Source organism: Emys orbicularis, chromosome 6, assembly GCF_028017835.1.
Source record: "Emys orbicularis isolate rEmyOrb1 chromosome 6, rEmyOrb1.hap1, whole genome shotgun sequence".
Classification (NCBI taxonomy): domain Eukaryota; kingdom Metazoa; phylum Chordata; order Testudines; family Emydidae; genus Emys; species Emys orbicularis.
Genome location: NC_088688.1, coordinates 8,987,620 through 9,059,708, shown reverse-complemented (window position 1 = coordinate 9,059,708; position 72,089 = coordinate 8,987,620).

Sequence of the window (72,089 nt, the reverse complement as noted above, 5' to 3'; positions counted from 1 at the left end):
GCGTCTGATGACGGAGGGCCCAGCAGGCAGCAACGTAGAAGTAAGGGTGGCAATACCATACCAGACCATCCTTACTTCTGCGCTGCTACTGGTGGCGGCTCTGCCTTCAGAGCTGGGCTCCCAGCCAGCAGCACCTGCTCTCCAGCTGCCCAGCTCTGAAGGTAGTGCCACTGCCAGAAGCAGCGCAGAAGTAAGGGTTACAGTACCACAACCCCCCTACAATAACCTTGCAAACCCCCCACTCCTTTTTGAGTCAGGACCCCTACAATTACAACACCGAGAAATTTCAGATTTAAATAGCTGAAATCATGAAATTTACTATTTTTAAAATCCTATGATGATGAAATTTACCAAAATGGACTGTGAATTTGGTAGGGCCCTATATATATAAGTGGATGTTTTGTGATCAATATAGGCTAGAGATATCTGGAAACAGGTAGGCAGCCCTCCTTCACCCTAGTAGGAAATCCTGGATGGAATGATCACTCCAAAACGTTTTGCTGCTTTTAATAAATGATTTTAGCCATATTTCATATTGAAATTCCTGTTGGTATAGATATAGACATTTGTATGCGAAGGGAAGGCTTGGATGACTGTCCAAAAAACTTCAAAAAGCAAACACTTGAGGTAGTAATTTTTTTCCCCAGAAATTCAAAATTTCTACAAAATGTTTTCCTACTTTGGCACACCACATTTTTGCATTTTTTTTTTTTTGGTCCAAAATGTTTAGAACTTCAGCATAGCAACACAATTACTTTCTATGTTAAAATTGCTCCTTCTTTTTTTGTGTGTGTGCCTAAAAATGCATTTTTTTGGACTGAAATGTTTTTTTAAAAATTGAAATTTCAATTATTTTTGTTTTTGCAAAAAATAAAAGTCAGCATTTTTCATAATCTGTGGCAACCAAACTGGTCTCCCTCCAAAGACAGGAGAGAAGGATGAAGAAAAGGAATAGACAAAGAAGGAATAATAAAAAAGGACAGGTGGTTTGAATAAAGAAAAGTGGACTCACAGGGGAGTTGTATTCCTCTATCGCCCTAATAAATGCCTGCTCTATTTCATCAGCTGTTCCCTGTACTAACTTTTTCCTTCTCAATAGTGTCAACCTCAAGCATTCAAAACCATGAGGCAGCCCTGGAAAAATCATAAGATTGGCTTAAAAATAAGAATGGTTAAAAATATACTGTCTTAGTAGAAAATTGTGGTTTTGACTAAATTAAATATTTAGTGAAAGCTCAGTTTTTCCTTGGAGGGGAAAGGGGTGAATATTTTCCAACCATCTGTACTTAAAAACCATGAGATGTAATACATATTTCCAGTTTTTTCTCCAAACTGTAGTTTGGTTCTAATATTTATTATGTGCTAGGGCATCTAGAGTCAGGTACTAATGTCTTTTTTATTTTTATTTAAACTGAGTTAACTCCATAGTCATCATGTGACTATTTGTTAGAACTGGCATAAAACTCACCTCAAAACCAACCTCCCTACTTGCACTACATCATGGAGAGTAGATTCAAGCCTTATGGTTTTGTTGAGCTTACTGGAGTCAGTGATTGAGCAGGAAATAGCTTGGAGCTCAGAGCCACGCTGTGGGCTAAATTTTTAGAATTGCCCTGGATTTTAGCTGCGTCAGATTCCACTGTCATTAATTAAAACCACATGCAGCGCTACCTAAAGGCTCATGTTTGCAGATCACATTATGCGTTATGTATGTTGTATTTAATGCCTAAACCCACTTTCTGATCCACCACCATTTACATTATGGTAAAAAAAAAACCCATGAAATTTGAATCAAATAATCTTTGAGGGGCTTAGAGTTTCATCCTGCCCCACTGAAATCAATTGACTTCAATGGGATCCGGAGCAGGACGTTAGTCCACTTCAGTCAGGAGAATACTTCAAAGATTCAGTATGGAGATATAGACGTATAATACAGGAATGCCTTGTGAAGGAAATTGCCCACCTGCACTTAACAGATGGTCTCTGTTCTGTGCTCCACGGGGTGATCCTTTGCCAATACAATCTGAGAACAAGTAGTCATTTCTTACTAATTTCATGGCTGCCAGTTCTACCCTGACAGCGCTGTGTGTGGCTTGAAAACCTGTCTCTCTCACCAACAGAAGTTGGTCCAGTAAAAGATATTACTTCACCCACCTTGTCTCTCTAATATCCTGGGACCAGCACACCTACTACAACACTGCATAGTTCTACCCTATGCATTTGGCATAGAGACCAAGGTTAAGTATGTTGGGCCTGACCCTGAGTCGTATTTAACTCCCGTAGACTTTGGGTGGAACTGTAGCTCCTCAGAACCTCTGAAAATCAATCTCTGGGCTTCTCAAGTGGGAAATCCCCAAAATTGAGGCATCCAATGTTGCTGAGTGATTTAAAAAATGTTGGCCTGTGTGTCAGCTCCCCTGTTTGTGTAATGGCCAGGATGCTACCTCCTTGCTTTGCAGGAGTGTTGTGAAGCTTAGTTCATCATTGGTCTGTGAGGAGATAGTCTGGTGGTGAATGGCCTATATCCTTCAGCTCTTTCTTCCCCACTACCTCCCTACCCAGAAGATTTCTGTTCAAAAAATGCTTCCATCCCTTTAACGTTTGGGAGCACACTGTACTCACCCCTCCTTCCCCCCGCCCCCAATATAACGTACGAGAATGTTGAAAGTAGTAAAAATTAAAGTAAATGGTCTGATATAAAAAAGGGTTTCAAACAGGATTCATAATTCTGCAATTTGTTATACAAAGTCAATTTTTCCATTTCCAGAGCTAAGTTGCCTGGTGGGGTTTATTGGTTCACTCATTATTAGGTATATATCACTTTTATTGTTTCATATTTTTATGTGTTATATATAAAAGATATCATTCATGAATAAAACATTTTTGCTCCAGGCTACCATGTACGGAGGTTGGTCTGAAAGCCTAGATCTCCTTTTATTTGAAAAGAAAAGGAAATATATATACTGTAATATACCAGACTTTGGCAAGAAGGTCCAATGATATTGAAATAAGTTTGCCTTCCTGGTAAACTGTATAAAGCCCATCACCTTCTATCCAGACTATCCTATTCTGGACAGTATCCTTCAACCTGTCAGTTCACTCCTCCCCTTCTCTTATCTGTCATGTCTCTTCACTACTCATATCCACCCCGCAAAATTTTGCTTCCTTTCCTAATCTGTAGCAGAATGGCTCCTATCCAAATGTCACCCTACAACACTAGACATGATTGAGCATCCGTGCAGCAGCCAATGTGCTACTACAGATGATGTGAGAAAATGTTAGCTTGATAGATAATAGTTTTATTTTTGGTCTTCTTAATCATGCTGCACCTGGTAGGAGTTTGATATGAACAGATAAGTAGTGTCAAGAGACAGATAGAACTTGATGGGGAACATTTTTTATGTATTTATTTATTTAGAATATGTGAGTGAGGTGGGTTTTTTTTTTTTTTTTGGCAGTTTATGAAAGTTAATTGGCTGTCAGCACTGGACTTCTAGGAGATGATACAAAACAAACAAACAAAAATAATTTGGGTTGGGTTAGTGCATTTAGCATTTAAGACTTTTTTAAAGCTGGGTTCTGTGCCAGGGCTTCTAATGAGAACTCTGCCTCTGCTCTAAAGGCTCTGTCCTCTTTTGGGGATAAAAGGTAAATTACATTTGCTGACTCCTTATGTGACATGGCACAAATAACTCCATAAATGCTCCATAATTGCATTGTTATTATATGGTTATTGCTGCACATTGTCAACAAAACGATTACCCTGAGGTCCAATAGCTCCAGTGTATGGTACATAGTAATTAGCTAAGAAAGGACTAGGTACTGAGGGACGCAGGAGAAACTCCTTCAGCGCATACACAAGGCGATTAATGTGCGGAACAGACACTATCAAAGACAGTGACAACAGAAACTGGAGCAGTGAACAGATTGCAAAAAACAATGAGACAAATAGTTAGGAGACTAAAGAATTTCCAAGGATAGAGAAATGGATGGAGTTAGACAGGTTGTCTGGCCCCATTGTGGAATATTTGTATGCTGTTATGGGCTGTAGTCATTCAGAAGCAAAAATTGCACTGAAATCAACAAGGACTTTGTCCAGTTGAGAACTTCAGGATTTGGCCAGATTAAGCTCCGTTCCGTCCCTGAAGGTAATGGTGTTGCATATGTAAATGAAGGCAGAAGCTGGCCCTGATTGAAACCCCAAAATAGCAAGCAAGTTCAGAGATAAGTCTTTAACTCCGTTGGAAATTCTCCTCTCAGTGACCTCAGGAAATATATAAAGTAACGCCACCAAAGATCACACCTAGGTATAGTGGAGTTCTAACAACAGTGCATGTCTTTTAGAACCACGTAGTCTGCGATTTCCAGATACAGAGGGATGGGGAAAGTAATGATCTTAGGCCCCCCCACAAGCCTATGCCTAAATTTCAGCATCTGAGCGGTTTTACTAACGTTCACTGGATTCCTCACATGCTTTAAATTAGTCATGTGCTTACGTACCTTAACTCTTGGCTTTAACAAAGCTGTGTCAGAGTGCTACATAACCTTAGGGACCTATAAGGCCTCTATTACCATTGTTTCTGAGTGTCTCACTGTGTTTATCCTCATAACGCTCGTGAGGTAAGGAATTACAATGATACTCATTTTATATATGAGTAACTGAAGCACAAACAGATTAAGTGATTTGCCCAAAGCCAGAAGCAAAGTTTGTGGGAGCACAGAGAATAGAACCTTAGTCCTGGTCTACACAAGGAGGGGGAGGGGGTCGACCTAAGATACGCAACTTCAGCTACACGAATAGCGTAGCTGAAATCGACGTATCTTAGGTTGATTTACCTGGCCGTGAGGACGGCGTTGAGTTGACCGCTGCCGCTCCCCCGTTGACTCCACTTCCGCCTCTCACCGCAGTGGCGTTCCGGAGTCGACGGCAGAGCGATCGGGGATTGATTTTATCGCGTCTACATGATACCCTTAGACTTCCCAGGGCTGAAATACACAGCCTAACCACTGGACACTCCTTCCTCAGTAATAGAAAACAGGCAATGCACTAACTTTGTACATGTATATGCAGTGTCACTCCCTCATGACCATAAAAAGAATGATGGACCTATTTCTACTACCCCCTAGGAAGATTTTCTTCAGCTGTATCTTTCTAGAGCTGAAAGACCAGGTTTCTTGTACCAGCTCTGTACTGAACTAACCACCAGATTTCCTTCCTCCCCTGTGCTCTTTCATGCTCCCTGTTGACTCTGACATGCCTCCCCCGTGTGCTTATGCCAAGGGAGGAGGGTGGATATCTTAGAGCAGTGGTCCCCAAACTGTGGGGTGTGTCCCCTTAGGGGGGGCATGGAGGAACATCCAGGGGGAAGCAGCAGACCCCGAACCAGCCCCCATGGGAGGTGAGGAGGGAGCAGCCCCCAGCCCCACTCTTCCCCTAGCTTCACTCCAACCCTGCCCCCTGGCCCTGGCCGCAGATGCGGCCCTGTCTCCACTCCCAGCCCCTGGACCCCAGTCCCCGGCCCCCACTTCTGGCCACGGCTCGGCCCCCAACCCCTGCTCCTGGCCACAGTTTGGCTCCCTGCCCTGGCCACAGCTCCGGTCCCCAGCCCCTACCTGGGGCAGGGGTGGCATGGACACATTCCATTACTGGTAAGAGGGGGGAACAAGAGGAAAAGTTTGGGCACCAATGTCTTAGAGCCGGCTATGTAAATTTTGCACTACTCAAAGACTCTCCCACAAGAAAGGGCAATTTTAGCTGCTCCATCAGGGCAGCTTTCTGGTTGCATTGCATTGATCATAGAATCATAGAATATCAGGGTTGGAAGGGACCTCAGGAGGTCATCTAGTCCAACCCCCTGCTCAAATGATTCATTGGCACAAAGCAGCTGAAGTTGAGGCCTTGGCCTATGCTCAAAGTGTGGTCTGTGTGAGACACAGCCAGAGGCGAGCAGTTTGATTGCTTGCTGCAGTGAATGATTACCAGGTGTTTATCTGTAAATGATTTGAAGTTTAACTTAACCGGGGAGCTGTTTGTCCAGTCAATATAAATGTTCACAACAGAACCCATCAAACGCTGCAAAAGGGAGAATTCCTTGTGAAATGCAAAACACTGACGGAATCTGAGTTTGCGCCAGTTTTAGCACTAGGAGCCAAATCTATTCCTGTATTACCTCTGCTGACTTCAGTGTGGGATTGCACCAAAGAGAGATTTAGCCTGAAATGTAAATGTTGAATATTTAATGCAAATGCAACCTTCTGTAAGTGCATGTCCTGCAGGTGACATGCAATTATTCTAATTACACTGCAATTACGGTACAGCTACAGAGTAATTTACCTGATTATTTGCATTCTGTGCTATAAAGCATTCTTCTCACCCAGTCTCCAAACCTGCACCAGCTTCTCTTTCCTCTGCGTAATATATCTAACAGTCCAGGTTTATGGACATTGCCCTGTTTTTTTGAAACTCAAATTGGGGATGTCTGACCCATTTCCAGTTCCTCTCACTAGTGCTCCATCTCTACCCCTGTAGCCCTGGCTGGCTACCTCTCAGGGTGTGTCTACATTGCAATCATACGTGTGACTGCAGCCTGTGTACTAATTTGATCTAGCCAGCTCCAATAACTCTAGCAGTGAAGCCACAGCAACATGGTTTGTACAATCGTGCCCAGAATCCTGGGTATGTACTCAAGTGGCTAGCCTGTCTCTGCCTTCACAGCTTCACTCCTAATGTTATTGGAGCTAGCTTAATCAAAGCCCTGTCTCCACATGTTACAGTCACACCTCTGATTGCAGGGTGGACATACTCTCAGCTGTTCACCATGGAATGGCATTTACTCCCTGCTGAACAACAAAGAAGCGCAAAGAACAGCAAATCAGGAACACAACAGAAGTGATGAAGACTGCCGGCATTGAAGGAGCCCTGCATGGTTCTGGTGGGAGAACCATGACCCCAGCAGTATAATCCAAGACCTGTTTCTGACCCAAGGAAAGGGGAAGAAGACCTAGATGATGGATAGTGAAGGAAGAGACATTTAGGATGAGAGAGAAGACGGTTGCGAGGGAGAATGGAGAAATGGGGAGCTGGTGGGCAGAGCTGGTCAAAACAATTTTGATGAAAGAGTTTTCCATTGGAAAATGCAGTTTTGTCAAATTCAAAACATTTCATGGAAGCTCGCCAATTGAAATTTTTGATTGAAAAAGTCAAAAATATTCATTTAGACTATCTTGTTTCATTTTGATAAGGTAAAAATGTTTCCTTTCAAGTGTATTGTTTTGATTAATTTAATTTTGACCTGTATTATATTATATTATATTATTATATAATATTAATTTATACTATGTTGAATATAATACATTGTATATTCTAAAGTTTTGACCTTATCAAAACAAAACATTTTTGTAGTTTTAAATTGATTTTGTTTGGGGGAGGGGGGCGGATTTTCATTTAGTGGGAGGCTTCAGCTTTTAATTTCAATTGAGAAAGAGAACACATTTTGAAAGGTCGGAATTTCCCAGAGAACAGAAATTCTTGTTTCTATCCAGCTGTACTCATGGGGAGAAAAAAGGAAGAAGAGGTTTGGGGGTGGGGAAAAGAGAGCGAGAGAGCAAAGGAGAGAGAAAGACGGGCAGATTTGGGGGAAAGAAAAAGACGCAAACCAAGCCATCCATCACTAGGCTGGAGGGAGACAGAAAAGGCTGAGGAAAAGAAGACAGCCTTTACGTTTCTTTACGTTTACTGTAATAGCAACTTTCACCTGAGGGTCTCAAAACACTGCACAAAAGAGGTTAGGTCTTACTACTCCAATTTTATGTGTGGCTAGAGTGAGACACGGGAAGTTACCTGTACCACAGTCTCCTGTTCTAATCACTAGACATTGCCACATCACTTAGACAAAAAGAAACAGGAGAAAGCCACAGAGACCGAGTATAGAGTCAGAAGGAAAGGCATAATAAATAAGAGAGAAATGGGAGGGGATGGAAGGGGAAAGATAAGACACAACTGGAGCGAGGGCTACAGGAGACATTGGGTAAAAAGTACATTAAAAGGATGGGAGTGAGAGAAGACAGTAATAGGGATATGAAGGGGTAAATACATTACTTACATGCACAGTGCCACAAATGTGCCCCAAATCCTGGAATTGGCATGGGCAGACACATGCAAACGCACACACGTGTAATTGCAGACACGCTGTTTGGAAAATGTATTCCTATGTGTCAGTGTGTACGTGTATTTATTTTCAGGTTGGAAAAATTATCTGAGTAGGCATCATGGATTCCCTTCATCCACCTACCCTCCCTTCCTGGCATGCTCTCTGTAGTTTTGTTTTCTACTTTCTACAGCAAAGTCAATTCAATTAAGACATCAAGCTAGCCTGGAACTGAGGTCTCTGAGGAGCACTGGAGACAGTCATTTAAGATGGCCAGGCCTGCTGAAATGAATGTCTTTCTTACTAATTTGGGAGTGCGATGGCTATTCCTGACCCTTTACACCCCTATTTTATTGATCAAAACTAGGCAAGCTTTTTTTTTTTTCCTGGACGTACTTGAGCGTGAAGGCTGTTTCCTAAGGCAGGCTTTGTTTTGTTGGAAGGATGGTGAAACTGTAAAATCATAATCAAAATAATAATTCACTTATCAAAGTCTGAGGAATTGTAGGCAGCTGGGTTTTCAGTTTTGATCTGAGATATATTACCTTCTGGTCACCATTTAAACATGAAATGTCCTTTTCAAAGTCAAATATGTGTAAATACTTAAAAGTGATACTATGGCAGGGATTCAGTGTCTCTTCTGAGTTTCTGAAGCTTTTGTGAAATTACCCAAATCATGAGAATATGATTTTAATATCAAACTGTAGGCAGTGCTGTTATCAATGCCTATAGCTAAGGTTGCCCATCCCATTCTATTATAAGACCCAGTTTTTTGAAATGACTGAACTTTATTAGCTAACATATATGTATATTCACCCAAAGTTCACCCAAAGCTGGACAAGTTACAGGCCTCCAAAAATATCTCAGCTCACACATGCTCAGTAGGGGCTTGTCTGAGTCTGGCAGCAAAATTCTCTGAAGATTCTGACTGTAATGAGCATGCTCCATCTCCTCACAGGTTCTTTGTGCCAACTGGATGGTGCATGCACTACCCCCAGAGTAACCAAGAATACTTCATTTCTTGCTGCAGTGGCTGAGCAGGACTCTCCCTATAGTTGCTCCTCCTGGCTGTTATCGATTTCTGTGGCACTTGGTGCTGGAACCAAGAACAGGGAGACTGCTTCTCTTGAGTTAGGCATCCTGTCCAAACAATAGTATATGATAATGTAATTAAAGACTGTATCATAATGTGTATGCACTAGGATGGTGAATTAAGATTGCACGGGTAAGTCACCATTTCTGCTGGTAAAATGCATGTGGGTGGGATTTTTTTTGGACATGGTGGAATTTCATGATGGATCAGTCTTGACAGAAGAGGAAGGATGGTATTTTGGTAAAGGCACTGAACTGGACCATAGGAGATTGGCATTCATTTCTTGGCTGTACTATACTCTAACTGTGTTACCTACAACAAATCACTTGATCTTCTATGCCTTGTTTCCTTCTGTCGATAACATCACACCATTTCTTCCTTCCTCTTTCTGTCTTCTATTTTGAATGTAAGCTCTTCTGGTCAGGGACTGTCTCTTGCTATGTGTGCATATTGTGTCTTGATCAATGGATTCACCATTTCAGTTGCCCAAACCTGACCTTCAGGGTCCACCCAAAGTTGTAAGAGGGTTGTTTAGTCTGCGTAACTATTGTTTGACTTTTCTACTAATACTGCCAATGGATATATCAGCTGTCGCCATGGTTTCTGTTATAGAACTAGAGAGAGAACACTGGCATTTGTCACACAACCCAGCAAACAGCTATCATTGCCTTATGGTCACTGACTGTTACAGCTGGATTTGAACCCATGACCGGGAAGCAAAATGCTCAAGTTTCATTACCAGTCTCCAAAACCATCCAGTGCTTTTATCTATGTTTTAATTCAAAATCTGGCCTGGTCGCTGGCTTCAGAAGTGGACCTTAAAAACTGAATTTCCTCTTTTCAGAGAAATTGTTTGGGCTAAATACGTCCTCTAGCAAATTATCTGTACTTCCTTCCTGTATCTTGCTATGTGAATGTGTGTATGAGGAAGTAATGGAGGAAGAGTTATAATGAGTCTTTCAACCACTTCTCCCCAAGTTGCTTCCTAATTTATGCTAATTTGCTTCTAATGAGATGATTAGAGCTGAATCAGATCAGATTTAATCCGCAGTTAAACTGTGAAGATATTCCCCTCCCCCCAAATGAAGCTGTAAAACCAACATCAAGTTTAAACTGCTATGCGTGCATGTTTCCTCTTTCTTGCAGTATTTCACTGCTGCAAAATAAAGCATCTATTTTGGCATGGTAAATACTGACATCTGGTATTTAGCTACTTGTAAACCTCACCAGTTGAACTTAAAGCTATGTACATATGTTATTCAGCTAGATAGATAGGTGCACATTATCATAAAAATAAGAGGTTAGTTTCTTGGAGCTCAGGTCAAAATACCATTAACTAGGGTTTTGTAGGATTCTGGGGGTTATTACTAGGACCAGCACCTTTCACTCTAAGTTGAAAGTTCATCTCAGGTCAGTAGAGACCAAAATGTATTACCTTCCAACAACTGGTGAGGAGCCAGTATGAAATGAGTTTGGTAGCCACAGTCCTTTTCCTGTGTCTGTGTCTTCCCATCAGAACAATCCATCATCACAAATGGTGCTAATTGGTGTCTATGCTAGCAATCTCATCAGGGAGGCTAAACTTAAATAAGCATGGAGACTAGAGGTGGTCCATCCAAGAGTGTGCTGAAGCAGAGCAGTGCAGTGATGTGGGGAGAAAGCTTGCGCTAGCTCAGCCTGTACTGTATTCATTCTTTGGATAAACAGAGAATTTTATCCCCTAGGTTCATCAATCCAGCATTTTTAGCAAGCGTTGCCATTCACTTTAAAAACAAAAGCCTAAGAAAAGAGACATTGTCTAGAAGCCAAAATCTTTTCAATTCATTTGTGCACATCTTAGGTGTAGAGCACATATTGCATGAAGCTTGGCATTTAATGTGTTTTGAGTCAATATTACTGGTCATGATGAAAATCAGAATTAATTATAAAACTTAATAGAAAAAAATTGCTGCTGTTTTAACGCCACTGACTCATGGGAGCTGCACCGCAGGGAACATGCCCCATGAGTGGACATGGTACTTTAAAACAGACTTTAGGCTCCAATTCTGGGGTTTACTATGTGTGGGTTGGTTGCATTGTTAATTCCAGGACTGTGGCCTAAAGTGGATGCCGCACCTAAGGTGTCTACAGTGCCTGGCCAATGGGGTGCCCATTCTTGACCTAGAGCAGTGTTTCCCAAACTTGGGACGCCGCTTGTGTAGGGAAAGCCCCTGGTGGGCTGGGCCGGTTTGTTTACCTGCCCCGTCCGCAGGTCCGGCCGATCACGGCTCCCAGTGGCCACGGTTCGCTGCTCCAGGCCAATGGGAGCTACTGGAAGCGGCGCAGGCCGAGGGACGAACTGGGAGCAGCTATCGGCCGAACCTGCGGATGCGGCAGGTAAACAAACCGGCCCGGCCCGCCAGGGGCTTTCCCTACACAACCGGCATCCCAAGTTTGGGAAACACTGACCTAGAGGGTCACTTCCAGGAAATGATAGTTGTTGAGTGTCCATAACCATTGTTTGGATTGTCTCTTGAGAGTGTCTACAGAGATCCCAGCTCTGGTATAGTTTCTACTACATGGACCCTATTCTGTTTAGAACTGGAGAGACACCACTGCGTAATTCCAGCCAGCCCATCAAACAGCTATTAGATGATACTGACATGGCTGGCTTTGAACCCATGACATGTATGTAAAATGGTCTTGTACCATTGGAGTACTATGTTTAAACCAGCTTTGGAAGCAGGAACATCTGAGCACACATGGATTCCCAATAATGTAATATACCAGCACATGTATTCACACTTGACTGTAAGATTAGGACCTTAAAAATCAAAAGTCCCTGCAAATGAAGATCTTTGAATCAACTAATCCAAATAAATTATGTTTAACGTCTTGTCTGCAGTTTATCATACTGCACAGAGAGAGAGACGCATAGAACTTGCATAGTGTACATCATCCTTATCTATAGTTTACCCAGTGAAATATTATTAGTTTTCATGTCTATAACTTTTATTGTTTTATCTTTGACAAAGTCTGAAATAGTACACTGGTGACATTTTTAAAAATTAGCCTTCTGCGTTTAAAGACCACTCACCATTTTCATCTATCATCGTTCGGGAAATGTCACATTGATTTTATCCTCTTTGCAATAAATGGTAACATCCAAAAAAACCCCAAACAAATAATGGCCTGACACTTCAAAATCAGCTGCCACTCTCAAGTAGAGCAAAAATAAATAAAAGGACAATTTTCTTGAAGGACAGGGGAAGAAAAAAGAGAGAAAGAGAGAGAGAAAAGAAAAGCTTTATCTCATTCTGGCAATATTGACAAGAGACAAAAGTAACAGGAATTATAACTTCTTGTCTTTTCCATCTAACAGATGTTATATGAATGGTAAATGTAGCACTGAGCAATGGCAACACTTGCAAACAGATCTTAACAAAATTAGTTAAAATCTTTCCCTGCCTTTATTGGTATTACAAGTGAAAAGGGGAGGTTGGGGGACACTGGAAGGAAAATAAAGGATGCAGGGAATTTTATTCTTCCAATGCTGGGATATGATTACAGACATTCCCTGGGTGAAATTCTGACCTTTTGAAGTCAGCAAGAGTTTTGCCATTGACATCATTTGAGCCAGGATTTCACCCATTATGTTTACTTCGTTGTGATGGAAAGTCTGATAGACCCTGGCAGAACTAGCAGTCATCCTGATCACAGGGTTGATCCAATTAATTTGATTTCAATGCACTTTGGATCAGGCCAAGTGAATATTTATGCAGAGGGAAAAAAAACAACACTGTAGGAGAGACTAAGTGCTCTGGGGAATTGGTAGTGCGGGTCTGGGACTATCACCATGAGATCTTCTCTTTAAGTTTGATCAGGGTTAGTGGTGAACAAAGTTAATTGGCAATTACTGGTTGGTGTGAACTGAATAGTTAGCCAGTTTGCAATGGGCATGTGTATATCACCCACACAATAAAAGGAGCCACCATCTCATTTGTCACTAATTGGTTGCCTTGTCAGCAATTGGATTCAGGGCCAAACTCAGCATTAGCCAGCAACTTAGTATAGTTATAGACACTAGTGCAAAGTGAGTGTAGACGGCTACTAATTCAAAGTGGGAGCAATTTACACCTACAAATGACTTTTCACCCCATTTAGCATCTCATCCCTATTCAGCAAAGCATTTAAGCATGTGCTTCAGTCACATGACAATGGAAGTTAAGCAGGTGCTTAAAGTTGAGCATCCATGTAAATGCTTTGCTGATTTGAGGCCTAAAGAATAGGCAAGACAAGGATGAATCCAGCCCTGAATGCACAGGAAGAATGTACTTATTCGGGAAGAGCTTTGGGCAGTGGCTTACACTAACAATACCTGGGCTTCACCTGCACTGGGGAAAAAGAGAAGACATTCCACTCCCTTTTGCCTGCACTAAAAAAAAAAAAAAAAAAAAAAAGAAAGAATTCCTTTCAAAGGAATTTCCAACAGTACAAAATACATCAATAACGACATATATAATATTTCAATCTATAATTGCAATTTATAGAGCCAGTGGAGATGGTAGTGGAAATGTGTTAATCTGTCATGTAGGTGAACAATGAGCCCCTGTCATGAACAATGAGCCTATAAAGCCCTATCATAGGATCATAACAAGAAGATAGCTTTAATATACATATTATTCAGATTAAGAGGGAACAGGCTTGGGTCTTTTTTTTTCTCTATTTTAGCATTGTGGCTGTGATAAAGAGAGGTTTTATCTCCTTCACTGCTGATGGAATGTGCACATCGTTTTCAAATGCGTTCAGGTGGAAAAAAATGTTTGGGCAAGCCTAGTATTTGGCAGGAAAATAAATACCTCCTACATTGTTCACCGTTGAAACAGTTAATTTTAATATTGTCTCTAAAGTCCAAATATGTTTAATGTACACGAGAAAGTGTCTGTATAGGACAGTATATGTCTATGTCTGGAATGCATCCAACTTTGGGTTGGAATAATTTTAATTCTTAGCACATATTTGGGGTTTCAAAGCACCTTAAAAAACTGGGTGTTAGTACTGATGATGACAACATCCACAATTGCATTATAAAGGATGAAAACATCTTCATATGGGAGATAAACATTCGTGCTTCAGGGCATAAGTCAGCCACTTGCTGATAGGGTTGGGGGAAATTTTCCACAGGAGCAGGCCATTCCATAAATGTCACTACAGGGTTTCTTGCCCTTGGTCCAAAACATCTGGTGCTGGCCACTGTCCAAGACAGGGTACTAGACTAGATAGACCACCAGATCAATTTGGTACAGCAATTTCTCAATGAGGCAGGCCAGGATCAGAGCGTTAAAGCTGAACAGGAAATGGTTTCTCCATACCATAAACAATTTTGAAATTTCAATAAATAAATAAATAAAATAAAAGTCCTGTCCTGAATCAGGATGAAACCAAACTGTTCAATTATTTTTTTGCAAAAAAAGGAAAGAGATACCAGGATAGTGAATAGCCCAGGGGTTAGGGCTCTCCCCTGTTATGTGAGAAACCCAGGTCTTAAGCTCTGATTTGTCAGATTCTGAGCCTGGACTCTCCCACATCCCAGGGGAGTGCACCCATCACCAGGATATTGGATGTTCTGGGGCAGGTCTTTTCCATAGTCTCCAGTAGCAGCTGTTCCATTTTGTATAACTAATTAAATATTCACGGGGCCAGCAAGTGAATGAGATTGATTTTATAGCCTGATTGTTACAGCAGTCACATGGGGTGTTGGAGACAAAAGCACTTGAATGTGGGTCTCCCATATCTAAGGTGAGTGCCATAACTAATGAATTGTATAATCAGGCACTCCCTTCAGTTTCCTGCATCCTAGGTTCAAAGTCCTCACACTGCCCCATTCAAAGGCAAGGACTTGAATCTGGATCTCTTAAATACCACATGAGAACCCTAACCACTTGGCTATTTTGGAGAGGAGATCTCTCCTGACAGAGCTGTTCCCCTTTGTATAGTCTGAATTTTGACAAATAGGCATTTTGGATGAAAACACATTTCATCAAAAAATTTCCTACCATCCCTATGAAGCGTACAATGAGCAACTATTCACACACACACTTATTTACTTTGCGATTCCATTGCCCAATAACTATAGTGATAGCAGAACTATTATTGACCAATAAATGCAATGTCCTTGAGATAAGACATTGCTTAATTTAGTTGGGACATACAGTTCCCAATACACCTCAGCAGATCCATGACACTGAGACAACCAGAATCAGGCAAGAATCTCACTGCACTTTTGAGATCTTGAATGCCTTTCATGACTACACACTTGTTTAGAAAGGACTAGAGTTTGGGGGAAAAAATCATCCTGAAACCCAAGTCCAGGTGAAACCCACCCAGTTGTGAGTTCCATTCAAAACCTGAAACTCTTCCCCAACTCACTAAGATCTGAGCAAGCCTGCTCCAGGATTTGGGTTTGTTTGAATGTTAAACCTCAAGGAAAAACTCAAATGCTGCAAAGTCTCAGAAACTGAAGCCACCAAAAAAAAAAAAAAAAAAAAAAAAAAAAAAAATCAGGATCTCCTGCAAACTAAAGTGGCTGAGTTTCACACTGCTTTATTTATGAACATACGACCATAAGAACATAACATGCTTGTGCTTTAGTTCAGTGGGAAGAATGTCACCTATTGAATCTTCAATGCCACTTCCTGAGAACCCTATCCTACAGCTCTCCCATTCAACTACTGACCACGTGTTTTTGTTGTTTGTTTTTTAAAGCTTGTGAGACCAGAAGATGTTGCCTTGTTATCTTTGACTTCAAAGATATTGTTCAGTATGCTGGACATATAAAGGACCATCCAGACCAGCAAATAGTTTATATACTCCTCCTTAACATAGTTGTTCAATAACTGTATGGCCCTAAGCGATTGTGTTGCATGTGTAACAAGTGTAATCCAGTTGTGCAACACTCACCCAGTTTGACAACTGAAAAATGACTGAATGTGATAGGAGAAAATTATGTCATTTTCATATTGTAAGAAATCCATGTCATGTCTGCCAAGAGTACAGGTTGTGACCAAATGGAATTTCATAATGACATTGGGCACATAATTCTAATGCTTTTGATCCCAAAGCACAAGCCACTACCAGTCAAACAGAAGGTGACTCTGTGTTAGCTGTTAGTAATACACCATAGGATCTATAACATTCTCTAACAAGAGAAGAACATATCTGAGCCCACTCAATAGAGGCACCCAAACACACAACTCTGCTCTTTACACTATTTATCCATTGACAGTGGATGGTTTTGTGGTTAACACAATTATTTGGGACTTAGGTGGTCTATATACCATGTCCTAGATCTACCAGAGACTTCCCATGTGCCTTGAGCAAGTCACACAGGGACAGATTTTTAAAGGTATTTGGTAACTTAAAGAGGCAGATAGGCACCTAGGAGGGTTTTCACAAGTGCCTAGGTGCCTCTCACCTATTGAAATCCATGGGAGTTAGGTGCCTAGTAGGATTTTCAAAAGCACCTAGGTACCTATCTGCATCTTTAGGCACATAAATACCCTTACATGTCTGGCCTTAATCTCTCTGGGCCTCAGTTCGCCATCTGGAAAAAGGAAATGATGCTGCTTCCTTTCTCCTATATGTTGACTTGTCTATTTAGACCGTTTGGTCTTTGAAGCACAGACTGCCTCTTACTATGTGTTTACACAGCACCTAGCACAATGGGGCCCCCATCTGGGCTGGGGCCTCAAGGGGCTACCCCAGTAACAACAATTCACTTATAAAAAATTAAAAGTATTAAAATCCATCAGAAAAACTCTATTTTTCCTCCTTCCTCCATTGCTGATATTCAGAGAGGGAAGGAAATGAAGCTTAAGCACTATCAGGTTCCTTCTTGAATATCTCACAGAGCCTCAAACTTTATAAAGGAATTATCTTAATCATATCATCAAAGGAGAGGGCTTGAAATATGATCTCAGATGAAAACTCCGACGGAGGAAAGTATAGCATAAATTTCTCGGCACTCAAGCCTTGGAAATTACAGCCCTGATTCCATAGCTCAGCTTCTGAAAGGAATAATAATTACTATTTGGCTATTTGTCAAGGTGAGAGTTCCACTGGAGAGAACGTCTTATTCAATTTGGGAGCTGAAATTACACAACTGGCGGGATATTAAATAACAGCACAAAGCAGGAAGGGTACACAAGGAAAGTGAGAGAATGAATCTGAAGCAAAGGTGAAGAACTCATAAAGAGTTAGCAAGCCAAGTGGGGTTTGCTTGCTAGTTTTCTGGCTAGGATGTTTAGAGCCTTCTGCAGAAAAGCCCAACTAGTGTGCTGGTTCTGATGAACAGGCAAAGAATAACAGCTGTACTCAGAAGGTATGACCTGGAAATGAAGGAGCACCTCGTCCAGACACTCAACTGAGGCTCAGTTGATCAGCGTTCAATTCCCAGCTCTCAGGCCTGGTCTACACTGAGGGTGGGGGGGTGGGGGGGAATCGATCTAAGTTACACAACGTGAATAACGTAGCTGAAGTCGACGTACTTAGATTTACTCACTGCGGTGTCTTCACTGCAGTGAGTCGACTGCTGACGCTCCCCCGTTGACTCCGCCTGCGCCTCTTGCGCCGGTGGAGTACAGGAGTCGATGGGAGAGCGCTCAGGGGTCGATTTATCATATCTAGACTAGACACGATAAATTGATCCCCGCTGGATCAATCGCTGCCCGCTGATCTGGCGGGTAGTATAGAGATACCCTCACAGACTTCCTATATGACCCTGGGAGAGTCATTTGGGCCCCTACTCCCTTTGTCTGTCTTGTCTAGTTAGATTGTAATCTCTGTAGGCAAGGATTGTCTCCTGCTTTGTACAGTGCCCAACACGATGTGGCCTGAGCTTTATTTGGAACTCTAGGTGCTACTGAAATGCAAATTTATGCTAATAAGGAATTAGCAAGATTTGAACTGTACAGGACAGCCGTAACGTTGGATCAAATGAGCATCTGGGTGAGAGGGTTTTAAAAGCTGGCAATGGAGGCCTGAGCTAGAGGAAATAACGATGCAGTGAATTTATCGTTGCACTAACGCATTCAGTTCACAAATTTCCTGCATTTTTGGGTAGTCTCAAGTGTATGCAAAGCAAACTCCAGACTGCTCTGTGAATTACTGCAAAAATGTTTAGGCAGTGTCATGCTTTATGAACCAAGCCCTTGGACCTTTCTCTATGGGTTAAACCAAGGACAGACAGCTTTTCATGACAGAGATATTAAGGTATCCATTATAAACCCCTGACCATCAAATTACTCACTGTTTGTCATGCCATTTTTTAATTTATGTGGTGCAGAGGGCTTAAATGTCAGCATCTCTGTTATAACTTAGACTCCAGTGTCTTTTAATTAATGCTTCGTGTTCATGTTATGGTTATTTAGAATTTGTTGAAATCCCAAGAGCCATAAATTTCTTTTACAGGTCTTTGTGGTATGAACTTTAACAAACCAGCTATAAAGAGGTAATAGGAATGAACAGTAGATAACATAAAGCAGAACAAAGGGAGAAAGGTGGGACTATTCTGCAAACAGATTAAAAGATTTTGTCTTTGTCAGTGGTTGTTTGTTTGTTTGTGTGGACAGGAGAAAACTGTGCATAAAAATCCTGGCAAAGGCTTGATCTCTTGTTTACACTGTGATTACATATATATTTCTTGCAGGTACTTGGCTGGCTAACTTTTAAAAGGAGTAGAGCATTTGCTTACAACATCCTTATATTTATTGTCCTGATAAGCATGAAGAATGTATGAAATCTTACTTTGATCAAATACGTAGGCAGAAAAGCATTGCACTGTTGACAGGAAAACTCACACGGTTGCTTTTCATGTCTAGGGACGAGGTGGCAGATCCTCAATTGGTGTAAATCGGTGTAGTTCCATTAAAGTCAATGGAGCAATGTCATTTTACATCAGCTGCGGATCAGGCCCTTGCATTCAAAATGTGGCCCGAGATCACAGTTGAAACTGGCTTTGGTCTCTTTCTTCTCCCCTAATTAGTCCAAAGCACCAAACTATCGTATGGACTAATTCATCCTGACACAACCACACTCTCTGATCAGTAATGGCTCATGTCTGAAACAACAGTTCACAGATTCCAAGGTGAGAAGGGACTACTGTGATCATCTAGTCCAGCGGATCTCAAACTGTGGGTTGGGACCCCAAAGTGGGTCATCACCCCATTTTAATGGGGTCGCCAGGGCTGTTTTTTCATAGATTCTAGGACTGGAAGGGACCTCGAGAGGTCATCGAGTCCAGTCCCCTGCCCTCATGGCAGGACCAAATACTCTCTAGACCATCCCTGATAGACATTTATCTAATCTACTCTTAAATATCTCCAGAGATGGAGATTCCACAACCTCCCTAGGCAATTTATTCCAGTGTTTAACCACCCTGACAGTTAGGAACTTTTTCCTAATGTCCAACCTAAACCTCCCTTGCTGCAGTTTAAGCCCATTGCTTCTTGTTCTATCCTTAGAGGCTAAGGTGAACAAGTTTTCTCCCTCCTCCTTATGACACCCTTTTAGATACCTGAAAACTTCTATCATGTCCCCTCTCAGTCTTCTCTTTTCCAAACTAAACAAACCCAATTCTTTCAGCCTTCCTTCATAGGTCATGTCCTCAAGACCTTTAATCATTCTTGTTGCTCTTCTCTGGACCCTCTCCAATTTCTCCACATCTTTCTTGAAATGCGGTGCCCAGAACTGGACACAATACTCCAGTTGAGGCCTAACCAGCGCAGAGTAGAGCGGAAGAATGACTTCTCGTGTCTTGCTCACAACACACCTGTTAATACATCCCAGAATCATGTTTGCTTTTTTTGCAACAGCATCACACTGTTGACTCATATTTAGCTTGTGGTCCTCTATAACCCCTAGATCCCTTTCTGCCGTACTCCTTCCTAGACAGTCTCTTCCCATTCTGTATGTGTGAAACTGATTTTTCCTTCCTAAGTGGAGCACTTTGCATTTGTCTTTGTTAAACTTCATCCTGTTTACCTCAGACCATTTCTCCAATTTGTCCAGATCATTTTGAATTATGACCCTGTCCTCCAAAGCAGTTGCAATCCCTCCCAGTTTGGTATCATCCGCAAACTTAATAAGCGTACTTTCTATGCCAATATCTAAGTCGTTAATGAAGATATTGAACAGAACCGGTCCCTAAAAGAGACTCCTGCGGAACCCCACTTGTTATGCCTTTCCAGCAGGATTGGGAACCATTAATAACAACTCTCTGAGTACGGTTATCCAGCCAGTTATGCACCCACCTTATAGTAGCCCCATCTAAATTGTATTTGCCTATTTTATCGATAAGAATATCATGCGAGACAGTATCAAATGCCTTACTAAAGTCTAGGTATACCACATCCACAGCTTCTCCCTTATCCACAAGACTCGTTACCCTGTCAAAGAAAGCTATCAGATTGGTTTGACACGATTTGTTCTTTACAAATCCATGCTGGGTTAAACTTGCTGGGGCTCAGGGCCAAAGCCTGAGCCCCCCCCATCCGAGGCCGAAGCTGAAGCCTGAACCCCACCACCTTGGGTGGCGGGACTCAGGCTTCTGCTTCAGCCCTGATCAGCAAGGCTCAGATTACAGGCCCCCCGCCTGGGGCTGCAGCTCTTGGGCTTTGGCTTTGGGCCCCCGGCCCAGGGCAGCAGGGCTCGGGCAGATTCAGGCTTTGGGTCCCCCCTCCTGGGGTCGTGTAGTTGTTTGGCTTGTCAGAAACGGGTCGCAGTGCAATTAAAGTTTGAGAAACTCTGATCTAGTCTGACCTCCCTCCCGGATCACAGAACTTCCCCCAAATAATTCCTGTTTGAACTAGACTATATCTGCTAGAAAAGCATCCAATCTTGATTTTAAAAGTGCCAGTGATGGAGAAGCCAACACAATCATTCAGTGCTTTTCAGTGCTGCAAAGGGGATCAGCAAAAGTGTTGCAGGCTCTGTCCTGTCAGAACAGGGCAGGGACTCTGAATTCTAACAACAAAGGTGTTGCAGATCTGGATGCAAACTGATACACCTTGGCATAGCAGTGATGAAAGTCCTAAGACTGCAAGAGCAGGTGAGAAGAAAAGGACAGTGTCTTGGCTGAGCCATAATGGGGTCCAGCATCAGAATAGCGAAGAGCTGGATTGAGATGCATTGGCAGAGCTGACCAGGTGTTCCATTGCTGCAGAAGGTCGGGACAGGAGGGCAGTATATTTGCAGAACTGTACAGAGTCTCTCAGAGTGGAATAGCAAGGATGTGACATATTACCATGCAGAACTAAATGCACTGGCGGATGTGTGTGTGAGAGAGAACAAAAGACAGAATGCAATAAAGGTGAGGACAGGTATAAAGTATATTGGAAGAGTTGGTATAGGGGCTAGGAAGTGAGCAAGAAGAGTCTTGCTGATCAGGATTGAGTGGCATTTGGCAAAGCTCGGTAGGTTGCCCCGGAAAGGAGTAGCAAAACGTTCTGTGCTATGAGGCTGAGATGCACTGGTAGAATTGTGCAGGGACCTAGGGTAGAAATGAAAGGATATCCTGTGCAGCAGGATTGAGATGCTCCAGCAGAGCTGTGCAGGTGGGGAGGTTGCACACCACATGCCCACTCTGTGCTTTTGCCTTCTACGTGCCTTCAAGTCCAACTAGAAACTATTTGGCAAATTCTATTGAGGTTTTCACCCCAGGTCTGCAGAATCCCTGCAGATCCTTGTCTTTGCATCTCAAGAGTTGAAGCACAATCCGTAGCTTTAGCCTACTTTGCATGTGTAACTGTGGATACAGATATGTTTGAAATATTGCAGATCCATAAATAAGGACTCATGTGGCCATTATACTGAAATTAAACATTTATGGTATAACTGAAATGATGCAATCTAGTATTATAAAATACAGTATATTCAATAAAGTTCTCTGAGCAGTTGCATCGCCTCATGGGAATGTGCCAAACAGCCAAGCTGAAAACTGAAGTTCAAATGCAGAGTGGACCTTCCACTCCCCTAGAATCTATGGGGCCCTCAGCATATCGAAGGCTGCTGATGCATTCCAAGGGGTAGAATGCAGGCTTTGTCAATGCAAGGAATCCCCCTTGCTCCAGGCATTTTGTAGCAGAGATTCGCGGGAGGGGTTGTTTCACCATCCTCTGTGAACATAAGAACATAAGAATGGCCGTAGTGAGTCAGACCAACGGTCCTTCTTGTTCAGGATACTGTCTTCTAACCATGGACAGTGCCAGATGCTTCAGAGGAAATGAACAGAACAGGGAAATTATTGAGTGATCCATCCCCTGTCGTCCAGTCCCAGCTGGCAATCAGAGGCTTAGGGACACCCAAGCCAGAGGTTGCATCCCTGACCATCTTGGCTAGTAGCCCTTGATGGACTTATCTTCCATGACCATATCTAATACTTTTTTGAACCCAGTTATACGTTTGACCTTCACAACATCCCCTGGCAATGAGTTTCATAAGTTGACTGTGCGTTGTGTGAAGAAATACTTCCTTGTTTTAAACCCGCTGCCTATTAATTTTATTGAGTGACCCGGGTTCTTGTGTTATGTGAAGGGATAAATGACACTCCTTTATTCATTTTCAACACACCAGTCATGATTTTATAGATCTCTACCATATCCCTCCTCAATCGGCTCTTTTCTAAGCTGAATAGTCCCAGTTGTTTTAACCTTTCCTCATATGGAAGCTGTTTGATACCCTTAATTATTTTTGTTGCCCTTCTCTGTACTTTTTCTAATTCGAATATACCTTTTCTGAGATGGGTTGACCAGAACTTCATGTGGTATTCAAGGTGTTGATGTACCATGGATTTATACAGTGGCATTATGATATTGTCTATCTTATTATCTATCTTTTTCCTTATAGTTCCTAACATTCTGTTAGCTTTTTTGACTGCTGCCGCACATTGAGCAGATGTTTTCAGAAAATTATCTACCATGTCTCCAAGCTCTTTTTTTTGAGTGGTACAGCTAATTTAGACCCCATCACTTGTATGTATCGTTGGCATTATGTTTTCTAATGTGTATTACTTTCCATTTATCAACATTGAATTTCATCTGCTGTTTTGTTGCCCAGTGACCTGGTTTTGTGAGATCTTTTTGTAACTCTTCGCAGTCTGCTTTGGACTTAACTATCGTGTGTAATTTTGCACCATCTGCAAATTTTGCCACCTTTTTACCCTTTCCCCCCCCAAATCATTTATCAATATGTTGAATAGCACTTCCACCCAGGACAGATACCTGGGCAACCCCCTGTTTCCCTCTCTCCACTGTGAAAACTAACCATTTATTCCTTCCCTTTGTTTCCTTTTAACTAGTTCCTGGTCCATGAGAGGACCTTCCCTCTTATCCCAGGACTGCTTACTTTGTTTAGCAGTCTTTGGTGAGGGACCTTGTCAAACTCTTTCTGAAAGTCCAAGTACACCATATCCACACCTTGTCCACATGTTTGTTGACCCCCTCAAAAAATTCTAATAGATTGGTGAGACATGAGTTCCCTTTACAAAAGCCATGTTGACTCTTCCCCAACATATCGTATTCATCTATGTGTCTGATCATTCGGTTCCTTACTATCGTTTCAATCAATTTGCCTAGTACTAAAGTTAGGCTTACCGGCCTGTAATTGCCAGGATCGCCTCTGGAGCCTTTTTTTTTTTTTTTTTTTTTTGTATATCACTGTTACATTAGCTATCCTCCAGTCATCTGATACAAAGGTTGATTTAATCGATAGGTTACATACCACAGTTAGTAGTTCTACAATTTCATATCTGAGTTCCATCTGGTCCTTTTTACTTACTACTGTTTAATTTACCAATTTGTTCCCAAACCTCCTCTATTAATACCTCAATCTGGAAGAGATCCTGAGATTTCTCATCTAAAACTGGCTTAGGTGTGGGAAGCTCCTTCACATCCTCTGTAATGAAGACCGATGCAAATAATTCCACCATAACCTTGTCTTCTTTGAATACTCCTCAGGACCTTGATCGTCCAGCGGCCCCACTGATTGTTTGGCAGGCTTCCTGCTTCTGATGTACTTTAAAAAAAATACGGTTAGTTTTTATGTCTTTTGCTAGTTCCTCTTCAAATTCTTTTTTGACCTGCCTAATTATACTCTTACACTTGACTTACCAGAATTTATACTTTCTATTTTCCTCAGAAACATTTAACTTTCAATTTTTAAAGGATGTCTGTTTATCTCTGACCACCTATTTTACTTTGTTGTTTAGCCATGATGGTGGGTTTTTTGGTTCTCTTACTTTTGCTTTTAAAATTTGGGTTATACATTTATTTTGAGCCTCTATTATAGTATTTTTTTAAAAGTTTCCATGCAGTTTGCAGGCATTTTACACTTGTAACTGTTCATTTTTAAATTTTCTTTTAGCTAACTTCCTCATTTTTCTGTAGTTTCCCTTTTTGAAGTTAAATGCTACTGTGTTAGATTTCTTTGGCATTCCCCCACTCCAACATGAATGTTAAATTTAATTACATTATGGTCCTTATTACCAAGCAATTCATCTATATTCAGCTCATGGACCAGATCCTGTGTGCCACTTAGGACTAAATCAAGAATTGCTTCTCCCCTTGTGAGTTCCAGGACTAGCTGCTCTAAGATGCAGTCCTTTATGGTGTGAAGAAACTTTATCTCTGCATCCCATCCTGTGGTGACATGTTCCCACTCAATATAGGGATAGTTGAAATTCCCCATCAAGTTTTCTCTTTTTGTAGCCTCTCTCATCTCCCTGAGCATTTCACAGTCAGCATTGCCATCCTGGTCAGGTGTTCAGTAGTATATTCCTACTGCTATATTCTTATTATTCAAGCATGGAATTTCTATTCATAGAGATTCTCTGGTACAGTTTGATTCATTTAAGATTTCTACTATATTTGACTCTTTGCTTTCTTTCACATATAGTGCCATTCTCCCACCAGTGTGACCTTCCTTGTCATTCCTATATATTTTGTATCCTGGTATTACCATGCCCCACTGACTTTCATCACTCCTCCAAGTTTCTGTGATCCCTATTATATCTAAATCCTCATTGAATACCTGGCACTCAAGTTCACCCATCTTAGTATTTAGACTTCTAGCATTTGTATTCAACCACTTAGAAAATTTGTCAATATTTGATTGTCTGACTTCATAAGTTGTAATGAATGGGAGTCTTTTTCATTTGACTGTTTCTCTTCAGTTCCAGCCTATACTTTATCAACTTCTATCCTATTCTCTTTACTAGGATATAGAGAATCCCCTTTAATAAATCCTCCCCTAAGGGATGTCTCTGTCTGAACTGTGTGTCCACACCTATCGGCTTTCCCCCAGCCCTTAGTTGAAAAACTCCTCCACAACCTTTTAAATTTTACATGCCAGCAGTCTGGTTCCTTTTTGGTTTAGGTGAAACCCCTTCGTCCTGTATAGGCTCCTCCTTTCCCAAAATGTTTCTCAGTTCCTAATAAATCTAAATCCCTTCTCCAAACACCATCTTCTCATCCATGATTGAGACCCGGCAGTTCTGCCTGTCTAACTGGCCCTGCATGTGGAACTGGAAGCATTTCAGAGAATGCTGCCCCAGAGATCCTGGACTTTAATCTTTTACCTAGCAGCCTAAATTTGGCCTCCAAGACCTCACTCCTACCTTTCCCTATGTCATTGGTTCCTACATGTGCCATCACCACCAGTTCCTCCCCAGCACTGCACATAAGTCTATCTAGATGTCTTAAAAGGTTTGCAGCCTGCACACCCAGTAGGCAATTCACCATGTAATTCTCCCAGAAATCACAAACCCAACTATGCTCCCAATACTTCTGTTAGTCTTAAAGGTGCCACAGGACCCTCTGTTGCTTTTTACAGATTCAGACTAACACGGCTACCCCTCTGATACTTGAAACCCAACTATTTATATTTCTAATAATGAAACCTCTCATTACTATAATCTGTCTCTTCCTAATAACAGGGATTCCCTCCCTCAGTCGGCAAGAGGATATCATGTACCATGATGTCATCTGCAAGGAGGGTTCCAACTTTTGGGTCATTTCCCTCCTCTCCAGTTTGATGTTCTCATTCCCCGAGACTTTTATCCTCCTCAACAGCACAGTGGCTGTCAGACTGCTCTACTGTGTCCCATTAAGTCTTAGCTGTGTACCTCTCTGTCTCCTTTAGCTCCTCCATTTCAGCCACTCTGGCCTCAAGAGCACATACTGAGGCTATGTCTACACTACCACAGTAAGTCGACCTAAGTTACACAACTCCAGCTAGCTGGAGTCGACTTAGCTCAGGTTGACTTACTGTAATATCTACACCACACTGGGTCGACAGGAGACACTCTCCTGTTGACTTACCTTACTCCTCTCGTTCTCGGTGGAGTACCGGAGTCAACCGGAGAGCGCTCTGCAGTCAATGTAGCAGGTCTTCTCTAGACCCGCTAAATCGACCCCCAGTGCATTGATCCCGTGGTAGGGTAGACATAGCCTCAGCCTCTGAGGGCTATGGGTTGCTTGCACCAAATGCACAAATATGACATCTGACCACAAGGCAGGTAATTGTACATGCTGCATTCATGCCTGCATTATTGTTTTTGGATTTTGTTTTTTGATTTTTGTTTGTATTTTGCTGTCATTGTTATTGTTTAGTTTTGTTTTTGGAGGGTGGGGTTTATTGTCCTAAGTTTAGAGAATGTTTATTAGCTGTATCTGCCTCTCACATTCCCTCTCTAAACTCTCTTGCAAAAACCCCCTGTTTGCTAGCTCCTCTGGTCACTTAGGAGCTGACTTTTTAAACCCCTGTTTTCCCTGAGTTAGCTGTATCCCCTGAAGGGATTACAAATCAAAGGATGGCAGGCAAGCGCCACATTAAGGAAGCTCTCAGTCTTGCCTAGCAGGCTGCTAGGTTCAGCACACAGCCCCCCATACAGCCCATACTATAAACTTCAAGCAAGCAAGCACACAACAACAGCAAAGTAACAAACAGCAAACTCACCTCAAGGGTCAGGTAGTCGCTCCTCCTCCACCTGCAGAATTCACTTGCAAAACTGCTCCATGCTGGTCCTATTGTGGAGGTCAGATAGCACCTTATCATTGGTACCAGAATGGAGAAACACCCCAATGACCTTACAGTAGTAAAACCATACTTGGGAAACTTTTGGGTGAAAGGAAGGTCTGTCTTGGAGATCTTAGTAGTGGGATAAGCAAAACTGGAGTGTGTTTTGATTACATCTGAACCCTCATAGCATTTCAATGATTATGGCCATTTTGAACTGAATTAAGGAGTAGTCCTCCAGTCAGCTCTTTAGTGGCCATTGTTGTTTATCCAGAAGATTTTTCTTCAAGAATAACTTATCTAGGGCACACATTGATTTACCAGTTTTCAGGATTTGTGTTTTCCATTCCACTGTCCTTGGTTCTAAACACATCTTGCAGGTTTTCTTATTGTCTCCCTGTGAGTCTCCATTTATAGGGCTGTAGTTTTCTCATGCTACATTTTGGGGAAAATGTTCTTGAGAAGGGATGGTGACAACACTCCTGGTCATAGAAATTGTGGTGAAAATCACACACACACACACACACAAAAACCAGAGGTGATTTGTCTTATACAAACCAGCTTCATGAACCATGACTTGAAAAGCCAGATCCTCAGCTGAGGTAAAGCTTCATTGACTTCAGAATCAAGAATGTCTGAAGTACACCACTCTTAATTGTAAGTCACTCTACTGAAATCAGTGGAGTTACTCCTGACTTACACTGGTGTAAAGGAGAGCAGAATTTGACCATTTTAAAAAAAAAAATTTCAGGGACATTTTGTGAATTCAGAACTCTGAATTCTGCCCCATCCCAGCTTCATTCATTGAATAGCTCCCCCCACAAACACACACACTTCTCCCTCCAAATGCTACTTCAAAGGTTTTCGCAGTGTAGTGTCCTTAAGTGTTGTCATTAATTTCCCACTCTAATGTTCTCCTAGGTAGCCTGAGGAGTCAGTAAAATTTGTTCAACTACTTACATGATCATTCATTCACCTACTCACCCACCTCTCTATGCCCCAAGACAATGACTCTAAAGCTCATCTGACCATTCACCCACTTGCTGATTAGTCCCCCTGCCCATCAGCTACCTATTCACCTGCCTAAATGCCCTCCCATTCCCCCTCCTTCCTCACCTGTCTGTTACCTATCTACTCATTCACCAACATGCCCATCCAACACCCATTGAAGTGAACTGGAGCCTTTCCACTGATTTCAGTGGGTGTTGAATGAGGTCCTCATTCATGAGCCAGACAAGTGCTAACCACAAAGGAGGTCAACCTCTGATGCACCCCGGCGAGCAGCTGTGGGAGTCAGGGGTTTCACCAGTGTGAGTCAGGGGTCAGAATCTGGACAACAATAGGGAGAGAAAGCCCCCACAATGGGGGAAAAAAAGGATGAACATTTAGAAAAATCAATCCCAGTATAAAAATCGCACATCAGTCTATTTCAGTACCAAAAGCACTTCCAGAGATGCAACCATGTCTCAGTAGAACACAAGGGTCATCTGCCTTCACTCCCATCCATTGAAAAGTTTATTAGACTCTACAGCAGAGGTGGGGAAACTACAGCCCGCATGCAGCCTGTCAGACCTTTGGATCCGACTCTCAAGCTCCATTGCTCTTCTCCGGCCAGGGAGTGGGGTGGGGGCTTGCCCTACTCTGTCTGTCCAGTGCTTCCGCCAGGGAGCAAGGTCGGGAGCTTGCCCCCTTGCACCTGCCCGGCGCTTCCGTGTGTTCAGGACCTGTGTGACAGGCATGAGGGCATGTGTGTTACTCCGGCTGCACAAACCAAATGCACCTCACGTGCCATCGGAGCCTGGAACTCACAAGCCCACGTGCCTGCTGCTTGTTGGCTTTGGTGACTCTGATATTTTAGTAGTGTTAATTTTCCATCGTTGAGGATGAAACAAAGGGTAGTTGGCCACGGAGAGCTCAGTGGTGGTTTTCAAAGTAGTGGACTGTCGGGACCTATGTGGGAGGAGATTTCTTAGAGCAGGGGGTAGGTGAATCTCAATGAGTTCCAATGACAGGAAGCTGACCCCCGACAAATCCCGGCTAGAGAGAAAGGGTGTGGAAAGGGGGTAAGTTTAGTTGAATTATTGTAATACGTTGTTACAATGGTATATTTATAATTGTAAGTAAGGTTTTATGTTTATTTCCACTAAAATGTATCTTTATTAAATACAGCTTATTTGAATATTTCTGAATTATTAATTTCGTGAGCATTCATGGCCCGCCATACAATTTCCATACCCAGATGTGGCCCTCGGGCCCTCGGGCCCTCGGGCCAAAAACTTTGCCCACCCCCGCTCTACAGAGTAAAATGGCGCAGGGAAAAAAATAAAATAAAATAAAATAAAATAAAATAAAATAAAGAATATCCATTAAAGAAAAGACCCATTTTTTCTAGAGTTCAAAAGAATGATGCCTTAAAACAAACCAGTCCATTCTCCCCACTCATACACTCATACTCTCCTTGTAGGCATCCGCTTTCTGAATAACCATCTCTGTAAGTAAACGAGCTGCTCTGACTGCACGCGTCAAACGAGCTTAATAACAACTGAGATCAAAATGAGCCAGGCTAGTAGGGGAGAATGGTGGGGGATCATTGCTAAGACTGTTTGCCCCTGAAGGGAGAATTCGTATTATGACCTTGTACCACCGGGCGGGCATGTGCTCCTTGCTGGATCAAATGTAGGCCTTGGCACAGCTCTGTGCCTGGGAACGCTGTTGCAGTATCTAGTTTTTTAATGCCACTGGAGGTGTTGCTATGGGCACTGATGCATAGGAGCCAGATTCAGGGGAAGGAAAATAATGAAAAATGCTGATTAGGAGCTCAGAGAAAGGAATGGGACATTTGTGCTTGACAATAAAATGTAATGCTCTGTTAATCTGTTTCTTGGCTGTCTTTCCTCCATAGGCTTTTTAATATACTTTTGTATATTGCTCTATAGGTTATTTAATATACTTTTACTCTGTGAGTTATTTCATATCCTTTTTTATTCCCAATTTAGCTGCCTCTATCTGCCCTCCCTGAAAATCCACATCTCCTTCAGCTGCTGACAGAGAGAGTTTAGTCTGCATTGTTGCTCTAGGGCGGGAGGTGAAAAACAAACTCAGGGCTTGTCTACATTACCTGCTGGATCGACGGGCAGCGATCAATCCAGCGGGGTTTGATTTATTGTGTCTAGTCTAGACGTGATAAATCGACCACTGAGTGCTCTCCCGTCGACTCTGGTACTCCACCAGGGTGAGAGGCACAGGCGGAGTCGATGGGTGAGCGTCAGCCGTCGACTTACCGCAGTGAAGACCCCATGGTAAGTAGATCTAAGTACGTACGTCAACTTCAGCTACGTTATTCCCGTAGCTGAAGTTGTGTAACTTAGATCGATCCTGCCCCCCCCCCCCAGTGTAGACCAGGCCTCAGTGCCAACTTCCTGAGAGAACAGGTGTCAGTTCGTAGTCTTAGGGCTAGTCTACCCTAGAATCACTACAGCCACACAGCTGCATTGGGGCGGCTGCGGCACTGTAGCACATTTGGTGAAGACGCTCTATGCCGACATAAGAGAGCTCTCCCATTGGCATAATAAAACCACCTCCGTGAACGGTGGTAACTACATCAGCAGGAGAAGCCCTCCTGCCGACATAACGCTGTCTACACCAACACTTAGGTTGGTATAACGTACTTCGCTCGGAAGGGTGGCTTATTCACACCCCTGAGCGACATAAGTTATAACGATATAAGTGGTAGTGTATACAAGCCCTTAGATTCATGACAGACAAAAGAGAATTATTCCTTCTGGGGGAGTTCCCTTCTCAGTCATCCACTCCAGAATCTTTTTCCCTTTCCTCCCACCAATGCCAGATTGTTCCTTATGCTATATTCTCCAGTGTTTTGTCCATCTAGTGTTAAATGACCCAAGCACTGGTGTTTCCACCACTTCCCATGGGTTCTTGCTGAGCTCTCCTATTTTCCAGATATTCAGCCTAAATTTTCCATCTCCAAATTTCAGCTATGTGGATTAGCTCTTCAGCTGGTCTAAACTGGTCAATGGAGCTATGCTGCTTTATGCTAGCTGAGAAGTGCCCTATTATTTCTAGTAAATTTCCCTGGGAACACAAAGCAACGCGTCCCCTGCCTTGTTTTTTACCAGGATTGCCTCTTACTAAATAATGTCACATCACAAATCTTGACAAATCTTTAATCCACAGCATTCTCTAGGCCTCCCGGTCTTGTATCCACAGCTCTTTCCAACCTGCACAAATCTGGCCATCCCTCCCATTAGCCTTCCTTTGCTAAATCTCAAAAGCATTATGTGATGAAAGTGAAGTGTTGGGGAACATTTGCAAATTGCTTCCACTGCACTCTTGGAGAGACTCTTGGCTGGATCCTCTCCATTGACCGCAATAGAGCTATAGCCATTTATACCAGTTGAGTATCTGGTCTTTGGATTTTGGTAACTTGAGTGGTGGTAATCATTTGATATATGTACAGTGCAAACATGTTACCCAAAGTGTAAGTGACAAGACGGCAAGTAGCTGAGAACCCTCAACTTTCATAAGCCAATGGGAGAAACAAGTGACTAAAATCAGAGGGCTGGTCCTGTTGATCCATCCAGAGTTGAGGGTGTTCAGCTTTTTACGGGTTCAAGCCCTACTGGGTATATTTTTACATTCAACTTGTCTTACATTTTAAAATGAAGTGGTATTTTTGGGGCACATTCAGGGGCTGCCTCTGATCTCTCTTGCTCCAGTGTAAATCAGGAGTAACCCCATTAAAGCCAATGGGGCCAGATCCCCAATTGGTGTGAAGTGAATTATCTCCATTGTCTTTCACAGAGCTATACTGATTCACACCAGCTGAGGATTTGACCCAGTGGAGTTTTACACCATTGTGAATCGGAGACAGTCGGATTAGAATCAGGTGTATAATATTGCATAAACCTGTGGGCAAACCAGAGAAGGTGGGTGAGGCTGGCAGGGGTTGGAATGGAAAAAATAAAAGCATACGCTCTTCAGAGCAGATGCATTCTTATGGAAACTGAAACAATAACCCATTTAGCTGATCCAGCCTTGGAAACCTGCAGCATTGTAGATTACGTGCAAAGGCAGAACCTGATCCTTTTCCAAAGGAACGGGTTTATTTCAGTTATTGAGCATGCACATGGCCATAATGAGAACACTTAAAATCCTATTCTCCTCAAATGCTTCCGCATCCTCCCTCCACACCCACCCGGTGATGGCAAAATGTAAATAGATAAATAAATAAATAAATATATAAATAAAAGGAGTGTGTGCGGGTGGGGGGGGGGGGTGTATGGGGACCACAGGGAAGGAGAGATGCACAAATACCATGAGATGCTACTGTCAGGTGGTGCCGATTCAATCTCCCTGCTCAAAGCTCTTGATTTGATTTAGGATAGCAGTTGTGAAGAGCAGAAGGAGCTGCTGGCACAAATGGCAGCCCGCTCAGCCAGCCACGCTTTCCAACTGTCCTGAATATTAAAAAAAAAAGGGGGGGGGGGGTTGGGGAGGGAAGAGAGAGAGAGTCAAAGCAGCAACTCTACTGAAGAGCAGTGGCTGCAGCTCACTCAGAGGAATTCCATTAAATGAACTCATCCGTCATCTTGCCTTTTATTGATGAGTGGCATTGCTTGGCGGCAAGCGACATGGCAGAACAAATAGCATCGGAGCCCTGGCTTCCTCTTCCACTGCACAGGGAGACGTGCAGGCCCCAAAACAATGAGTCATTACTTATTACATCCATTATTAACTCAGCTCAGGCTCATTAGGCATGGAAATTGAGGAGAGAAAAGGCAGGAGCTGAGTAACACCAAGTACCCACACATTTAGGGAAGGGGGGTTGGAGAGAGGGAAAGAGAAGGGCAGTTAAAACCTGCAACTCAGTGTTTGTGACATTTTCAAATCCTAAGGGTCATAGATAGTTGATTGTATGTTTTCCCTTTTCTGACATCACTGCATTGAGGACTACATTTTAAAGCAATGTGGCCAAGGCACAGGAATATAAGGAGTACATCATTAGCGACTGCAAGACCTTCGAGATAAAGTTGATCAAGAGTGATATGGTTTTATTCAGGGGAAGGGGAGCTTGTGCAGAGGTGACGGGAAATACATCAAGCTAAAGAAAGAACCAAGCCAACCAAACAACTTTTTAGAGAGGGGCTTTCTAGACCGACAAGGGTCTTAGAACTCTACTGTCTTTCACCCCATTTGTCCATGACAGTCTTTGGATTGTGAATCAGTTTGAAAACAACCTGCCCCCTTGGTTTAGTCACTCAGAAATGGAGGTGTGGTCTCTAACGCTGCTGTTAGCCACAGGAGCAATGAAGAATTCAGTAACTGGAGCCAGGGAAGAGTGGACAAAGCCCAGATTACGCTAGGGATGTATGAAGCAGGTCAGGTAAAAAAACAACAAAACCTAGGACCCATTCAAATCAAACTAGAGACAAGTGAACCAATTCAAATAAAAGCAGGGATGAGTTAACCAGTTCAGTTACAATGAAAAGCATCTTGAACGTCTGCCTGAAACTCAATCCAAACCAAGCTTTGACATCTCTGAATTCCAAAGTGTTCAGTTAACTTTTCTTTGCCAGATTTTCATTGGTGCATCTGCACTGCCTACAGATTTTGGATGATACAGAAAGTACTGAGCAATTGTGAGATAAGCTGCCCCCTAGTACTCCAAAGGCCGGCCAAGGGGGACACAGTGCTAGAAATCTCTTGAGAAAGCCTGAGCTTACAAAACTTCCAGAGTGAAGAGATACATATGATCAGCAGCTCGATGTCTAGTTGGCAGCCAGTATCAAGCGGAGTGCCCCAGGGGTCTGTCCTGTGGCCGTTTTTGTTCAACATCTTCATTAATGATCTGGATGATGGGATGGATTGCATCCTCAGCAAGTTCGTGGATGACACTAAACTGTGGGGAGAGGTAGATATACTGGAGGGTAGGGATAGGATCCAGAGGGACCTAGACAAATTGAAGGATTGGGCCAAAAGAAATCTGATGAGGTTCAACAAGAACAAGTGCAGAGTCCTGCACTTAAGACGGAAGAATACCATGCACTGCTACAGGCTGGGGACCGACTGGCTAAGTGGCAGTTCTGCAGAAAAAAGACCTAGGGATTACGGTGGACGAGAAGCTGGATATGAGTCAACAGTGTGCCCTTAATTTCCAAGAAGGCTAATGGCACATTGGGCTGCATTAATAGGAGTATTGCCAGCAAATCGAATGAAGTGATTGTTCCCCTCTATTCGGCACTGGTGAGGCCACATCTGGAGTATTGCATCCAGTTTTGGGCTCCCCCACTACAGAAAGGACGTGGACAAATTGGAGAGAGTCCAGCGGAGGGAAACAAAAATGATTATGGGTCTGGAGCACATGACTTATGAGGAGAGGGTGGGGGAACTGGGCTTATTTAGTCTGCAGAAGAGAAGAGTGAGGGGGGGATTTGATAGCAGCCTTCAACTACCCTGAAGGGGGGTTCCAAAGATGATGGATCTAGACTGTTCTCAGTGGTGGCAGATGACAGAACAAGAAGCAATGGTCTCAAGTGGCAGTGGGGGAGGTCTAGGTTGGATATTAGGAAAAACTATTTCACAGGGAGGGTTGTGAAGCACTGGAATGGGTTACCTAGGGAGGTGGTGGAATCTCCATCCTTAGAGGTTTTTTAGGCCTGTCTTGACAAAGCCCTGTCTGGGATGATTTAGTTGGGGTTGGTCCTGTTTTGAGCAGGGGGTTGGACTAGATGATCTCCTGAGGTCTCTTCCAACCCTAATCTTCTATGAGTCTATGTGGAGAAGTATCCGGTGCTTTATTCTGATCTCACATTGGTGTAAATTAGGGGTGGGGTTTCTGAACCCTTTGGAGGTTTTCCTAGCATTACTTAGTTAGTGTTAGAGGTTATAGGTTTCAAAGCATTCATCTAAATGAATGTATTGGGCCAAATTCAAATCTGGTATAATTGGATGTTTTATCCATGAAAATCAACGGAGTGGCATCTACCTAGAAAAGGTCTGTATCCAGCCACTTCCAAACTGGCCTCCTATCTTCTTCTGTTTATTCTTCTGCCCAGGGCCGTCCCTAGCGGGGTGCGGGGCCCAGGACTAAACAGCCTGTATGGGCCCCTCTTAATATTTTTTATACAGGTGAAATCTGGTGTGGGGAGGGGACACCAGTGCAGGGGGGGGGAGGGATGATGGACATTCACAGGGTGGCACCTGTGCTAGGGGCAAGGGGCCCCCCTGTGCTGGGGGGTCCTGGAAAAGGGAGGAGTCCGGGGCAGAAGGGCAATGGATGGGGTCAGCCTGGCGCTGGCGTGTTCTGGCGTTGCTAGGACACTTGTGGCCGGTGCGGCGCGGGCAACGCTGGGAGCTGGCGGAGCGGAACGGGCCGGGCTGGGGATACTGCTGCTGCTGCCGGAGACTGAGTCCAAACCCCGAGATGCTGAGCAAGAAAAAGAAATACAATACGCGCTTCCTGCTGGTGAGTGCGGGCCCAACCCCTGTTGCCGGTGCCAGGCCCCTCGATAACCTCCCGGGTCGGCCTGGCCCCCCAAATCCCTAACCCCACTCCCCAGGCTGGCCTGGCCCCCCAGGCACCCCAACCCCCTGGGCCGGCCTAGCACCCCCTGCATGACACATGTACAATGAAGCATGGGGCCCGCAAAGCACGGGGCCCAGAGCGGTTGCCCCGATTCACCATACCCAAGGGATCAGAGGGGTAGCCGTGTTAGTCTGAATCTGTAAAAAGCAACAGAGGGTCCTGTGGCACCTTTAAGACTAACAGAAGTATTGGGAGCATAAGCTTTCGTGGGTAAGAACCTCACTTCTTCAGATGCAAGAGACGTACCCAAGGGATGGCTCTACATACGCCTCTTCTAATTCACACACTACAGCTGCTAATGGGGGAAGGCTGATGGTCGGAGAGGAGGAACTTCCTTATTTATGTCCTCTCGAGGTTGGTTGGGAACAGCAGGCAGCAGGGGGAAGCACAGGATTGCTTCCAAGTTCGTCTTGGCAACCGAGTGAGTAATAAAGGCTGTACTTCTGCTAATTAATTCTGAAAAGAGGAGCCGAAGAAAGTTGTGTTACTTGACAGCTGCCCTGGATGACTGCGTGTCAGAGTCAGTTAGCACATGCCACTGATCAGATTCTTTCAACTCATACTCATAAGTGTAGCAGCAATGGCTCTGCTGTTCTTTTCATGGGCTCAGAGAAAATCAAGACATGCCCTTCTTTATACTGAACATTTTGTTGATCTTTGCCTGTCTCTGTGCACCTTGGGCACAGCTGGTCATTTGATAATGATTGTTAATGGGTTGTTTTAACTAAAATGAAGAAGTTTCTTGCTTGGTTTCCTTCCCACCCCCCTTTACTATTATGAATTTACTTGTCTAACGGGAGAGATGTTGCTATTGTCTCACTGGATGAGGGTGGATGACACTGCTGGTGTGTGACCAGAGATGCTTTGATTTGGATGCTCTTTCTGTCTCCCTCTGTGCATTTGCCATTTAAGTCTCCAGTCCTACAGTGAGCTCTGATTGTTCAGGCCCCTGTGCTTGCATGCTGGATCAGACTGCAAGGCCCAGAGCCTCAAAAGTGGTTTCCATAGGAGTTACGCACCTAAATACCTTTGAGGATCTGGGCCTAAAAGTGCACATTTACCAATGATCCCTACAAAGTGGTCACCTAGATAGAAATGAACATAAAGTACAACCAAGACAGGGGGTCTTCTCCTATTCTTTGTCTAGGGAAATACAGTAGTATCTCAGATACTACTGCTTGGGAATTGTTGATCAATGTTCACTTCTTCTCTGCGAGTACTGTCGTCGTGAGGAATTTGGAGGCATCTTATAGATCTGTCTGAATTGTAACGTCATCTTCCATCCTGGGAGAAATTCTAATTCAGCACCGTGTGCCAGAAGCCGAGGCTAGCTCCACAGCAGGAGCTTCTTAAGGACAGATGTAAAATCAGTGGCTGATGATTTTACTTCAGAGGAATGGATGTAAAATCAATGAGAAGTTTTAAAGGTGGGGACAGCGCACGTTTAACAAAGGGATTGGAGTCATTGTTTATTTTAGCAAATGAACAGCTGCTCCCTTTTCTATTGAAGGCCCAGACCGAACAGGGAATTGAGAGAGAGGGAATTTTAGCAGCAGCTTTCTGTAAACCTAAATTCACAGTATCACAATCGGAAACACAACCAATTATTTTCACTCTGCATTTGACTGCACCGTCTTTCATTGATCTCATTAATCTAGACCCTGTTTGAGCAAAACACTGAGAGAGGGTCAAAAAATGAAAAGAACAAAAATGTTTGCAAAACATGTCAGTCATTTGGGCTCAATGGGTTCTAATTTTTTTTTTTTTTTTGCTTATTCAATTTTTTGGGTGAAATTTTATCTAAAATGTTCAATTTCAAAAATGTTTGGATTTTTTTAGTAGTCTTTTTTTCTGATGTTTCCTTCTCTCAACCCATTCCCACCCCCTGAAGACAGGGAGAGAAAGGGGTGGGGGGACTGATAAAAATATAAAAATGTAATTTTTTGTTATACTTGAAAAGACTCAGAAATAATTTTGGGGGAGACTTCTGATTTGGGAACAAGGCCTCTTTTTTCAATGGGAATTTTTTCATTTGAAAATTTTCAATAATCTCCACTTGTGTTCAGCAAAGCTGGTAAGCACATGGAGGGCTGAGTCACATGAAGTAGACCACTGGGTTGGGTGGTTGTTGTGAGGGGTCACTAGATGAGGGGAACCTGCTATGCCCTGCCCTCATCTTTTATTATTTGAACCAGTGGTTCCAATCTCACCAGTGTCTGCTCAGTGCTTCATCCATCAGAATAGATATCAGAAGTTTAGTGCCATACAGTTTACCATGTGCAAGTCTTTAGAAAGAGCCCTCAAAACCCAATGGTCATGTGGGGACATTAAAGGTCTGATTTTTTAAAGCGGGCGTAAGGAAGTTAGGTTCCCATTTCTCTGTCAATGAGAGCTTAACTTTGATATGCCCCTTTGAAAAGCTCAGCCCAAAGCTCCTGGGTGGCATTATTTTGTTGAAGTAGCCATGTATACTGCTGCCTATGGCCTAAAACTTTCCCTTCCCCAAGCATTGTTCGTTATGTATCCCCAGTTACCATCCCCCATCCCAGAGGTGGCTGAAATTTAAGAGGTGGATGAAATAACTCCTGTATTTATTATCACCAATCATCTTACCCAGTGGTATGTGAGTTTCAGCAGTATTTCCCAGGACTTGGAAGAGAAAAATCTCAGATCACATTAGAACAATTTTGGTGCAAATATTGATTTTTTAATGATAACCACTGTAATAAATTGAATGAAAATGTAGAGAATGTGGGGCCCTTCCGAGTGAAAGGAAGTACTTTCTAATCTTAGAGGTTTGTAATTCCACCGGGAATTTTGTTTTCCGTAGGATAAATTCTACTGAGTAATACTGAGATTCTGCAGGAAATGTGCAATTTCGAGGTAGTTAAGACAATTAATGTAAAGAATTTTTAAGATTGCATTTTTCACAGTTGGTGTACTCCCCCCAAAGCCTTAGCAACAGGGGGACAGTGAAATATAAACAGAGTAGGTCAATTGAAAGGGAAAACTTGTGAACATTAGACAAGTATGGAGGACTTTGGTTTGATTTGACCATTTGCAAGTCCTTTAATATTTGTGAAGCATTCAGAATAGTCTGTATGAGACAGCTGAATATATATTCAGTATATAATCATGTATTAGATCATGAACAAACATCTGCATAATAGAACACATGTATTCTATCCACTAAAATATTATCAATTAACTCATCTGGTTATCTACGTTTATAGTACCTCCCCCCTGGCATAATGATAAATTTCAAATTAAAATACTGTATCTCAGCTTTTAATTATTATTACCAGCTCATTTTTACAATGTTCAAAGGTGTGCCCATTACTTTATGAGTACTTCATAGTCTACCTTTCGTTTGTGATCCTCTTCAATTAGGGCCTGAGCCAAACCTCTTTGAAGTCAACAGAAGTGTTTTTCCATTAACTTCAAAGGGTTTTTCATTATTCTTAAATCCTGAATAGATTATCAAATGAGTTTTAAAATACTTTGCAAAACCAAGAGGTGGAGGGGGGAAGAGGGGAGCAAAATTTGCTGAGCTTTGTACTTGGCAAATACTATTTGACCAGATCTATTAATATTTGTTCTAATATTGAACTGTCATCCCAATGCCATACGTGAATTTTCAGCATGGCAAAATGTCGACTAGAAAACATAATGCACTGTATAAGGAAATGTTTAATGATGTCCACGCAATTTACATGCAGCTTCACCTAAACCTGTTCCAAGAGCTGGCCACGGGAGTATTCACGGATGCACAACCGCTTCGTAGTCAGAAGTTCTTTCCCAGATGTTCAGTCTGACCCGGGGCAACTCAATCAAAGTCTGTAAGGTTTCCAACATTTCTAGTGGGGATTTATTTGTAAAAATGTGGCATATGGATTTTTCTGGCAATAATGAAATATAGCTTTGCACACTCCATTAAATCAAAGGAGACTGTAATCCTTAAAACTGTGCAAGTAACTGGAGCTGGAATACTGGGAGCTGGGGCAGGAAGGCAGTCCAGGGGGAAGAAGGGGAAAGGACTGAAAGAATGACATTTGAACAAGTGACCCAAGAGATCTATGGAAGAGGTGGGATCAAGGAGGAAACCAGGTGAAGGGTGTGGAAGCATCAGATACCACGGTGATGGGAGACCTTATAAAAACCTACCTAGATAGATACATTTTAAAATAATCAATCAACCCCTTCTTGTATAATTCCATCTGTATCTTACCTTACACCTATCAACTCCCTCCAAATGTTGCCTTTATCAATTAGTATTAGTTAGTCATTTTACAGTAGCATCTGAAGGTCCCAGCCAGCAGGAGAGGCCTGTAGTGCTATGCCCTATTCAAACACAGAGTTTAAAAATCAAAACGAAAACAGTCCCTGCTGCAAAGAACGCACAGTGCAAATAGCCAAGATGCACAAGGGGAGGGAGGAGATTAGCCACTGATCTTCTACAAATTGTGGGCCTAAATCTCCATTGCCCTACATCTTGTACACCGGGGCAAAGTGATTGCAAAAGGGATGCACTCTGATCTAGTCGTGTTTTATACCCACTCTGCACTGGTGTTAATGACCGCACTAGGAACAGCATGTCACGGAATTGGGTCCCTGTGGTTTTAAATCTTGATCAGGCCATCTAGAATCTGGGATAATTGTCTTTTCTTTTTATATGTTTACATCAAAATAAACAACTACTCTCCTGCCATATTCCCTTAGCTCTTCCAAGAACCCCTTCTAATTACCCCCTTTTCATAAACGTTGAACTACAGGGTTAGACAGGACTGCAAAGGTACTCTAGTCTACCCCCCTGCCAAGATGCAGGATTTGTGTCTAAACCAGGGGTTCTCAAACTTCATTGCACTGTGACCGCCTTCTGACAATAACAATTACTACACAATCCCGGGAAGGGGGACCAAAGCCTGAGCCTGCCTGAGCCCTGCTGCCCCAGGTAGGGGAGCCAAAGCCAAAGCCCAAGCCCCCCCCGCCTCAGGTGGGGGGCCAAAGTCGAAGACCAACCTGAGCCTCGTTGCCCAGGGCTGAAGTCCTTGGGTTTGGCCCCAGGCCCCAGCAAGTCTAAACCAGCCCTGGTGACCCCATTAAAATGGGGTCCCGACTCACTTTGGGGTCCTGACCCACAGTTTGAGAACCACTGGTCTAAACCACCCAAAACAAGTGGCTATTTTATCTTTATATTTTCTTCTGTGTTTTTTCTAATATTTTCAATAGTTCCTCTTTTTTCTCATACACCAGACAAGCTTTCCTTCAAACCCTTCAAAGGACACTTCCAGGACTTCAGCACTGACCTCTGTGAGATCCCTGTGCCACCCCCAAAATGTCCTGAGTACCTTAGTGGCTGTATGCAACTTACTGCTTTGTCTGTATCTGTGCTGTGCTGTAATTTGCTTCAGTTCCCTTACACATATGAACACTAACTGCACTGTTGGCACTCGGTAAATAATAAATAATTATAATAATTTAATTCAATATAATGGAATAATTTGCTGCCTAATCACAGCAATAAAGGGAGTCCATTATCACACTCAAAATGTTTGCTAAAAGTGAGGCTTTCTACAGAGTAAGTAGAGCAGCTGCTGCTGCGGACTCGTCATATTGCAGAAGCTCTCTGCTGGCCAGAACTTTCTGGTGCAGAGACATCAATCTCTCTCCCTGTTGGCTGCTGAGTTTGCTCTGAGAAAGCATCCGTTGCAGTCAGCTTTGTGGCTATGACGGACGACAAAATTCAGTAACGCTGGAGTAGCAAACTGCTCTGGGTGGGTGGAGTGGGATAATGTTCCCTGGTGAGGGAATTTGTGGTTATGTGTGTGTGGGAGGGGAAACTTATTCTGGATCCATATATGAAGGAGAGGGCAATTAATGACTCCCCTTCATGGACAATGAAGCCCCATGAACTGTCTGTGAACATTCCTTCTTGCCTTTCTTATCCTTTCTTATCAGCAGCATGAACAGGTAATAGGAGAGGATTGGTCCTTCCAGTGACTTGGTTTAGAACATGGTGGTGGAGGCACTTAATTCTTTCAAGAAGGCACATATTTAGAGGTCAGATGAAGTGCAGTCACCTGAAGTCTTTCATTTAAAACTAATTCAACCACCTTATAATGACGTATGTAGCTGCAGCATCTTGGAGAGAAAAAAATGGATTAGAAGAAGGGGGTTGATGATTGGCAAGAAGCTAAATTTGATTAAGAGACTCTAAACATTTGGGATCAGATGCCGATCCCTGCAATAGCCCTGGTGCTCTGCCAGAGCAGAGATGCCAGAAATATGGCTTTACCAGCCAGCTGAAGATTCTTCCATTGTAGGGAAGTTGTGGTGTGGTACACAGCTGCAACTGCACCACCAATGGTCCCTGCAGATCTCTGTGTTAGGAATGTTTGAAGTGCCATGCCAGGGGCAGAGCAGTAGGGAAGCTGAGTGCTAATGGGGACTTTTCCAAGATGGTGTAGAGCAGCTCCTACCTTTCAAGTATCAGGTTCCAGACACTGTCTGAGCTAGGATACTGGACTGCCTGGGCCACTGAATGGATTCACTATGAAAATGCCTATGGGAGTGACATCAGAGGAGCTACTAGAGGTAAACACATAAATATAATGTATAAGAATCAACAGGCCATGATCACCATCTCAAATCCCGCCAAATAAATGAGAGTATAAATAAAAAGATGGTAGGACAAGAATGAACAGGACAAAACTGAGGCATGGAAAGTTAAGGCTGGAGATTTAGGGCCAAATTCTGACTTCAGTTTCTTTGGTTTTGCACTACTATAAATACAATCAGAATTTGGCCCCAGGAAAAGAAATTCTCACCAAAGCAATTAGCCAATCAAATTGATTCCCAAGGAAAGTGCCCGAAGAATGCTTGTTCTAGATATTCAAGGTCTGGTTAGGAAAGACACGTATAGGAAAGGCTTGATGTACCTAGTATACTTACCTAATGCAGATTGGCAACAGGGATATCAAAATGGGTGTTCCTGGTGATAAATATGTTTTGTTCACCTCAGGGTCTCTCTTATAACTGATTTTGAGAAGCTAGAGTTGCAAGGCAGCATGGTCTAAGTGGATAGGGTAGTAGACTGGGAATCAGGAGATTTAGGGCTTGTCTACCTGGTGTGGCAATTCTCACTAGAGGGGTGTAAACTCTAAAGTGAACCAATGTGTTGCATACTAACTGGACTGTGTAGACTCTGCGGGCATGTACTAAAATATTCCCAAGCGTGCGTTAAGAGAGTACTGTTTCTCATTAATGCACCCTCGGGAACTTTTAGTTCACGCCTGCAGTGTCTACATGGGCCAGTTCATGCGGAACATGGTGGTGCACTTTAGAATTCACACCTCTCTAGTGTGCATTGCTGCACTGTGCAGACAAGCCCCCATATTTTCTTCCCAGCTCTGCCACTGACCTGTAGTGTGACCTTCAACACTGTTCTCTTCTTCTGTTTTTCCACATGCACACACCCTTTGTCTGTTTTGTCTTTTTAGCCTGTAAGCTCTTGAGGGCAGAGACTTTCTTACCGTGGGTGTTTACGGTGCCCTGCACAATTGGATCTGCTATTGCTTGGGACTTCTAGGAGTTATGTTACTAATAAATAAATAAATAATATTTTTAAAAAGTAAACAACTATCATCCCACTTTCTCTAGAGTGTCTAATCCCAGAATATACTGGATTTTATGTAAATACTGAGTTGGAGTCTTCAGGGACTTTGCTTCAGTTATTCCAAAGCCCTGATCAAGTGCATGGAATAATCATTGCATGACTGTCACCAGTGCCTGAGTTCAGTCATTTATGTTAATGTATTTTAGCCTCTTAATAGGGGTGATTCATTTGAATGCCTTAATTCTGTATAGTTTAAAGTTAAATGATTTAAAAACAAAACAAACCCTTACATTTATTATTTTCTTTCTTTCTTTTTGCAAAAACATAAACTTCACTACATTAGATTCAAAGATAAGCAAATGATTCCTTAATAACCCACCCCCTAAATCCCGGGGAGGCGTGGGGTATATTACAAGGACAAATCAGAGCCTCTGGGGTTCATCTGTTGTTAGTCTTGTCACAAGTGACAGCCCTAAACACACACACCCTCTCTGATGTCTTCTTTTCCTGTTGATGACCCTTTTAAACATTTATTTGCAGCACATAAGGGCTTTGAAGAGGCACCTACAACTCAACCACCACCCACACTTCTCTATTTAGGTCAGAGTCACTTCAGAATAAAAAGGCAGAGAAGGAATCAAATAACGAGGGGCAGCCACCCAAGTCTGGTGTGAAAATCAACATATGGGGAATTATTGTGAGAGTTGGGCTCGGCTTCAAATGGGCTTGTTTTGCCTGGAACCCCAAGATGAGCAGAAAAAGGCAGAGTGCGTTGCTGCACTAATCACTGAGCTACCTGCAGAGAAACAGGCAACCATCAAAAGAAGCAAAACAATACAGAAACAGATGCAGTGCGAGCCACTACTGAATGGGGTGGGATGGGCTAGGTGGAATTGAAAAAGCTTTCTCATAGCTAATGGTTCACTCTGTCTTCTGCAGCAATTGTCACAAATGCCAACCTTTGGATTTTATACAATTCTCCATCATATGGGAACTGGTGTCTGACTCCTTCTAGCAAAATAAAAATGATGTGCTCAGCTGGGGCTCAATTTCTCTTCTTTGCTGTGCCTTTAAGGAGAGGCCTGGTACCAAGATTCAGTGCTTTTATGGACTGCTGATGTGGGTATTAGGACAATAGAGAAAGTGGGGAACTTGGCTATGTAGTTATTATGTATGATCTGCATTACAGTAGTGTCTAGAGGCCCCAGAGGAGTTTCAGGACCTCATTGTGCTGGGCCCTGTACATGCCCTTCATAGGAGACAGGCCCTGTCCAACATAACTAACAATTCAAACAAATAAAAAAGACAAAAGATGGGGGAAAAGGAGTGACTACATTCACAGGAAGTCTGTGATAGATCTGGGAACTAAACGTAAGTTCCTTAATTCTAGAACAGTATGTTAGCAACAAGACCATCTTTCCTTAAGAGAGAACATGATGTAGACTCTTTCACGAACTGATGAGGTCAACTTCATCACAGCTTGGTAGTGACTGAAAGAAGTTTGATTGCCCATGAGAAATTAACTGGGAGTTTCTAGAGGACAAGTTTTCATAGCTCCAACAACCACCCCCACTCCATCTGCTGTTAGTTGGCACCATGTGAGAAGGATGGAGTCTGGTGGATAAGGCGCTGACCTGTGATCCAGAAGAGCTCCGTTCAGTTCCTGGATCTGACCATTGGGCAAGTTGCTTCATCTCTCTGTGCTTGATTTTCCTGTCCATCATATGAGAACATACCCCCTCACAAAGGTGTTGTGGGAATGAGCTTATTAATACTTGTGAGGCCCTCAAGCCCAGATCCTCAAAGGTACTTAGGTACCCAAATCCCAATTTTGGCTCCACTGAGATCCACAAAACTGTCAACCCCTGTAGATGCCTAAACTCAGTCAACACCCAAGTTTTTCTGTGTCAAACTTGGCATCTTAAGATTCTGCCTCTGGGCATATGCACTGCTCTCTCCCTCTAAGTGTCCAGATGCCTGACACTTCCTAAGCCCCAGAGTGATCCATGAACCAGGGCAAGATAGAAGTTTTGGCCACTTAAGTTGCATGTGGGGCCCTATGTGGTAGGCATGCTCAGAGGCTGGTTATGTGACTGGGTTCCATTCAAAAATATGGCTGGAGGAAGAGGTGATGCACCCCTTATAACCTTTAGCCCTATGGTTAGAGTACTCACCTGAGATGTAGGAGACCCTCCTCCTCTGGCAGAGAAGGAGGAATTGAACCAGGAAGGTTTTGAAAGGGGTCTCTCACTCCTCAGGTAAGTGCTCTAATCATTGAGCTATGATATATTATGGTGGGGGGGGGGGGGGCTCTCAGTTATTCCTGACGAAGCTGTTCCATTTTGTATGAATAAGTAAAGAGTCATGGGAGCAGGGGGCCAGGTGGGGACCCTAACAGTCAGGTTACAGAATTATTTGCTCTCTGGCCTGATGACTATTTATTTATCCACCATGGACCCGTCATTATTTGTTATATATATTTTTTAATTTCATTTTTTTAACCCAATCTTATAATCTTATTATTTGTTACCCAGTCTAGTGATTTTGCAGTGCCTAACTTATGATTTTGAATACTTTGGCTGGTAATGCTACAGAGCTATTCTCTCCCCCTACTGTGAATGAACCTGAAACACTCAAGGAAAACTTATCCCAAACCACCGAGTCTCACCTGGCTTCAGTTTGAAAACCAGAGTAACTGAAAAGGAGGAATCCCAGAGCACTCAGGTGCATTCTGGGATGCCACAGACAGCAGCACCAGGACCTGCAGCAGAGTTGTAGTTCTGAAGCTGATGAATGGAGAAGGAGGGAAGCAGAGAGGCCCCCGGGAGCTGCTGGCTTTGGTTTGGAGGGACAAGGCAGGTTTACCTTGTCTGCCCTTATGGCAACAGCAGATGAAGGAGCAAGCCAGCCAACTTCTCCCCAAGGTCTCAGGAGAAGGAGCATCGATTGACCAACCAGCTACCCTGTAAAGATACACAGACATGTCGTGGAAGGAGAATGTTTCCTGTTCCACAAAAGAGAGTAAAAAGCTGCTCCGAGGTTCCTGGGGAGTGTTACAAAAAAAGAACCACTCACGGTAGCCCAATTTTTTTTTGTTTTATCAGCAGATAGGTCTAGGTTAATCTGAAATTTAGCACAAATTCCAGCAAAACTGAACTTATACTTACCCTAAACTGGGCTCCTGTTTACAGACAGATTCAGAGTTTTAGGTTGGTAATAAATTCTGCTGGTTTTGTTGCAAAAATATTGACCTCACACAAGCTCCCCAAAAGTTCCTTCTTCATGGTGGGCTAATCCTGCAATGTATTGAGTGCACTGTGATCAGAACTCAAGGCACTCAGCATCTCACAGGATTGGACCTGACAAACTTTTGAGAGTCCCCAGGTGGCACTATTGCAAAAGGTCTTGTTTGTTCTGATTACTGGATTATGCAGGAGATGCCTATTGAGACAAATACTTATTGTGAACTGTGGTGCAGTTCTTTTTAGATGTTGAGCATATCACCTAAAGTATCTTTCAGCCTTCGTCTCTGAAATCATATTTTTCTTACGTGTTACTTCTGGCTACAGGTTATACCCATACGAGCAAATAAAATATTACAAGATGTCAAAACATTACAGGGCCCTTACTACCTTCTACCCTACTGAATATTTCCCTTTCTTTGTTCCACTCTAGTTTTATATCCATCTTAAAGCACATTACAGAATACAGTTCTCATATCCCATAGTAATAATTAGTTAGCCATGAGTGAGAGAAATCCAACAGAAAGTGTATACACAAAATATAATTTTTCATTTTTACTACTGTAATAAAGGGAGAAAGAGAGAGCAAAAGAAGGAGCAAACAAACAAACAAACAAACCGAAAACTATGAACATCATTAAAGGAGAAATAAAACAAAAATAACAATGACAGGTCAGGAATCAGATAGGACCTTCATATCATTCAGGAAATATGAAAACCATGCAAACGCCAATACCTTACTAGCAATATACATAAAGCAAAAGACTATTCGTCTTCCAGTGATGCATAGGTAGACTCAGGGTAATTAGATAAGACAACCACTTATCATGAAGATTGTGCAAAGGATTATTAGACCAATATATTGTTCATTTTAGAGGAGACTCTGGTATCAAAACAAAACAAAGCAACCTGATGCTAGTTATGGGAAGCAGTATCCTTTTTTTCCTCTAGCTTGAGAATGATAGCACTTAGGAACTGCAGAAAAATGCCTTTTCTACCAGTTCCTTCACTGAGGCAGTTATATTATCCCTATTACTTCAGTATCTGAGTATCAGACTATTATTAAACGTTTCATCACAACCTCCCTGCGTGATAGGGGGGCATTATTTTTTTCCAATTCAACAGGAAGGCAACAGAAAGGCTAAGTGACGTGCCCAAAGTTACACAGAAAATCTTTTGCAGAACAGGGACTTGAACCCAAATTGTCCAAGTCCTGGACTAATGCCTTAGTAAGCCAATCCTAACCCCAAAGAATTTACCAGCTAAAAAGAGGAAATATTATCATCCTAGTTTTACTATCACCTCCCGTGACCTGCATGCTATGCCTCTGTTAATGCAACCTACAATTGCATTTGCTTTTCTTTTGAACAGCATCGCATCGTTGACTCATGTTGAGGTTGTGATCCACCACAACTCCCAGATCCTTCTCAGCAGTACTGCTGCCAAGCCAGTTATCCCCCATTCTGTATTTGTGCATTTGGTTTTCCTTCCCTAAGTGTAGCACCTTCCATTTGTCTTTGTTGAATTTTGTTTTGTTGTCTATAGCTCAGTTCTCTCAGTTTGTTGTCTACAGCCAAGGAATGTCATGTGTGACTGTTTCAAAAGCCTTGCTAAAGTCCAGTATATTATGTCCACTGCCAATTAAAAGCCAGTTAAAAAGTGCTGGGCTACACCTGGGCCTATAAAGCGCTGATAATGGGCAGTTGAGAGATGGACTGAGACAGGTTGTTGTCTGGGGAGGGAAAGACACACTGAAGTAGAGCAGGCTCCTGTGGTGGGTCCCTGGACCAATGGGTTAGGGCTTAGAGAAGCAGCCCTGAGGCTGCTGCTCTAGAAAAGGAGCAGAGATGATTGAGACTGGGAAACTGCAAGGAACAGGAGTGCCAAAGACCCCCGGGTGGGGTGGCCCTGAAGCCTGAGGCTAAGGAGTGAATTAAGACTGTTCTTCTGTCTGTTTGCTAACCTCTGTTAAGGAAACAAACGTCCTTGCAAAAGCATGCAGTGCATGCTTTGGAGGGGGGGACGACGCAGCCTGGTGACAGATGGGCAACCAACAGTCTATTCTCTGAACCATCTAGATCATCTCCGTGTGCAAAACTGAGCTGGTAACTTCAGAAAGAATGAGCTTTCTTGTAAAATGTCAAAGATCTCTGGGCCAGTGGGGGGAACTCCCACAAGTGAAGCAGTTCAGTACCTTTGCTTCTAGTTCTGGCCAAATCCCAGATGTGCAGTGTGATATGCTAATGAGAAATAATGAACAAATACAAGTGATTCAAGATGCTGAGCTTTGATTGGAGCACAAGCCACATTTTAGGCAAATCTTTTGTGGGGAGTGTGTGTTGAAATAGGCATATGGGAGGGTTGGGCTTTGTTTCCCAAACCTCCAACTCTCTTGCTTTCCTGGACTCTGATTCTGTAATGCCCTTAAGCAAGTGCTTAACTTTAATCATTTGAGTAGCCTCACATGCTTACAGTTAAGCATGTGCTTAAGTGCTTTGCTGAATCAGGGGTCTGGTGCACAGGACTTAGGTTGTATAAGAGGAGAGGTGAAAGGCACCTTCTACTCTTTAGGCCCTGTTCAAACTATTACATGGCCAGCCACAATCTGACCCTCTATATTAGGAGCATATTTTCAGTAGACTTGTATATAGCACATACTAACCACAGAGCTTTCCATTTCATTCTCCATTTAATTGCATCTGGAAGCAAATCATTTGCATCATACAAATAACACAGCTTCCACTCTTTAATTTAAAATGCTTTGGTGGGAATTATTGACTAATTTGCTCTCTGGTTATAGAAAGTAGCCAGTGAGCAAGGTCAAAATTCTGAATGAGACAGAGAAAAAAAAGCCCAGACAAGAGTTACGTGGTGATAAAAATATAGTGTCTAGAATGTATGGCTGAATTATTCAGGTGTTGTTGATACCAACGCAGGTCTGGACAAGCTGTGATGTGACCTCCAACGTGTATATAGATAACAAGATCATCTGTTTATTTCAATCAAAATCATACAAGGGGACTTGAATTAAATAATAGGAAGGCCTCTTTTTTTTTTTTTTTGAGCATTTGCAAAGTGAAACCCATGTCAAAATCTTACCATTTCCACAGACAAACACCTTTTTCCTCTGAAGATGGCCTACATTTTTGCATTGTTATAAATTTATTTCAGGCTTCTATTTTCCTGGAGAAGTTCTACCACTTTCAGAGAGTAAGGGCTTGTCTACAGGTAAAACACCACAGCTGCACTGGAGATGCTACCTATGCCAACGGGAGAGGTGTATTTTTTCACACTCCTGAGAGATGTATTTATATTAGCCTAATTTCCTAGTATAGACCAGGCCTAAGACTGTAGACATGCATAATGGTTAGGCAATTGGTGTGCTGTAACTGGTTTCTATCATTAATCAATAGTCTTAATGTTTCCCGGTGCTCTCCCTGTCTCAGTGTTGTGTTTACCTGTCAGACCTTATCTAATACTTAGATTGTAAATTCTCCAGGCCAGTAACCTGTTTTATTATTCTGTTTGTACAGCACCCAGCATAATGGGGCCCTGATCCATGATTGTGGCCCATAGGCACTACAGTAGCATAAATAATAATAATTAGAGCTGGTCGGGAATTAAAAAAAAATGCTGATTCATTGAAATCAAAACTTTTTGCAAGAAAGGGTGGTTTTCAATGCATTTCTCAACTTGAAAATAACTTTGGGGAAATTTTTTCAGAATTGTCAGTGTTTCCCATGTTGATTTATTTGGGGGGGGGGAGGGGCGGAAGGTTCTGTTTTTCAGTTTGAAATGACTTTGTTTCAATATTTAAGTTAATTTAAAATAATTATTTTCAGTAAGGTCAAAATTGAAATAAAATAAACATTTAAATGCCTACGTTCTAAGACCAGAAGGGACTATTGTGGTCATTTCATCTGACCTTTTGTATTACACAGGTCATAGAACTTCCTCCAAATAATTCCTAGAAGAGATCTTCTAAAGAAACATCCAATCTTGATTTAAAAATTCTGTGATGGAGACTCCACCATGACCACTGGTTATGGTGGTAAGGCCAATGCCATTGCTTGGGCAACCTTACCTCAATTTGGCTTCCTTCTCATTGATGTGAATTGAATTTTTGGGGGGTGATGGAGGGCAGATGTTTGGTTCACAAAAATCTTTGAGATTTTGACTTTTTCTCTCAGTTTGGGATTGGAATGTTTTCCAAAATCTCAAATTTCCACAGGATGGGGAAAATGTTTCCTGCCCAGCTACTACTACTACTACTACTACTACTACTACTACTACTAATGATGATGATCAATTTGCACCAAAAAATACATGAAAAATAAACACAATTAGAAGGAAGAATAAAACTTCCATTTCTCCCCTCCCCATCCCCTAACCCCTCCCAAAAGGCTCTTCCATGAGGCAGGAAGCCAAACTGATTTTAGGTTGCCCAAGGAATATGGAATGAGTCTCTACATTTACTCCCCATTTTCTTTCCATAAAAAGTTTCCCCATCCCTCCTTATTATCTCATTATTGCTACATTATGGACCCAGTCCTGCCCTCACAGAATAGAATGGGAGTTTCGCCATTGACTTCAGTGGAAGCAGGTTAGACCGTTACTGAACAATACGGAGTGGTGTCATGCTCTTACAGTCACCCTGCTCCAGTTTGTCTTCCACAACAAAACGAGCAAATCCTCCATCTTTTTATACAGATATTTTGTATGTTCAACTTTGAAATTCACTCATTATTTGACCTGTGTGAATAACAGATGTTTCAATTTGCTGGCAATTCTGACAAAATTGGGGAGAAAAATTGTTTTGGGTTGACCCAAGAATGATTTTTTTGCCATTTTTGGTTACTTGAAAAGTAAACAAACAAACAAAAAAGAATCATTGAACCTGAAACCAAACATTTCATTCAACCTCAAATGAAATGTTTCAGTGCAATGACTATTTTTAAAGGTTTTTGATTTTTCAAATAATTGAAGGAAATTTCTAAACCAAAAATCACTTTGAACCAAAAAAACTGAAATGCTTCATTTTCAAAATGTGAAAACAAAGTGTTTAGATTTGGTTTGGATTATTTGTTTGTTTGTTTTTTCTACATTGAGAATTCAGCATAATTGACACAAATTCGTGAAATGTTTCCGAGTTGCCATATCTGCATTTTTCATAAATAGAAGTCATTAAAAAAAATTCACCCAGCGCTACTCGGTAGTACGAGCTTTCACAACTCTGTCATTACAGAGACAAAAAATAGCATAGCCATAACATATATGTAGCTACGTGGTATGAAAAATGCAATTATGGCTGAAGCGCCTCCATTTAAACTGACCAGTTATAAAACCCGAAGACTTCTTTTTTACATATAAATTGTATTAATAAGTTAGGGCCGGGCACAGCAAATCCTACTGATGCTAGTAGTCCCACTGGGTAAGGACTACTGATGTTTAAAATTTTGAAGGCTAGGTCCATAAATCCTAGGAGAGCCATGTCACAAGACCTTACTAAGGGATGAATGGAGATAGTCCTACCAGGATATCACTGAGCTTAAGTTTGTTAGGAACCCAGCTCCCATTTACTTGCAATGGAACTTGGGTACCTAACTTCCTTAGGCTCCTCTGAAAATCCCTGCTATCTTAGTAGCTATGTACAATTGATACACAAAAAGATAGACAGACAGAAGGCTTTACCAATGTTTTGTCTTCATCACAGTAGCAGAAATGGTAGGGCCTGAAAATATTATGATGATCCCATGTCTCAGGCTAGGTCTACACTACGGGGGGGGGGGGGGGGGTTGACCTAAGATATGCAACTTCAGCTATGCGAATAGCATAGCTGAAGTTGCGTATTTTCGGTCGACTTACCTGGCTGTAAGGACGGCGGCGAGTCGACCCGCTGCCGCTCCCCCGTCGACTCCGCTTCCGCCTCTCGCTGTGGTGGAGTTCCGGAGTCGACGGCAGAGCAATCGGGGATCGATTAAATTGATTAAATTGATCCCCGATAGATCGATTGCTACCCGCCGATCCGGCAGGTAGTGAAGACGTGCCCTCACTCTCGCACTCCAAACCCCAAATGTTACAAGCTTGCTCTCTACAACACATTTCCACAACTGTCTCATCTACCGTACTCTTGAATATCTCTGTAGTGAACGTGCTTTGGCCATCTCCTTGGGTAATCCATTTCATTGCCTTATTGGTTTGCCTTGTAAGAGAACATTTACAAATGTTTGAAGAGGTGGATAGAACAGAAGAGTTCAGGTCATACATATTTAAAAGTGAAGTTGTATGAGGCTTCAGCTTAGAAGATAACACTGTATATTTATTTATCTTTTTAAAGCATTGTTGTAGTTCCTGGAGTTCTCCTTGACACCTTATCTATCATGGTGCTTCCATTGAATATTCTAACACTGTGCCTCTTTTAATCTTCAGATGTAAACAAAAGCTTATTTTTTCATACCAACATCACAACCTGACAAAAGTGGAGGCTGAATATTGATTTATCTGCTAAAAGAAACTATCCAAAGATAATTCAAAATACCCCCCAATCCACTAAATATCAATTACATGACAAATTCTTTTTTTCTTTTCTTATTTGGCTTCTCACAAACCATATTTGCAGTGAACATACTGTAGGATCTGCAACCTGAAACTTTACTTCATGATTGTAACTTTTTGATTCGCAGTGGAGACCATAAAGGGAGGAGTGATAAATCAACAGTATTGCGTATTCTCGCCTTAAATACTGCATTTAGTTTGGTCAGCTCGACACATCAGGGATAGAAAAGTCAAGGAGGACTGCAATGAAAATGACTGAGGTGCTCAGAGGAGGAGAAACTAAAAACACTAGGACTATTTAGGTCTTAGTCTATAAGCCCTTACTCCCATGAGTAGTCCAACTGGAATCAAGGGACTGGCTGGGATATTGACCACTGGCACCCTCTGTCTACAGATTTATATATGCTTTATAAGTGTGGTATCTGAACATCCACCCTTTGATTAGGTGAAGTCAGTGGGCCTAGTCATGTGTATAAGGGCAGCAGGATTAAGCCCTTAATGTGGAAAGGAGAACAGTAAAGTCAATATTGTCTTTTAGACTGCAACTCTTTTGGGAAGAGACTGTTGTTTACTATATGTGTGTGTAGCTTCTGGCACAATGGGGCTCCAATCTGGTTAGCCCATTACCCTCACATTGCTTTTGCAATATAATTGTTAATATTAAGAAGAAGCAGAAGACGACAGTGAAATGTACATAATAAATGGCATAGAAAAAACTTTTTAGGTAGGCGCTTCCATATTGTACTCTTAGGAAAGGTGTTATCAGGTGGGGGTGTTACACTTGGGTCCAAGTACTTTTATCTAGTGTGCGATCAAATCCTCAGTCTTGGGAAGTCTTGCTATGAGTTGTTGTGAGTTCTGGGTAGAGGATACAGTGAGCATCAGGAGTGCCTTACTTTCTGTCTCTGTTTCAGTCAATTTTTGAAGCAGAGTTGCTCCCTGGGCACTGTGCATCGGTGTTGGGCTGAGGTTCCTGGGAGAAAGAATTGTCTCCATGCTGCTTGACCAACTCTGTTCCAGATTTGGTTTTTGTGTGTAAGTAAAACCAGCTATACCCTGATTCCACATCACTGATTTCTCCTCCACTGGGAAGCCGATCTGCAAGTCTGCAGACATCACTTATCTCTTGGCAGAGGGTTAACAATATAATTATTTTCTTTTAATTGTAAATGCCAATACAATTAAATAATACTTTAAAATAATGCAAAGGAGACGATATTCAGATCTGGCCTCTGATTTTATCAACATAGAATCATAAAAATGTAGGGCTGGAAAGGACCTCTGCAGGTCATCAACTCCAGCCCCCTGCTCTGAAGCAGGTCCAAATAAACCTAGACCATCCCTTACAGGTGTTTATCCAACCTCTTCTTTAAAACCTCCAGTGATGGGAATTCCACAATCTCCCCTTGGAAGCCCATTCCAGTGCTTAACTATCCTTGAAGTTAGAATTTTTTCCCCTAACATCTAACTTAAATCATCTTTGCTGCAGATTAGCCCATTACTTCTTGTGCTACCTTCAATGGACATGAGAACAGTTGATCACTGTCCTCCTTATAACAGCCCTTAAGTCAGGGCCTGCGCAACCCATTAGGCGACCTAGGCGGTCGCCTAGGGTGCTAACATTTGGGGGGCGGCGACCGCGGTGGCCGGATCTTCGGCCACCCCGGTCGTCGTCGGTATTTCGGGGGCGGGACCTTCCGCCGCCTCTGTCGGGGGCAGCATTTCGGGGGCGGGACCTTCCGCTGCCTAGGGCGGCAAAAAAGCTGACGGCGCTCCTGCCTTAACTTGTTATCAAGTTCCCCCTCAGTCTTCTTTTCTCAAGACTAAACATGCCCCATTTTTTAACCTTTCCCATAGGTCAGATTTTCTAACCCTTCTATCATTTTTGTTGCTCTCTGTATTCTCTCCATGATGCCAATGTAGAAAAATGTCATTACTGATTAATAGAGAGAAAAAGTGTGAGAGGTAATATCTTTTATTGAACCAACTTCTGTTGGTGAGAGAGACACGCTTTTTAGCATACACAGAGTGTAAAAAGCGTGTCTCTCTCATCAGCAGAAGGTGATCTAATAAAATATATTACCACACCCACCTTGTCTCTCTAATATCCTGAAACCAATACAGCTGCAACAACACTGCATACATTACTGGGTTATGTCTGGCATAGTGAATGCATTGCACCTTTGATGTAACAGTGTGCATATGGTAGAGAAGTGGGAATTCTTTATTGGTCAGATTTTCAGACATGCTCAGCAGGTTTGGTGCTGAGCACTTTTGATTAGAGCTGGTTGGAAATTTTTTGACACAATGTTTTTTTTTTTTGTTTGGTTGGGTTTTATTGTCAGAAAATGGTGATTTGTCAAAACCAAATCTTTTTGTGGGACATATCAGTTTTAATCAAACTGTATCCAGGAAAGGTTTCTCAGGTCCTGAACAGAATTTTTTTGGAGGAGGGCAGGGAGAAAGACGGTGCATGCAAACCCGAAATTGCCAATAGCCCAGTGGTTAGGGCATTCACCTAGGGTGTGGGAGACCTACATTGAAGTCTCTGATCTGCCCAATTCGGTGGCATCTGATTCCCGCATGGTTGCCCTAAACAAATGGCTATTCTGGGGCCTCTTGCTCTCTCTCTTTTGACCCCATATGGAATGGAGGGGGGAACCTGAAATCTCAAAACTTTCCTGACAGCCTCTACTTTTGATCATCTGGCCCTTATTTAGGTGCCTAAATAGAAGCTGAGCTTTTAAAAAAAAATCTGGCCCCATCTGTGGGTGCTGAACACTTAAAGTACTAGCTCCGAGTGCTTTAGAAAATTCCTACGACACTCTGATATTCACAAATCATCCTGAATCCTGAATGTTTCAGGTGCTGGTCCATGGAAAACTCCTTGTAATTGTACGTTAATGTTGTCTACCTGTTAACAGAGTGCTAATACCTAATATTCAAAATATTTTCTGTGTGACCTGGCACATCTGTCAGGACACCTTTGCTTATGCTGTATTTTGCCTGTACATATTCTAATCAGGGGTTTACATTCTGTAATGAAAAGCTTCTTGAGGAGCTTGGCATGCAGCTCCCATTACTAATCCAGTCCCTCAGCCTCAAAAATCATATTTCTTGCATGACGAGGGGAAAAAAAAACTCACTTGGGGATTTACAGCAGCCACCCACTAGATCATCCGTCTTCCTCCAGCCTTCCAACAAGCAGGATTTTAATATCCGCTAATGGGCTAAGATTACACAAATACACATCTCTGTCCTGTGTTAAGAGGTGTGTTCACTCCTCGAGGAACAGCTGGAAAAGACCTTGAATGCTTTCAAGGCTCAACAGATACAATTATGAGTTAAGGGTGTACCTCAGGCCTGCACGGCACGGGTGTAATGGGGAGCAAGAATCCTCCCCCACCTCCTGCCCCTACATAGTCTTCCTGGATAGCCATGGCCAGCATCGTGGTGAAGCAAGGGCTGTGTACCTGGAATTCCCCACCACCACCCAGATATGGAGAGAGGGGTGAGGAATGGCTGTAACTTTGGCTCTTACCTCACAATACAGCAGCTAGTTAAGGCACTGGGGGTAACAATTAGCTACTGATAGAATACTACCCTTTGGAGGCAGAGAGAGACCAGAGATGGACTACTTGGTCCTCCCACAGGACCTTCGCCGGACCCCTCGTGAGGTGGTGCAGCTACAGGCTTCTCCTTCCGCAAAGTGAGGGACAACAGCTGTCAAACTCTTAAGCATTTGTTCATGGGGCTGAGGTAGATGCTATCCCTTCCTTTCTTATGTGCATCCTCGGAGCACATGCACATTGCACGTATACAGCTAGGAATAAAAGAAAGTAGGCCATATTTACATGATGGGGGACTCTACCCTGGGAAGCGGTGACTCTGAAAAAGATTTGGGGGTCACAGTGGATAATCAGCTGAACAAGAGCTCCCAGTGCAACACTGTGGCCAGAAGAGCTAATGCAATCCTTGCATGCATAAACAGGGGAATCTCGAGTAGGAGTAGAGAGATTATTTTACCTCTGTATTTGGCACTGTTGTGACTTCTGTTGGAATACTGTGTCCTGTCACAGTGTCCATAGTTCAAGAAGAATATTAATAAGTTGGAGAGAGTTCACAGAAGAGCCACAAGAATGATTACAGGATTAGAAAACATGCCTTCAAGTGATAGACTAACAGAACTCAATCTCTTTAAGATTAAGGAGTGACTTGATTACAGTCCATAAGTACCTACATGGGAAACAAATATTTAATAATGAGCTCTTCAATCTAGCAGAGAAAGGTATAACCAAACTAATGTCTGGAAGTTTAAGCTAGACAAAACTAGACTGGAAATAAGGTGCAATTTTTTAATGACAGAATAATTAGCCATTAGAACAATTTACCAAGAGTTGTGGTGGATTCTCCATCACTAGCAATTTTAAAATCAAGATTGGATATTTTTTTCCAGGAGATCTGCTTTAGAAATTATTTTGGGGGAAGTTCTATGACCTGTGCTATCTGGAAGCCAGACTAGATAATCACAATGGTTCCTTCTGGCCTTGGAATCTATGAATCTATGAAGTCAATCTGCCTCACTGAGTGTACATTATGAAGGTTTGATTTGCCATAGAGGGCCCAACTCCAAGCCGACTGAAATCAGGGTGAGTCTTTCCACTGAAAATATTTCAGTGTTAACAGAGGAGGCTAGAAAGACAATGAAACAAAAAGAAAACTGTGAAGAAATAAATACAAGGGGCCCAATTCTCTCCTGGTTTAACTCCAGGGAAGCCAACCTAGTAGGGAATGTGATCCAACATTTTACAAGAATTTCAGAAACTTCAGGAATGTTCTATTCCAGAAATGGCCAGAGGACTCTTTACTTGGAGAGAGCTTTTCTCAGCAAGTGCATCCATCCTCTCAAAGCAGAACAACTTCTCTGCTTTCCAAGATCTTTTACTGAGATGTGCTCTGTGCTACTAATGTTAATCCACATTCTACCTATAGTCTCTTTAACCAGATGACAGAGACATTACCACGGTGGTGTTTTTATTTTTATTTCCCCCCCATGGTAAAGTCATGGTCTGGTTTAGACATTTAAAGGTCCAAACCCTTCTGCAGTGGCTCTTTAGCAATACGGTTTCAGCATGCAGTGTCAGACTGGCCGCCTGCTACATTAACTTTAAACTAAAAAGAATTATACTTCTACCACCCCTCTCAGCCTTATCTAATTTCACCAATCCCTCTAGGTATTGCCCTTAGACAGAGGTTGACATGCTCAGTGATTGTCCAGTCATGTATTTGAACTTGAGCTAACTCCACCTTCTTGATGGAAATAAATGAAGAAAAATGTGTCACTAGAGATAATTTGGTGGGTCTGAATTGTAAGGAAAGGAGTTAGAAGTTCCAGGGCCTGATTCACTTTATGTCATCTTTTAAACCAGTGCAAATGATCCTGATTTGGTAGCATCTTACATCTATTTTGCATTGGTGTCAATGACTACACACAGTGCAGGAAAATGGAAACAATCTCATACTGTACAGGGATAATCCTTTCTAGCTAGCATTCCTCACAAACTCCCATCATTTCACAGGCCCAAGACATTCATTTTTGAGGACTGTTATTGCAATTGCCCCGTATCAGAGGGAAATTTCTAAAAAAGGATCCTTATTATCAATTCATATCAATTAGTGGTAGAAAAGACCTATTAGGTCAGCTAGTCCATCCCACTACAAATGTATGGTTGTTTCCTACTGTCCATTTTCTATTTTTTTTTTTGTCCAGGGCATTTTGAAATGGTGGAATCAAGGGGCTTCCACCCCTTCCCATGGGAGATTGTTCCCCAGTACAATATTTCACTATTAGGATTTGTTTTTCCTTCAGATTCAGTCTTTGCTAGTTTCACTCCATAATTCCTACCTATGCCCTCTGGGGACCATCAATTTCATGGAATCATAGAATCCTATCAGGGTTGGAAGAGACCTCAGGAGACCTCATCTAATCCAATCCCCTGCTCAAAGCAGGACCAATCCCAACTACATTTCTCTGACTCCTTGGTGCTTCCTCTTTTCATGTACTTGAGTATGGCTGTCACATCATCATTTAGCCAAGCTGTATGCATTTCCATTCGCCCATCATCATGTCTGGTCCTGTAGCCTGATTTTCACAGCACCTGTTGACTTCAAAGGTGCCTAAATGTGGATGTAAGGGCCTAACCTTAGGCACCTGAATTTTAAAATTCTGCTCTTCCTTTCTTTTTTAGACTGCATTTTCCTGGAGAGAAGCCCAAATAAAAAGCCCACATCCCCACATTTTTTTTCAGGTTTGTAACATGAGCCCAGTTATGGATGTGAATTTCACATCTCAGCCTGTCTTAACCAAACCTCAGACAGAAACACACTGATACACTGGGGTGATCCAAATCCAAACCATACCAAGGCTAGCACTTACCTATCAGTGTAACAGTAACCCCCTGTAACACTGTTGCTTTGTCCCCCTCTAGTGGTTGGGCCACATATAAGGGGCTTATTACTCTTCCACTGCCTCCAAAGTGATTAAACTGCTCCTTTAACTTGGACGGTAGAAGCTTGTGCTTTTAGGTCCAGAGGCCTGAGTTCTATCCCTGCAGATGACCCCTCAAGAGGCATTGCTCACTTCTGAAACAAAAATTGATCTGAACATCAGTGCTTAATTTGTAATGAAAGAGGTGCCGGGGTTCAAACGATTCGGTGCTGTGGCACAAGCAATTTTTTAAAATTTCATAACGGATGTAGCAAGTCCAGAAGTGCCAGGGCTATAAACTGCCAAGCCTAGAGGTGGCGGGGCTCAGCCCTGGCGCGCCCTGGCATGCCCTGGCACAAATTAAGCACTACCGAACACCCATGAACTTTGGGGACTTCAAAATCCAGATCTGAATGTTGTGACTTTGGGCCCCGATCATCTTGGTCTAAAACATCAGATAACTCCTTCATTGCAGCCCTGCTGGACTCAGGCATTCTTGGAAGAAGACTCTCAACAGAGCTAGTTAGAAGGTGTTTCCATTTTGAGGCCTATAAGAAAAGGAAGAATTATTGTCTCCATTTTACAGATGGGGAGCTGAGGCCTGGACTTAGTCAATGACATTCCCAAGTCCACACAGAAAGTCTGTGGCATCCATGGACCATCTTACCTATTTGTGTGATATCTATGAGTTTCTTCAGTAACACAAGTTTATTAAACTATTAAACTTATCCCAACCATTTGAATGTTGAACACTGGTACGGTTGCCAACTTTCTGATTGCAGAAAACTAAACACCCTTGCCCTGCCACTTCTCAATGCCATGCCCCTGCCACGCCTCTTCTCCAAGGCTCCACCCCCAGCTTTCTCCGTCCCCCATCCTTCCGTCATTCGCTCTCTCCCACCCTCGCTCACTCGCTCATTTTCACTGGGCTGGGAAGGGGGTTGGGATGCGGGAGGTGGTGAGGGCTCTGGCTGAGGGTGCGGGCTCTGGGGTGAGGCCAGAAATGAGGGGTTCAGGGTGTGTGGGGGGCTCCAAGCTGGGGCAGGAGTTTGGAGTGCAGGGGGGGGGTCAGGGCTCCAGCTGGTGGTCCAAGCTCTGGCGTAGGGCCAGGGATGAGGGGTTTGGGGTGCAGGACGTGGCTCCAGGCTGGGGGTTCAGAAAGAAGGGGGGAGGTGCAGGCTTTTGGAGGGAGTTTGGGTGTAGGAGGGGCTCAGGGCTGGGGCACAGGAGGGGGTGCGAGGTGCAGGCTCTGGGCAGCACTTACCTCACGCAGCTCCCGGAAGCGGACGGCATTTGCCTATGGCTCCTAGGTGGAGGCATGGCCAGGCAGCTCTACGTGCTGCCCCTGTCCGCAGGCGCCACCCCTGCAGGTCCCACTGGCTGCGGTTCCTGGCCAATGGGAGCTGTGGAGCCGGCGCTCGAGGCAGGGGCAGCCTGTGGAGCCGCCATGGACACATCTCTGTCTAGGAGCTGGAGGGAAATGCCATCCGCTTCTGGGACCAGCGCGGAGCCAGGGAAGGCAGGGAGCCTACCTTAGCCCCGCTGCACCACCGACCACACTTTTAATGGTCCGGTCAGCAGTTCTGACTGGAGCCACCAGGATACCTTGTCGACTGGTCATTCTGATCACAAACCAGATGCCTGGCAACCCCAAACTTTGGGTTGAAAATCTCATTATAAATGGCCTTTTTCTATTCTCTATCCAGCAGGGCCCCTTTTTGGAGAGACTGAAAACACTGTGTGGAACAGCCCTTTTGCATTTCTGCTTTTAATATCAGAGGAAATCCAGAAGCACAGAAAAAAATATAAAAAGAATTTTACCAATTTTTTGGAACCATAAAATGTTCACTTTAGGTATGTATGACTTGATTGTTGGGCACAAGTTTGAATGGGAAGGACATTCATCTTATAGCTAAACCAGTTCATTCATCATAGGGGAAATTGCATCATTAATGACAAGAAGAATGGTCTGGATTGTGATGAGTGCGGTACAGAGTCCAAGGGGTGTATATTATTATACAGTTATAAACACTTGCACTATGTACTATGTTCCATCTGAGGATCTCAAAACACGTGACAGACCCTGATGAATTATGCCTCCGAACGTGAGCAGAGGTGAGTGATGAATTCACAAACATATTCATAATATAATGCTTTATTGCTCTTTCATCTGACAAAAACAGTGGAATATATTTTCTGTTTCAGTTCAATATCCATGAATATGCAGGTTAAGTGACTTGCCTAAAGTCACACAGGAAATCTGTGCTGGAGCCAAGAACAGAACCCACATCGTGTTAGCCGAGCCCTTTCCTTTAGCTACAAAACTATCCTCTCCATCACTTTGTATCATAAGGTCCACGGAGAGTTTTATCTTCAAACTATGGAGAGTTTAATTCACAAGCCTTTAAAGCAGTATAGAATTACTGATTTCCCCCTCTCATTCAGGAATGGATTTTCCAGTTGTCCTCTTTAGAGAATCAGACACGTTAGCATGTCAATTAGCTAGTTTACTTAACTGAGAAGCAAATATTCCTGTGTTCACTCAGGCTAACAGAGAGCTCAAGCAAAAACTAATCCGTACTCTAATGACTGCAGATGGCAATACTATTCTACATAGCATCAGTTCCTGGATGGAAACTCTCTTATTAATACCCTTATATGTCCATTTTAGATGAGGGGCTATTTTTATGTTTCCCCACACCTCTCATTGGGGTTAATAATTAAAAACTCTCCAAAGCCGACTATAGTTAATCTGAGTTTCTTTTCTACCTTCTGAGCTTTATAAATATAAATTGCTACACAGGTGGCTTCATGCAAAATCTCCATGCTTTATGCATTGCCAGAATAACAGTGCTGCAGTTCTTCCAAACTGTGGATATAAGGGCATCTCATTCATATCCTGAGAACTAACTAGATACCAGGTAGAGTTAGCGATCAGCAACCTGGAGCAGAGAAGCTGCAGATGCAGAATGGAACAAGTCTCTTGGCTTTCCGTTGCAGGGTCAATTACAGTAGCAATTACGCTGGAGTCTTTGCCAAAATCCTCCTTTTGGCTGTGGAACAAATTCACCTGCTGGTGTCCACTACTGTCAGCTAGTTTTTAGCTCAAGAAAACCAAGTGCAATATGTGCAGGCATTGAAACCAAGCTCAAAACATCATCAAAATCATTCTTCCCGAACTCTGTCATGGGCACATTTGCTGCCTGTTTTGATCATCTCAGGAGACAACCTTCTCCTTCTAGTTTGATGCATTCACTGAGCACACAGAGTGTGCTTTGGTCCTGGTTTCTGGAAAAGAATGTATCTGTCTGTGAGAAGAATTAGTGGTAAAAGGAAACCTGTGCCTTGAGTGAAATACAGCCAGCCAGATTACACATGGCTCTGGGGCAAGGGAAAGCACATCTGCCCATCCCAAGGGCAGCCTCAAGAAAGATAGCTCATAGCAAAGGCACTGTTCTCCCAACAGCTGCCTGGCATCCAATTTGAGCATGCATGGAATACCATCACAAAGGTCCCAGTCACAGCTCTGCTTGCTCTTTGTGGGTGGATTTGCACTGGCTAGGTTTGGACTAGGGTTGCCAAATTTGTAATATTTAAAAACCGGACAGGAGTGCTGGAACCTCCCCCGCCTCTACCCCATGAGGCCCTGCCTTGGCCCCACCTCTTCCTCCCCCAAAGGACCCCACCCCCCGTTCACTCATCTTCCTCCCTCCTCCTGGCATTCGCTGCTTTTCCTTCTTCCCTGGCCCCTCTGCCCAGGTTGGGAGGGACTCGCCTGCAGAGCCAGGGCTGGGGGCTGCAGATGCCTGATGCAGGTAGGAGGTGTCCCCAGCTGAGTAGGGGCTGGCGTAGGTGGTGACCTGGCACGTCCCTGCCTCCCCCACCTGCAGGAACCGGACTTTGAGTGTCCGGTCAGTAGATTTGACCGGACACTGTCAGGTCCCTTTTTCGACCGGACTTTCCGATTCAAAACCAGACACCTGGCAACCCTCAGAGGGACAAGCGGAAGTGCTGGGACTGCACGTGCAGATCCACAGGGCAAAGGGCTCTTCATACCATCCCTTTCCCCTGAATATTTGTTCGAGATGTGGGGACAATCTGTAGGGCCAGTTCCACTCACTGTGGGCCAGATCCAAAGCCTATTGAAACGATATTAGACCTGGGAAGAAGAGGTCTTTTTTTTAACGCCACTGGCTTTTTTTCACTTTGCAAAACGTCGGGGAGACTGCAGCACTGTTATGAAATTCCCTCCATCTGGATAGTTGTGAAAGTGTGTGTTTCCCCCGGAGACAGCAGGATGAACTGAACACAGAGCTGGGAGCCTGCAGTGCCTCAGTTCCACTCCCACCTCTGCCGGGAAGTGGTCTCAGTGGCACTCTGCACAAGCAATTTACAGGTGCTGGTTGCTTAGCGCTTGTAATCACTGCAACAGTTAACTGGCGTTAGTACAACTGAGTACACAGAGTGATTGGATTAGCAGCACAGAGTGACTGGATTAGTTGCTGATGAATTGTTGCAACTCCAGCTGCTGCACCCTTGCTGCATTAATAGGGGGAGCAGCGACAGCAGTTGAGCTTCAACCCCTGTCCCCTCCAACGGGCCAGCTAGCTTGACCTTAAGGCACCACTTGACTCCTAGGCGAGGGGCAAAAATGGAGTTATACCGCAAGCTAACAGTGCAGTGAAGATGTTATGCTTATAAGAAGCACACGGAATCTTTTAAAAGGGATAAGGCAATATGCCACGTTGATTGAGAGTACAATTTAAGCATTAAAATCAGCATGCTTCCATTCACACCCCCCCCCCCCAAAAAAGATTCTGCAGCTGGATTTTATAGTTACCAGTCCTTAGTGTTGCTTGGTCAGTTCCAGTGGCCAGCTGAAACTGCACATGAGGAAGGGGAGCTGGGCCTCTGTCGAACGCATTCGAAGCTCCGATGTTGATGCTGAGTGAACCTCAAAGTCCCATGGCAATACACGCTTCTTTTACCGTGATAAGTTCCCATACAAGTCTCTGTACCTCGCTGTGTCACACTGGAGCTATTAATCACGAGGTAGGAGGTAGTCAAGGTTGCTCCAATTAGCATTATTTGGGTTGTTACTGGGGGTTACCCACAGAGGTCTCTTATCTCGTCCCTCTGGCGCCACTCTTTATCTTGTCCATGGAGTGTATGCCTTTGCTTCAGGGTCGTCAATCTGCCAGCCGGGTGAAAGTTGGTGCGTCTCAACGCCTCTGCTCCCTTCTTGACCATCCAGGCCTAGCTGTCCTTTCTCAGTTAATTACCAAACATTCTTCACTCACCCCAAACAGTAAATAAGGTAATTACAGCCATAAAACTTCTATTCTTCAAAGAACAATCATTAACACAATCAGTAAAGAATAAACTTCTGATTAATTCAAGGACACAATTTCTTCTTATTAATTCAAAGCTAGCAAAATAGAGTATAAAGCAAAATGGAGTATAATTTTACTTATGACAATTTCTTCCCATTAGGGTTTTTCTTACAAAGACAATCCCTTAGGCTTCACGGTATCCCTATCAGGCTGGTAAATGTCACTAGGGAAACTGGGGCTGGAATTGTGGGGCTCCTGGTGTCCAGTCCCACATCTGGAGTAGTAGGCCAGCTGCTGTAGCTAATAACTAGGGTTACCATATTTTGAGTGTCCAAAAAGAGGACACTCCATGGGGCCCCGGCCCCGCCCCCAGCCCCGCCCACGCCCCAGCCCCAACTCCACCCCTTCCCCAAAGTCCCCGCCCCAACTCCGCCCCCTCCCCTGCTTCCCGCGAACATTTGATTCGCGGGAAGCCTGAAGCAGGCAGCAGGTAAACTGGGGGGGTGGGGGGAGGAGGCGCGGCCCAGTCTGGCCCCCCCAACCGAGCGGCTCCCTCCGGCAGCCGGCCCCGGCCCCAGCGTCTCCAGCCTGGCTCGGCTCGGGCCCTGGGGTGCCGGCCCCGCGCCAGCCCCCGGCCGAGCACCCCCAGGCCAGCACCGCCGGCCCCCGGCCCGGCCCCCAGCCCAGCACTGCCGGCCCCCGGCCCAGCCCCAGCCCCCGGCCCAGCACTGCCGGCCCCAGCCCCCGGCCCAGCACCCCCGGCCCCGGCCCCCGGCCCCGGGCCAGCACCCCCGGCTCCCGGCCCAGCACCCCCGGCACCGGCCCCCGGCCCAGCACCCCCGGCCCAGCACCCCCGGCCCCCAGCCCAGTGGCCCCGGCCCCGGCCCAGCACCGCCGGGCCCGGCCCGGCCCGGCCCCGCACCCCCGGGCCCTGGGCCAGCCCTCGGCCCAGCACCCCCGGCCCAGCACCGCCGGCCCCGGCCCGGCCCCTGGCCCAGCACCCAGCGGCGCCGGCCCCTCCCTATTTTCCCGGACATGTTCGGCTTTTTGGGATTTCCCCCCGGACGGGGATTTGAGGCCCAAAAAGCCGGACATGTCCGGGAAAATCCGGACGTATGGTAACCCTACTAATAACCATGTGAGGCCTTGACCTACGGCAAAGTGCTTATGGCTTCAGCAGAGTGAGTTGAGGGAGAAAGGAGACTTTTGAGTCACATCCTAGCTGCCTGCCATATATTTAGCAGGTACAGCTGTCCTGGCCAGCCTAGCAGAGGAGGTTCTCTCCTCTCAGACATAGCAGGTCTGTACAGAGTGAAGAGGCAGGGGAGCTGCAGATGTAACCGGAGAGAGACAACTCTGTGAAAAAGGACACAGCGTGCGGAAGACCTGCAACTCTTTGATCTCCGATCAGCTATGTGGATTGGGAGAATTCAGTGGGTCTGTGGGCTCTCTTTGGATTGACCCAGCCATGAAGATATCATGTGTCTCATGCAGGGGGGGCATGCACAGGAATAAAAGTGTGGCTGCTTTTGGAGGGGCAATTTCTGTGCCCCCTATGGCAGGAGATGCTGACTCCCCCCACCCCCTCCGGCCAGAGGACCTGGTTCTCCCCACTGCAGCCTTGGGACCAATAGAGCTAGCTCTCCCCCCACATCCCCAGGGCCCCCACCCCAGCCTCCGAGGAATTCTGTGCCCCCACTGATTGGGGGGGGGGTGTCCCTGCGTGCCCCCCTTGTGCACACTCCTGGTCTAATGCAAGCACCTCAGAGTACTTTACAGCAGTAAGAACTAGATCAGCAAGCAATGAAGTCTGATCAGACAGAAGCCATTTTAATTCTTCCTTCAACTCAACAGATCTTGACTCCCTAATTGCCAGCCCTTCACTTGCCGGCTCTAATGCCGCAGCAGCATGTGGCCCTTTAATTTTTCCAGCACTCTACAGAAAACACAGATTTTTGTTCGTTGAGTTTTCTTTAATGTACTAGGAACAGTTGGTAGCACTGCAGCTGCATTTTGTCCAACATTCGGCTGCAAGAGGCAGCCACTAAATGGGCTATTAGGGATGTGCAAACCTCAAGAGATTCAGATGTTTATTTCAGTCAGGCCCCCAGAAGTGCTGATGTCTACATACTCTCCAAACCTCTTATTTTTTAAGCCCTGAATCTTAAAAGAAGTCCCATTTGAAGATAATGGACCAAATTCTATAGCGGTGATACTCAGATCTCAGTGGTTCAGGAGCCAAATTAGCAATCAACATTTCCCCCAAAAGCCACAGGAGTGTGAATTCATTGTTTAATTTACGATAGTGCTAGTCATATTTAAACAGTATGACAGGGGAAATATTTAGTTTTTTATAATATAATATAATATAATAAATTAATAACTTAGTGCAAATGACTAACTTAATTGGTTAACATAGTAAAAGCATTCTGATTGGTTAATAACTTAGGAGGTTGGTTAATAATTAAATCACACCGTGTTTTAACATCATGTGCTTCAAAGAGTCTCAGGAGACATATTAAAGAGCCAATTGCAGCTCGCAAGCCACAGTCTGAGTATCACTAATCTATATTATAACTTCAATGCAGGTGCCTCAAAGGTGTTTAGATTATTTTACATGCTTATTACAGTAATGCCCAACAGCCAGCCACGAGTAGAGCTTCATTAGAACATAAACATAAGAACATAAGAACGGCCATACTGGTTCAGAGCAAAGGTCCATCTAGCCCAGTATCCTGTCTACCGACAGTGATCAATGCCAGGTGCCCCAGAGGGAGTGAACCTAACAGGTATTGATCAAGTGATCTCTCTCCTCCCATCCGTCTCCACCCTCTGACAAACAGAGGCTAGGGACACCATTCCTTACTCATCCTGGCTAATAGCCATTAATGGACTTAACTTCCATGAATTTATCCAGTTCTCTTTTAAACCCTGTTATAGTCTTAGCCTTCACAACTTCCTCAGGCAAGGAGTTCCACAAGTTGACTGTGCGCTGTGTGAAGAAGAACTTCCTTTTATTTGCTTTAAACCTGCAGCCCATTAATTTAATTTGGTGGCCCCTAGTTCTTGTATTATGGGAACAAGTAAATAACTTTTCCTTATTTACTTTCTCCACATTACTCATGATTTTATATACCTCTATTATATCCCCCCTTAGTCTCCTCTTTTCCAAGCTGAAAAGTCCTAGCCTCTTTAATCTCACCTCATAGGGGACCCGTTCCAAATCCCTAATCATTTTAGTTGCCCTTCTCTGAACCTTTTCTAATGCCAGTATATCTTTTTTGAGATGAGGAGACCACATCTGTACACAGTATTCAAGATGTGGGCATACCATCGATTTATATAAGGGCAATAAGATACTCTGTGTCCTATTATCTATCCCCTTTTTAATTATTCCTAACATCCTGTTTGCTTTTTTGACTGCCGCTGCACACTGCATGGACGTCTTCAGAGAACTAGCCATGATGACTCCAAGATCTTTTTCCTGATTTGTTGTCGCTAAATTAGCCCCCATTATATTGTATGTATACTTGGGGTTATTTTTCCAAATGTGCATTACTTTACATTTATCCACATTAAATTTCATTTGCCATTTTGTTGCCCAATCACTTAGTTTTGTGAGATCTTTTTGAAGTTCTTCACAGTCTGCTTTGGTCTTAACTATCTTGAGCAGTTTAGTATCATCTGCAAACTTTGCCACCTCATTGTTTACCCCTTTCTCCAGATCATTTATGAATAAGTTGAACAGGATTGGTCCTAGGTCTGACCCTTGGGGAACACCACTAGTTACCCCTCTCCATTCTGAGAATTTACCATTTATTCCTACCCTTTGTTCCCTGTCTTTTAACCAGTTCTCAATCCATGAAAAGACCTTACCTTTTATCCCATGAAAACTTAATTTACGTAAGAGCCTTTGGTGAGGAACCTTGTCAAAGGCTTTCTGGAAATCTAAGTACACTATGTCCACTGGATCCCCCTTGTCCACATGTTTGTTGACCCCTTGAAAGAACTCTGATAGATTAGTAAGACACAATTTCCTTTTACAGAAACCATGTTGACTTTTGCCCAACAATTTGTGTTCTTCTATGTGTCTGACAATTTTATTCTTGACTATTGTTTCAACTAATTTGCCCGGTACTGACATTAGACTTACTGGTCTGTAATTGCCGGGATCACCTCTAAAGCCCTTTTTAAATATTTGCATTACATTAGCTATCTTCCAGTCATTGGGTACAGAAGCCGATTTCAAGGACAGGTTACAAACCATAGTTAATAGTTCCGCAACTTCACATTTGTGTTCTTTCAGAACTCTTAGGTGAATGCCATCTGGTCCCGGTGACTTGTTACTGTTAAGTTTATCAATTAATTCCAAAATCTCCTCTAGTGACACTTCAATCTGTGACAATTCCTCAGATTTGTCACCTACAAAAGCCGGCTTAGGTTTGGGAATCTCCATAACATCCTCAGCTGTGAAGACTGAAGCAAAGAATCCATTTAGTTTCTCTGCAATGACTTTATCGTCTTTAAGTGCTCCTTTTGTATCTCATTGTGCTAGGAGCTGTACAAACATAGACTAGGAGACAGTCAAAGAGTTTACCGTCTAAATCAGGGATCGGCAACCTTTCAGAAGTGGTGTGCCGAGTCTTCATTTATTCACTCTAATTTAAGGTTTCGCGTGCCAGTAATACATGTTAAAGTTTTTAGAAGGTCTCTTTCTATAAGTCTATAATATATAACAAAACTATTGTTATATGTAAAGTAAATAAAGTTTTTAAAATGTTTAAGAATCTTCATTTAAAATTAAATTAAAATGCAGAGCCCCCGGACAGGTGGCCAGGACCCAGGCAGTGTGAGTGCCACTGAAAATCAGGTCGTGTGCCGCCTTCGGCACGCGTGCCATAGGTTGCCTACACCTGGTCTAAATAGAGAACACACCCACAGGGTCGGGAAGGAGTAAAATACTCAAGGAGACTGAAAAATGTGATGGCAGCAAATGTTGTGTGAACTCCACAATTCATGTATTTATTTTTTGGGGTGGTGGGTTTACATAGGAGAGGATTAGCTAAGTGGCAAGGGAAGGGAGGGAGTGTGAAGGGGATGGGGCATGCATGGAGTGATGGTGAAGAGACTGCGAGGAAGGGGGTTCGGGTTAGTATAGGGCAGAGAATATTCACTCAAAACTTGACAGTTCTCCAAAGGCCCAGAGGTTCTCTGCTTTTGCTGCTTCTGCACCTAGCACTTGGATCTCTGCCTGGCTTCTCTCTGCAGCCCTCATGGCAATAGGGAGAGGAGGCATCAACATGATCGTAAGTGTTAGGCTAGATGAGATGAGATTAGACAGATATATATGCAGCTGTGTTTCTCAGGGTACAACTGTTAAAATGACACATTCCAGGCTGGTTATATTGTGCATTGAGCTAGTTTAGACTTTAATTAGATTAGATGCACGGATTTCAATGTGGCATCCTTAAATCCCAGGATGTAACCATATTCTCTGCCTATCACATAGGTGATGTGGAGTGTGGCTGAAAACGCACAAAGGGTATGTCTACGCAGCAGTGTAAGTCCAGAGTTAGTAGAATTCGAGTTAGTGGACCCTGGGTTTGTTAATCTAGGGCTTGAGCATCTACACTCACTTGTAACCCCAGGTTAGGAATTGTTGAACGCTGGGTTCCAGCCTGGAGTTCTATCTTCTACACGACATTATGAGTCCAACCATTCTTATCCCAGACTGGCTAGCTCCCTCCCAAAATGTGGCCACTCTAGCCCTTTCTTCATTGTGCAGTGTGGGAAAACTTGACTCTCCACCAAACTTGACTGTCCGGAAGACAAAGAAAGTCGTCCTGTGGGATTGTGGAATACTTTCGGTGGACTCCCGGAGCATGAGTCCAGTGGGGCGGTGTCTTCACTGAAAAGCAATAAGGCTTTAACCTTGGATCCCAGCTTGACTCCGGCTTGAACCTTTCCCCTGTGGGGTTTCCAGGAATCTGGGTGTGAGCAGTGGGTTAGCACAATTTGTGTGTAGATGGAAGAGGGTTTAGGCTTGAGCCTGAGTTCAAATCATGGGCTTCTATTGCAGTGTAGACATACCCAAAGTGTCTTCTTTGCTGAAGGCTAAAAAAAGTTGTCACCCAGTGCTTTGAGTTGCTTTGTCCAAGTTTTTGTGTTGACTTTGTGTTAACAAAGCCAGCTCAGAAGAAAGTGACTTGAACAGGATTACAAATCGGGAGGAGGGAGGAGGAGGTGCATTTCTTTTACCTTCTCTGGCTTTGTGTATTTATTTGTGTGAGAACTAGTTGCAGTAGCAGGCCCTGCATTTCCAGTTCTTCTTCATTACAGCTAGGCTGATAAAAGAGGTTTTCTTTCTGCTTCCAAGGCCAAGGTGAAATGAAGCAGCGCTGAGCATGCAAAAATGGGGGGGGGGGGGAATGAAAACCATGTAAACAATATTTTTCAAGTGTTTAAAAAGGTTCATTTTGATCCTTGGGTGAAGGTTTGAGTAGTTTCTTATTTGATCAGACACTGTTTATCTATCCCTCACTTTAGTCCTGTGGGAAATTTCTGTGGAGCAGGCAGGTAAAATGAAAATGACAGAGCACACAGCTCATTCTGAGTCTGCTCAGGCTGTAAATATCTAGCTCACACTGGGAAAGTTCTAAAGATTATCTCAGGCATTTACATAGCCACTGATACCTCTTCCTACAGCCCTTTAAAGTGTCACCAACTGAACACCCAAGAACTGAGAAAGCTAAAATCTCTTGCTGCTTTTGAAAAGTTTGGCTTCTTGAGAAGAAGGCAGGTTTAGTGGTTAGGACACTCAGTATATATGGATTCAATCCACTCTTAGAATCATAGAATTATAGAATATCAGGGTTGGAAGGGACCTCAAGAGGTCATCTAGTCCAACCCATTACGCAAAGCAGGACCAATCCCCAACTAAATCATCCCAGCCAGGGCTTTGTCA